The sequence below is a fragment of the Leptodactylus fuscus genome, unplaced genomic scaffold, assembly GCF_031893055.1.
Source record: "Leptodactylus fuscus isolate aLepFus1 unplaced genomic scaffold, aLepFus1.hap2 HAP2_SCAFFOLD_278, whole genome shotgun sequence".
Lineage (NCBI taxonomy): Eukaryota > Metazoa > Chordata > Amphibia > Anura > Leptodactylidae > Leptodactylus > Leptodactylus fuscus.
Window position 1 is genome coordinate 1 of NW_027440301.1, and position 72,089 is coordinate 72,089.

Sequence of the window (72,089 nt, forward strand, 5' to 3'; positions counted from 1 at the left end):
TAAAGGCTATTCACGCATATGTGGGGCTCATACAACAAAATTTTGCTGAAAGAGCCCCTTTAATGTCCGTTGATGGATGACCGCAACGGACATTAACTGCAGCAGAGAAATGGACAGAGACAGTCAGTGTCCATTCAAGTTAACACTAATGTAGACAACACGATGGCTGCTGTCTCCTGTCTGTCCTCAGTCTCCCATCTGTCCTCAGTCTCCCATCATTTAAGTTTAGTTTTGTGACTGAAGAATAAGTTGTGCGCACCGGACATTTTCCTTCCTTTACAAAAATAAACAAAAATTACGGAAAAAACACAAGAGACAGAAAAAAGGAGACAGAAGACGGCGTCCTTAATGGGGTTTTTTTTCTTAATATTCTAGTCAATGGGAACAGACGCAGGAGGATGAGGAGACTCCATCTATGTCTGTTGCTCTCATCCTATGACAGGTAACAGTAACGGACGTGCATAACAGTAGTGTGAACGTAACCTTACTCCATCATGTTCTAGGTCTTCCACTACTGTATGCAGAGATCCTGTTGTGCCTTGATGAGTCAGAGTCGCTTTGGTGACACAAGAGGTGGGGATGGGGTAAGTTATAGCGAATTGGTGGATTTCTTACTATTAAAGTTATGACATTCAGAAAACACTATTTACACATCTATTTTTTTAATTTTTTTGCCCAAAAAATAAAATTTGTTAAAAATAAAAAAAAGTCAAAACAACAAAATAATAGCAAAACATGAACAAACTCAGAATCCCTTTAAAAAGTGACCGCTATCATTCAAACGCATTGTTTTATGACTAACACGGCAGAATAGCCTTAAGAAAGGCTATTTGTCTCCTACCTTTATCAGTCGTCTCCGGCCCGCCGTTCGGTAGAAATACCGGGTTTTTACCGGTATGCAAATGAGTTTTCACAGCACTGGGGGCTTCCCCAATGCTGCCAGAGAAGTCTCTCCAGCAATGCCTCCATCTTCAACAGCAACCACCTCTTCTGCGTCTTCTCTGGGGTCACACTCCGGCACCTGCACAGTCTGCTCTGCCATTGGGACGCAGACAAAAGCCAAGTGCACAGGCTGGCGGCCATTTTTTTGGAGGCCGCTACGCTCGCATGCACAGTAAGCTCCTGTAGTTGTATGGAGAACAGGAGCGTACTGCACATGCACGCGTAACGGCCTCCAAAAAAATGGCCGCCGGCCTGTCCACTCGGCTCTTGCCTGCATCCCGAAGGCAGAACCGACTGCGCAAGCGCCGGAGTGTGACCCCAGAGAAGACGCAGAAGAGGCGGTTGCTGTTGAAGATGGAGGCGTCGCTGGAGAAAGTTCTCTGGCAGCATCGGGGATGCCGCAAGTGCTGTCTGAACGCTTCCCCCCACCCCACCAGTGCTGCAGAAGAACTCATTTGCATACCAGTAAAAACCGGTCTTTCTACCGAACGGCGGACCGGAGACGACGGATAAAGACGAATAGCCTGCACGTGTCAGCTATTCCGACGTGTCAGCTAGGAAAAAAAAAAAAAAAAGTGTTTAAATGATAGGATCCCTTTAAATAATTGTATCCCTTCCCGACATCTGTAATAGTACATGCCGGACCTTTAAAGATGGCGGCCATCATAGCCACTGGGTCTTCACAGTATTGGAGACCCGATACTAACGAGTGCAGCTATAACTACATCCAGGTATATCCCACTATCCCCCATGTCCCTCCGGTGTACCCCCACATTACTAACAAGCACTGCACTATCCCCCCCATTACTTTTTGTACATTGCAGCACATGGAAACTATATGTATATCTAAAGTAGAAAGTCCGCAGAGGAAAACTGCACATTTTACGTGAAAGGCCTTGTAGGAAAATCGCAATGTGTTTCCACAGAGGTTTTTCCTGCAGAGCTTTTTGGCTGTGGCCCCCTATGTGGGGCTTTAACCTAAAGCACATTGTCAATCACCTCTGCACCGCCAATGGAGGAGTTTCTTTGTGCCTCTTATGCAATCCTTAGGCCGGGTTCACACGGGGTATTTTGGATCGGAACCTGAGGCTGCCTCAGGTTCCGGTCCCAAAATACAGGTGGCTGTGACTGGATACCAGTGCACTGCACCAGCATCCAGTTGCGCACTCCGCTCCGGATTAGGTCCAAATGAATGGGCCTAGTTGGGAGGAGGGAGTGTCTTCAGGCGGATGTCGTGAGGTGTCTGAAGAATGAACATGTCCGTTCTTTTTTCTAGGAGCTGGAACAAACGGCTCCCAGAAAAAAACTGAGCAAAAAAAAAAAACCTGTGTGAACTTACCCTAAATCCACCAAGCATCAACCATAGCTTGCCATCCATTAAAGTAACACAGCTCTAAATCCCCCCCCCCCAATTCACCAGGCACCCCACAGTTTGCCATGCACCCATCTCTCCGCCACAGTGAATTGTGTACCCCACATCCACCCTGCACAGGGTCGGACTGGGGTGTTTAGGGCCCACCAGTGGAATTGTTTTTAGGGGCCCACCGCCAGGACCCCTGTAGATGAGTTGTACAGAGACAGGATGGCTAAAGGTAATATCAGGAGCCGGCTGCTCGCCTGCCATACGATGTGTACCACTGCACTACCTAAACCCACTGCTACATCCTGTATGGCAAGAGAGCAGCGTGGCTCCTAGAATTGTCACCATTACCTGTAGCCGCACTGTAATGAAAAAGCTCATCTGCAGAGGTCCTGGCTGTCAGATTCCCACAGATGTAATATTGATGGCTTATCCTGAGGACAGGCCATAAATATTAGAAACATGGATAAATCCTTTAAAGATATTGTCCAGGAATTGGAGCAACTCATGTGCCGGGCTGGAGGTTTAAAATAAAAGAGCATACTCACCTGTCCTCAGCAACCCGTTGTCCTCGGCCAGTGTCCATTCAGTCTCGTGCTGGCACCTTCTTGCTTGGAGTCCTGCACATCATGTGACCGCTAAGAGGAATTGGGTACAGAATTTCCAGAAATGAGGTGTTGCCATCAGACCGAACAGACAGAGGCGGAGGACAACAGGGTGCTGGGGACAGGCGAGTGTGTGTTTTTTTTTTTTTTTTTTTTTTTTACACCTCCGTGGCTGAGGTGTAATAATGAGGGATGAATCAGCTGTTTGAGTGAATCGTGACATCTGTGCAAGCGCCGTGACCCCTTCTCTGTTTACACAGTATCGTACATCTCACAGTGGCCATGTCATGTAACTACAGCCTCGTCCTATAAGCGTCTATGTGACAAGGCTGTAATTGCACCACACGGTCACTATAAACAGACAGCGTGTGATATAAACAGGCACCATGGCCCCTTCATACAACTGATCAGGGGGTCACTTATCTCTTATTGATGATTTATTCTGAGGATAGATCATCAATATAAATAGGCTTAAGGAGTTTTCCAGTACAAGGCCCCACGTGGTGTCCTGCAGCAAAAAAGCGCTGCGGGAAAAACCGCGTCCATGACGCATCACGTTTCTTGCCGCAGCCCTTTGCACAGAAAGTTTGCAGAGCTTTCCTCTCTATTTTCTGCTTCAATTATATTGAAACCGCCAGAATTTCCATAGGCATGCTGCAATGTCTAACTCTAAAACCAAGACTGCTTTGGAAATTACAGCATGTATCTTATTTTACCGCAAAGTGTGGATGGGGCTTCATATGGCGAAAACACCACGGGAAAAGCCGACAGTTCCTGCAATGTGAATGGGATTCTAGCAAATCCCATCCACACGTTGTGGAAAATTATGGGCAGTGAACATGCTGCGATTTCCAAAACCGTTGGGGTTTTGGAAATCGCTGGAATATCACTTATACCTACGAAAACACTGATGGTTTCCCTATAGGTGTAATGGAAGCAGAAAATGAAAAGCGCTGCGGGAAAAAAAACACAATGCGTTGCTGCTGCGGTTTTTTCTGCAGCGCTATTTTGTTGCAGTTTGCAACGTGAGGCCTTAGTCTTAATAAAGCCCAAGTGCCACTTTCATTAAATTAATTGCCCCCTCATAGTATGCCCCTAATTCCCCCTGACATAAATACTGCACCCCTAATATCAATGACTACCCCCTTATGTTCATAATGCCTCCTAATATAGCCTCCCCTTGTATTCGTAATGTCCCCTAATAACCCCTATAAAAATGACCCCCCTTATGTTCATAATGCCCCCTCCTTATAATTATAATTTCCCACTCCAAACAACCCCTTGTACTATTAAAATACCCAAAACTAAGCTTTAAAAAAAAAAAATAATAATACTCACCTACCTGCGATCCTGATGAACGGAGGTGGCCACTTTACATCCAAGTGCAGGACGTCTGTGTATCAGCACAGTCGATCTAGTTAAAAATAAGGTATATTAATGGCGGTGCCTGGACCCAGAGCAGCGCCATTGGTGTAACTAATGTTTTGTGGGCCTGGGTACAAACTTTTGTCCGTGGTCCCCTATCCCCATAACTAGAGTGAATTCTTGATAGTGGCGGTTATGGGCGCTAAAGCAATATCTCAGATACCTGAAAGAGATACAGCTTTAGTACCCACAACTGCAGCTATCAAGAATACGGTGAGAAAGCAGCGCAACGCCCCACATGTAAGCAATACTGGGACAGCATAACGTGCTCCACAGGGGCCCCCAAACAGTATGATGTGCACCACAGTGGCCCCCAAACAGTATTACGTGCTCCATAGTGACCCCCATACAGTATGATGTGCACCACAGAGGCCCCCAAACAGTATTATGTGCACCACAGAGGCCCCTAAACAGAATTAGGTACTCCATAGTGACCCCCAAACATTATTATGTGCACCACAGTGGCCCCCAAAACAGAATTATGTGCTCACCAGTGACACCCCCCACAGTATTATATGCTCACAGGGTCGTGACTAGAGTGGAGTTGCTCCTGGTAGGTATGATGTCACAGGAAGGGGCGTGGCCTCTCAGAGGAGGGCAGAGTTTCGGCCATCACTGCTCTGTGTTGTATAGAGGAAGCCGGAGCCGAGCTCATGAAGCTGGAGAACAGAAAGCAGAGAGGATTGTCTTGTGGTAATGGAGGATGGAAGAGAAGAGACAGGTTTGTTTTACATGAGACGACATGTTGGATGAGGCTGAGGGGAGAGAGTGATGTAGTTACATGGGACTGCACATTAGATGAGGCTGAGGAGAGAGAGTGATGTAGTTACATGGGACTGCATGTTGGATGAGGCTGAGGAGAGAGAGTGATGTAGTTACATGGGACTGCATGTTGGATGAGGCTGAGGAGAGAGAGTGATGTAGTTACATGGGACTGCATGTTGGATGAGGCTGAGGAGAGAGAGTGATGTAGTTACATGGGACTGCACATTAGATGAGGCTGAGGAGAGAGAGTGATGTAGTTACATGGGACTGCATGTTGGATGAGGCTGAGGAGAGAGAGTGATGTAGTTACATGGGACTGCATGTTGGATGAGGCTGAGGAGAGAGAGTGATGTAGTTACATGGGACAGCATGTTCCATGAGGCTGAGGGAAGAGATTGATGTAGTTACATTGGACTGCACATTGGATGAGGCTGAAGAGAGAGAGTGATATAATTACATGGGACTGCACATTGGATGAGGCTGAGGAGAGAGAGTGATGTAGTTACTTGGGACTGCACGTTGGATTAGGCTGAGGGGAGCGAGTTTTTTATGGGACTGTATCCCGGAGGGTCTGGTGGATTGGATTGATGTTTAGGGTGGTATAGGAGTCGTTGGCATAGAGGGAGACGGGGTCCTTTAGGTGTTTCTGGCATTTAAGGGGGCACAGGAGATCTTTGGGGGTACTGCTGCATCTAAGAGGGGAGGCAGTGGCGTGCACAGTATTACATGCCCAGCAGTGTCCCCCATTCAGTATTACATACCCAGCAGCCCCCCCCCCCCCCATATACAATATTACATGTCAAGCAGTGCCCCCCCCCAACACACACATTATATCTCCAGCAATGCCTCCCCCCCCCCCAGTATTATATGCTCCCAACAGCCCCCTCCAGTGATATTATTCTACACTGTGGTCTCCTCAGACCCCAGAGTATAATAATCGGAGGCCCAGGGTAGGTGAATAAAAATAACAAACCCTAATACTCGCCTCGCCTTTCCTGGGTATCCTGGCTCCGGCTGTCTTCAGCATCTTCCTGACGTCTCTGTTGAGTCCTGTGATTGGTCCTCAGCAGTCACATGAGGGGTCACTGACATCATTACGCCGCTGCGCTCCATCTGACTGCTGGGGCCTAATCTCAGGCCTCAATCACATGATGGAAGACGCCGGAGAGGACGCAGAGAGGTGAGTATATCTATTTATTTTAAGTCACCTCTCCTGGGCCAGTGTCTATTGAAAAAGGGCCTGGCAATATGCCGGTGCCCCTTTTCATTTACAATATATATAGTGGTCGGGGAACCAGGCTTTCCCCTGCTGCTGTCACATAGTGGTACTGGACCCCGACTATCTCTAGCTGGCTACTGGCCCCGTGTCTCACCGGGCCAGGTCACGATCGTTACACCCCTGGCAGTGGGTCTTTGAAGTACTGCTGGTATCTAATGGGGGGCACTGGGTCTTTGGGATACTGCTGGCATCTGGGGGGGGGGGGAGGGGGTCTTTGGGGTACTACTGGCATCTAAGAAGGGGCAGGGGCCTATGGGGTGCTGCTGGCAACTAAAAGAGAAGGACAGGGATCTTTGGTGTGCTTCGAAGGGGGGGGGTGCAGTTGGCATCTGAAGGAGTGCATGAGTCCCTTGGATGCTGCTAGCATCTAAGTGGGCAGGGGTCTTTGGGATGCTGGCATCTGAAGAAAGGTAGAGGTCCTCGAGGTGCTTCTGACATAAAGGGGGAGGTCCTTGGGGTGCTATTAGCATCTATGGTGTATGCTGTTGGCATGGATAGGGGCAAGGTGTCCCTGGCGTACTTCTGGCAACTAAAAGGGGCAGAGACCCTGGGGTGCCATCGACATCTAATTATGTTGGCATGCATCCTTGGTGTGCTTGGGCATCTACAGGGGGGCGATGTCCTTGGGGTGCTGCTGACATCTAATGGATGAGCAAACATCCCTGGGGTGCTGCTTGCATGTAATGGTGGGGAGGGTCCCCAGGGGGGCCTGCTGCATGCGTTTGTGTGGGTTCCCAGGGGTATTGAATTTGTGTGTTGGGGTCCTGGGGTACTGCTTGTATGTGAGAGGGAGTTCTGTCCCAGGGTGCTGCGACCTGTGTCCTTGTTTGGAGGCCCCTGGGATGCTACCTGTGTGTGTGTGAGGTGGTTTTGGTGATGGCCCCTTGGGTACTTCCACCTGTGGGCATGTGGCGGAGGTTCCAGGGTACTGCTTTGTTGTGTTTAGGTCATTTGGGTGCTGCCTTCATGTAAATGGGGGATTCCTGCAGTGCTGTTTGTATGTGGGTGGGGGTTGTTCTTGGGCCCTGAGATGTTACCACCTGTGTGTGTTTGGGGATGCTGCCTGTGTGTTGGAGGGGTCCGGCACCTTGGATGTTGCCACCTATGTGTTAGGGTGCTCCTGCTGTATACTGAGGGGGACTGCCATCTGTAGCCTGAGAGGGGCAAGGGGGGCTGCCATCTGTATGATAGGGGAGATCCAGGACCTGGGGGCTGCCTCCTGTGTGAGCTGTAGGTATAAATATTCTGCACTGCTCACTCTCCAACCCTGCAGTGATCACTAGCACCAAACTGATGGTCATTGCTGTATAAAGAGGTTACTCACAATGCAGGGACTCCTTTAGAGCAGAAAGAGTCCCTTCACTAGATGGGGGCAAATCTTAAGACATTACTTTTCTGTGTGTCATAACTGAGTGTAAACCCTTGACTGTGACTCTTGCACTTGGGGTTAGTCGTGGTCAGGTTATGACTGCAATTAACTCTTTCTAGTGCATGAGTTAGCAATTCTAACAAATGTCATGGTCACTTTACTCTCCCTGTACAGCAGGTGCAACCCTAAGGAAGATTAGGGCAGCTATACTTTATTTCAGGGGTCAGCAACCTTCGGCTCTCCAGCTGCTGTGAAACTACAACTCCCAACATGCTCCATTCACTTCCATGGGAGTTCCAAGAACAGCAGAGCAAGTATACATGCTGGGAGTTGTAGTTTTACAACAGCTGGTGTGCTGAAGGTTGCCGACCCCTGCTTTATTTGTATAGCAGGCTGCCTGTGTTCTCCCCCCCATATATTCATTAATACAACGTGCCCCCCGAAGACCACCAAGTGTGCCTGGTGAGCTGTATTCACCACTGACTCCCCCAACCTCCTGCAGTCAGTGATTCCATCTAAGTGATTAAATTGCTGATTACCCAAGAAGGGGTTCATCACAAGCTTGACATGACTGTGGTTAAGGCCCCACGTAGCACCTGTAGCAAAAAAAAAAACACTGTTGGAAAAACAGCAACACATCAGGGTTCTTCCTGTAGCGCTTTGTACAGGTTTCCTCTGTGGACTTTCTGCTTTAACTATACCAATAGGGAAGCCGCCGCCGGTGTGTCCTGGGGTATAACTGGCATGCTCCAATTTCCAAAACCATGACAGTGCAGCGTATCCGCTGCATCTATTTTACCGTAAAATGGGGATGGGATTGGGTTTTTTTTTTCTGCCACGTTTCTTCCACGGTGTTTAAGTGGTGTGGGGAGCCAGCCTCATGGAGTTATCCACTTTCTCAGGGTAGGCCATCAATATTAGACCTGCAGGGGAACCCCAACACGTAAAACCCCTGCATATCTCCGGTACAGAGATTGTAATGGCGCATCGCTGCAGTACCTACACTCACCACTACAGTTTGTACAACACCAGAGATCTGCAGGGGCCCCCACACATCTAATACTGATGGCCTATCCTGAGGTACTATCCTTTCAGTAGGAGGCGGCCTCACATTCTGGTTCTCCATTAATTAAAAAAGAAGGTCACTGGACTAAATTTGTGGTTAGATTCACATCGGCCGCAGAAATCGACAGAGAGAAAAGTCCTGCACGGAGGATTGTTCTCTCTGCCCGTTTCACTATAGAAACGGCTGACCCCATTAAGTCAATGGAGTCCACTGGTGTCCATGAGTAACCGATGTTTTAGCGATCTGGCTTTTCATCATTCAGGTCACATGACAGATTTAAAGAGGACCTTTCACCTCCTGGGGCACATGCAGTGTAATACACCGCTAGAAAGCCGAAAGTCGTACTGTGAGAGTGGTGAGGAACGCTTCCTCCCCTCCTGATAGTACTCGTCCATAGAAGTAATCGTTGGAAATAAGCAATGCCCCTCAGTCTCACAATACAGCGCAATAGATGCTACTGTGAAGAAAGGCGTTCCTGACTGTCTGTTAGAAACGCCCTTCTGACAGTGAAGAACTACGGTACCGGCACAGAAAGGGAAAGCCGATAGTGCGCTGAATTCAGCACACTGTTGGTTTTCTAGTGGTGTATTACACCGCATGTGCCCCAGGAAGTGAAAGGTCCTCTTTAAACAACATAGAACCTGGCGCACATGTGATCCTGTCTTTACTCTAGTAACCCCACCGCATGAGACGACAACGGCTGGTTTATTCCATGAAAGCAGGTAATACTAGACCAGGACAGGTAAGTTGGTAGAAGGGAGGGGGTTGATGGACTACGTTGGTAACTAGTGGAGGTGGTTTTTTGTTTAGTTTTGGGTTTTTTTTAAATATGGATAATGAGGATTGTGCGGATGGTTTTATTTCAATAAAATATAAATTTTTAAAATGTGTGTTTTATTAATATTACTGTAAGCAGAGCTTATAAGATATAGGTCCTATACTGAATAACCTATGGAGAATATACCGATACCATGAACCTACCTGCAGCAACTCCATTCTAGTCAGTTCTGTATTGAGACAGCTAGAATGGAGTTGCTGCAAGGAGGACCTACCTATAGCAACTACAGAATATACCCAGACCATGAACCTACCTGCAGCAACTCCATTCTAGTCAGTTCCGTAGTGAGACAGCTAGAATGGAGTTGCTGCAAGGAGGACTTACCTATTGTAACTACAGAATATGCCGAGACCATCATGAGCCTACCTGCAGTAACTATATACTGATAAATCAGGCGCACAGCGATACGTCAGAATTTAGCTCTATATCAGTTATTAAATTGCCATATATTTCCATTATCACTTACAATAAGTGGCGCAAGTTATAATAAACACGTAAGGCTGCGGCGTCACCGCCCTGTACACAGCATATGGCAAATATATATTTATATAGGTATATTTTATGTAATTATATCAGTGCCAAATGTATACATGTCCAGGAATGTGTTTTTCCTATATTTTTATTGATATTATATACATATACAATGTCTCTCTTGGCCAGTTACGGATCCTCCCTATAGACACTCCACTCTAGCTGCTCCTGTAGCGAAGTGACTAGATTGGAGTTTCTGGCGGTAGCTCCTCGAAGCAACTCCATTCTAGTCACCTCAGTACTGAACAGTCTACATTGGAGTTGATTCTAGCAGGTCCTCCCTCCAGCAACTCCAATCTAGACCGTTCACTAGTGAGGTGACTAGATTGGAGTTGCTGGAGGGAGGACCTACCAGGAGCAACTCCAATCTAGACGCAACCATGCTCACAGTGCCCATCCCCCCAGAGCCTGAACCCCCCATTCCCCCCTTCTTGCTCACACAGCCTGCACCTCCATGTCTCCCCTCTTGCTCACACAGCCTGCACCTCCATGTCTCCCCTCTTGCTCACACAGCCTGCACCTCCATGTCTCCCCTCTTGCTCACACAGCCTGAACCCCCCATTCCCCCCTTCTTGCTCACACAGCCTGCACCTCCATGTCTCCCCTCTTGCTCACACAGCCTGCACCTCCATGTCTCCCCTCTTGCTCACACAGCCTGCACCTCCATGTCTCCCCTCTTGCTCACACAGCCTGAACCCCCCATTCTTGCTCACACAGCCTGCACCTCCATGTCTCCCCTCTTGCTCACACAGCCTGAACCCCCCATTCCCCCCTTCTTGCTCACACAGCCTGCACCTCCATGTCTCCCCTCTTGCTCACACAGCCTGCACCTCCATGTCTCCCCTCTTGCTCACACAGCCTACACCTCCATGTATCCCCTCTTGCTCACACAGCCTACACCTCCATGTCTCCCCTCTTGCTCACACAGCCTGAACCCCCCATTCCCCCCTTCTTGCTCACACAGCCTGCACCTCCATGTCTCCCCTCTTGCTCACACAGCCTGCACCTCCATGTCTCCCCTCTTGCTCACACAGCCTGAACCCCCCATTCCCCCCTTCTTGCTCACACAGCCTGCACCTCCATGTCTCCCCTCTTGCTCACACAGCCTGAACCCCCCATTCCCCCCTTCTTGCTCACACAGCCTGCACCTCCATGTCTCCCCTCTTGCTCACACAGCCTGCACCTCCATGTCTCCCCTCTTGCTCACACAGCCTGCACCTCCATGTCTCCCCTCTTGCTCACACAGCCTGAACCCCCCATTCCCCCCTTCTTGCTCACACAGCCTGCACCTCCATGTCTCCCCTCTTGCTCACACAGCCTACACCTCCATGTCTCCCCTCTTGCTCACACAGCCTGCACCTCCATGTCTCCCCTCTTGCTCACACAGCCTGCACCTCCATGTCTCCCCTCTTGCTCACACAGCCTGAACCCCCCATTCCCCCCTTCTTGCTCACACAGCCTGCACCTCCATGTCTCCCCTCTTGCTCACACAGCCTACACCTCCATGTCTCCCCTCTTGCTCACACAGCCTACACCTCCATGTCTCCCCTCTTGCTCACACAGCCTACACCTCCATGTCTCCCCTCTTGCTCACACAGCCTGGCCCCCATGTCTCCGCTCTTGCTCACACAGTCTGCCCCCCCATGTCTCCCCTATTACTCACACATGCTGTCTCTTCAGCACGGAGTCTCTCTCCCTTCATACTTCACAGTGACTTGCCCGGGTGCTGACACCCGCCCTGGGCAGACGCCTTACCGAACCTCCACTGTCTACTAAAAACAAAAGGCAGTGGAGGTCCGGTAGGAACCCATAATGAGGGTCTTAATAGTCCAGGCTGGGGCCTACGGGGGATTCCCCGGTCTCCCGGCGGGCCAGTCCGACCCTGCACATCTCTCCCCCTCTACACTACTCCCTGCAGTCCACCTACTGTATCTTCCCCCCCTTCACTAAATCGTGCACCTCGCAGCTCTCCATGTTGCTCCACTACACAGGATACTGTGGAAGGTCCTGCTTACAAGTAAAGACACGCCTATCCGGTCATGTGACCTTGTAACGGCAGACGGTCCTTACGGAGTCTAGTATTTAGCCTTTACCCAGCCAAACTCCTCTATCATGCTCACACACAGCCTGACCCCCTCCCCCAGCCCTTTCCACCCCTCTTGCTTACACATGCTGTCTCTTACCTCCTTCCAGTCTCCATTCACTGCAACTTCCTTTTCCTGTGTAACTCGGCACTGTCCTGAATAGCTCCGCCCACGCCAGTCTGATCACATGACCTCGGCGTCACCGGAAGTCCTTTAGCCCACTAGGTTTTCGCGTCTACCATCTTTAATACTGGTACTGTCAGCACAGTCATATAAACTTTAGAAAACTTTAGAAACATATTGCTTTAGACAGTCTGCTGTTTGCCTGCTATGTGAATTTATTCCAGCCACACCCACTTTCACTTGTTTGGCACGTGCTACAACAGCTGTGTAGAAACCTTCCCAATTAGTTGGCCACGCCCCCTCAGAAACACGTGAGGGGGCGTGGCAAGCATGTGATGCTTTAAATACAGCTGTTGTAGTACACGGAGACTAGTTGTGCAGAAGGAGGACGGCGTGGACTGGTGTGCTGCAGAGACGTGGAGACTGGCTGGTTTGACACGGTAGGGTTTCCCCATTTTATTTGCTCTTAGCTTTGCCTGTGGAACTCTGTGGGAGCTCTGAAGGTGACCGTTCTTATAGAGCGAGCTGTGCTTGGCAGTTCTTATAGAGACAGCGCCCGGTGGTTCTTAACAGATCTATGCCTTGGCGGGTCTTATAGAGAGCTATGCCTGCCAGTTCTACTTGAGAGCAGATCCTGACGGGTTTAGCCGTCTGTCATTGTATTTCTGTGATATTTCGGCCGGTTATTGCATTAATGCATTTGATGGAACTGGCCTCCCTTATTCCTAATGGCATTAATAGGTGTAGCCCTAGTCTGGCGGTTTTGGCTGCTTTTGTCATTGTGTTACTGTGATAGTTGGGCGAGTTATTGCTTTAATGCTCTGATGAGAACGCCGCCGCCTAGTGGCATTAGTATGCCTAGACTAATAAAACAACCTGGCAGCTCACCATACAACTGCATGGTGAGGCCATAGGCCCATCCCTACTCCTAGCTAGATAGGGTGCCGGAGCATGACCCGTTGCATTGATATTGGAGGGGATATTGATGTAACACCGTGTGAAGGCTAGTAATTAAATTAAGAAAAGAAAAAAAACTTTGCAATTGATGCTCTGCATTTCTTGCTTCACCATGCCATCAGAGTAACTTTCTGCTTTGGCTAGTCTCTGCCCTAGGCCCCCTGAGTTGTAGTAGGTTTTTCCCTCTAATACCATGATAGAAATGAGTCTAATCCTAATGGCATTAGTATGCCTAGACTAATATAAGCTGTAGGGAAATGGCAGCTCACCATACTACTGTATGGAGACTGTTGGCCCAGCCCTAGCTCAACCTACTATAGAGAATGCATGTATTACTACTTTTTTTTGGCTGTCCCCAGTCCTAATGGTAAATCTAGACGAGTTTTTTCCAGGGTCTTATACTGACTGCCGTACTGGAGTCGGGAAGGAATTTTTTCCCATAACATGGGGTTATTGGCATCGGCCTCATGGGGTTTTTTGCCTTCCTCTGGATCAACTCTGTAGGGCTGTACTTTATGTATGTTTCTCTTTATGCAACCTTATCTAATGTGTATATGAATGTTATAAAATGACACACTGTGGATATTATATTTCAATATTCCCTACTGTATGAGGGTTTTACACTTGTTAGAATAGTTGATCCTGGGTCTTGTACTGACTGCCAGTTTTCACCTTCCTCTGGATCAACTCTGTCGGGGTTATAGGTTGTATTTGCTGGCCTTGTCTTCCTCCACCTTCCTCTGTGTATATAATATTAGACACACTACCCTTATTACTGTCTCTGGCAACTCTTGGGTAACTGGTCACTAAAAAATCTTGGTCATTATTGTCACTGTATCATTGTGATAATGGAGGGGTTATCACTTTAATACTTTGATCAGAATGACTCCGCCCCCCCCCCCACACACACTTCCCACCCCTCCATCCCCTTCTTACTTTAGCACCATAGTTTAGTATGTCTGTTCACCGTACAATGCTATTGTGATAATGTGATTTATGTTTGTTCTGCTGAGAAGATCAGGGTAAGTACGGTAAGTGTTACTGTATTGAATGTTCTGCTCACTATATAACTCTATGATGCATAAGTTCTACCCTTTGTCTGAATATTGTTGGATTTCTTAAATTCGACATCACTCTCCTGCAGTTTCTGAATCGACACTAAAACGTTTTTTAAGTGTCGTGTTTTCCTCTTTTGTAGCTGTGAAAGCTGGATCTACTACTAGAAGAACATCACCTTGCCATCTGCAAGATTGTAGGTAAGTTCCATTTGGCCTTTTTTTTGGGTATTTTGCAGCTGCTGTGAGCAAGGATCAATATAAAACTGGTGCCTAAAGCTATCCTCTTCATTGTTATGTCGGAGGTCTATGGATCATAAGTCCCTCATTATGAATTCAAGCCTTCGTGTGGTGATGGCAGGGGTGGTGGAGGGCACTAGCGGTAGATTACTATGTGCTCTTTAGGGTTTGCCTGTGTCCTTGAGAACTGACCTCTAATCTAGGTTTATAAAGCTTGTATCCTACTGTGTGGTTAGTTGTTAGAAAGATAATGCGTTGTAGAGTCATGAAGGGGCAAGTAGATGTAGACTAGGTGTGGATGGCTGTCATGACTTGTCAAATCCTGCATCCGGCTAGCACTGAGGGGACATGTCACAAGCTGCGTGGGATTTGTGATTCCCGCACTGTGATGCTGTATGATCTGAGCAGTGTAGGTGCTGAACTAAACCCCACCAAGTGGAGATTGTGGGTAACAGTTGGAGTCCAACTCAGGAGCTCCCTGAAGACGATGGTGGTGACTTCTGTGACCTGTAGGAACGGGCAGCACATGTGCCGGAGATCATGTGCTGTTTGCTCCTGCTCATTACGGAAATGGCTGCTTTCGTTCTCAGGAGTTGGCATTCCTGTTCTGTGCCAGATCTCTGAGGGGTCCTGTCGGTGCATGCTATGTTTAGGTTGTGCGATGTTGCAGTGTGTCAGTGTTCTTGTAAGATGGGGCAGGTTATTGATGGTTGTCCATATGTGGTTTGCATTTGTGAGTCTCTTCAAAGCTCAGTGGCACATTATCCTTATAGTCTGTAGTTCCCAAAACTGCCTTTACCATTGTTGCGTCTGAGGTAAGGGTTCATAAACCCCTCCTTATGAATCTGAGCCTTCATGTGGTGATGGAGAGGGTGGTGGAGGATGTGGGTAGACTGCTATATTTAGTACGTCTACTTGTAGTATCAACTTTTAGCATGGGGTCTATTTAATGGGATGAAGGCAAAACCTCTCTTGGTACTCAAAACTCTTTTCATACAGTACTGGCAGTTTGCTGTGGGGTTAACGCTAAGGGTTGTGGTGAACCGAGTCATGGGTAGGCGCCTAAAGTCCAGATGGGCTTTCTGGCAACTGGTATCAAACGCTGGCCAGTGTAGCTGTGTTCTTTCTGCGGTGCTGTGTGGTCTGAGTGGAGTAGCTGCTTCAGTGAAGCCCTTAAGCGGGCGTCTGGCTGGATGAGGCCTGGAGTCTCAACTCAGGGAGCTCCCTGTGGAAGGTGGCGGTGACTTCTGTGATATGTAGGCACAGGCAGCACATGGGTTTTTGGTGCTTGTTGGGCACTGTGCTACAAGTGGTGGTGTTGCTTGTACTATAGCGCATGGTGGCCACGCTTTCGGCCGGAGCGTATTCCTATGCTTGTCTATATTTTGGTAACATCACCGCGAGTGGTATGGGGCTTAGCAGGGGCTGGAGATCATGTGCTATTTGGGCCTGCAAGTTACAGGAATCCCTGCTTTCTTTTACAGGGAGCTTCAAGAGTTGGTATTTTAGGCCTTATCCATATCAGATTTCCAATTGAGGACTTCACTTTAGTAGCTGCGCTGCTTAGCTTATACAGCATCGTGGCGGGAGTGTAGCTGCATTGACCAGCATCTGACACCAGTCGCCAGAAAACCCTCTGGTCTAAAGGTGGCTGCTCAGGCTTTGTTTGCTGCATCCTGCAGTCTTGGTTTTGCAGCAGGTTGTCAGTGTTGTGTGGACGGATGACGGTGTGCTAAGAGTTTTTCTTTGTTTGCAATGGCGGTAAAATGTTCATTCCAAAAGTATGTAGTGGAGCGTTTTTGTCGGTCGGTTGTCGTATCTTATAGCATTCCAAATTTATTTTGTCATATCCGGTTTCCAATTTTTCTGTAAAATGACATGAACTTACTTTCTCTTCTAGACTTGTGCTTGCTTCAGGAGTGGAGAACATGTGACATGGACACCTGGCTGGACCTTCATCTCGAGTATCAACTATTAGTTCTATGAAATGTTTCAATTTGTCTTTTTGCTGTAAAGTTTCCTATGAACATAACTAGCTATATATATAAAAAAAAAAACTTGAATCTTCAGAAGTGGATACATTTATTTTAATGTCTAAGGGGGCGTTCACACTACAATCTGTGTCCGCTGCTAATGTCCATTCAAAATCTTGTGCGGACATTAGCAGCGGACACCGACGATTGTGTGAACGCCCCCTTACTAATGACAGATTACAAGCTTTTGATGCTCTCTGCTTCTTCCTCAGGTATATTTCGAAAACTCTTAATCTGTCATTGGTAGTGGATCCTTTATTAAAGACTCGTTTTTGTTTTTTATTGATTTCATATCCACTGGCTAATGCAGTACAAAAAATGTTTTTCTTAACCAGCTAGCAATTCTGACAGATCTTAGAAAGTTCTTGCAATTATGGTCTAGACTCCAAAAAGTCACAATTCTTATTGTATTGTATATTTGTTTCTGAAATGTCTCCAGAATAATAAAGTGAAATTTCCCATTGTAATGGTTGTCTTCACATGATATCTTTATTCTACTGTGTGGTTTACAAACAAAGGTGGAATTTCTTCTTTGCTGCAGGTCCACAAACTGCCAGCAATACTAAGGGTAAGTTCAGATGGCGTTTTTTGGTCCGAAACCTGAGCCGGAGGCTGCCTCAGGTTCAGGACCTAAAGCCAGGTAACTGCGACTGAAAGCTGGTGCACTACCCCGGCATCCAGCTGCGCACTGAGGCAAAACAGCCTGAATGAGCAGCTCTCCTCTCTTCCAGAAGAAACTGCTCCTGGAAAAAAGACCGGAGTGGATCTCATTGACTTCAATGAGAGCCATCTTTTTGGTCAGGATTTTGAGACTGTATCTGGCTATGGCCTCAAAATCCTGACCAAAAAACTGAACTTGGCCTCTGTGCCAGGATTTTTTTTTTTGTAGGTCCTGCAAAAAACCTTGTCAGTTATGTAAAGGCTCCACACAAGTGTGACCGGTCACAGTAGCCTTATGCAAGGTAGAAGCTGTACAGGACTGCGCTAAAGGGGGACAGGGGGAGGCTGCTGTAGTAGAGCTGTGGGAGAGAATAAACTGGAAACAGAGCTGTGTGTAAAGTAACAATATGTAGTGTGTATATATAGTGTATATATATTTTCTAGCAGGAAGACCTGGCTTTGCACAGGTATATTTAATCTTTTGTTTGTGTAGTGGCCCCATACGAATAGAGTAGCTGCTATGGAAAGCTGTGTGTATGTGAACACTAAAGACCCTGTGAGTTTCTATTGGTCCACAAGCATCATGTATCAGTATGGATATCATTGAAAAACCTGCCATCAGTTGTTACCGCAAGTAAGGCTCTGCTACATTTTCATATATGCACCACCTACCAAGCTCTTCTACATCTGCCAATTTGGATTAAAGGGGGTTTTCTCATCTGTGGCAGCAGCTTCTGCAGATCAGATAATATGCAGCTGCTTGTACTGAAGCCACTGAGTACTATCTGTGTGTTTACATAGAGATAACAGAGCTGGCTATCAGCAAAACTGCAAATAGCTGAAATTTCCTGCATTTTCATATCTATATATTTTATATATCTCCAAATCTGTAGTAGTCTGCTCTATACAAATCCACAGTTCTTGCCTGATTTGAGTGAAATTTAGCACACACCCCTCTCCACCCACAGGAGCAGAGTACTGCGCACGTTACATCTTGCTAGCGCCCCCCCCTCGTCATGAGATTTGGGTCCCTGAAGTTAGGCCCTATTCATAGAATTGGGAAATGTGAAAGCGCTGAAGGGAAAACGGTTGTGACTGACAGGGACGGATTATAGCGACTGCACAAAAGGGTCACCACTAAAGGGGCCACAACACGTATTTCACCCAAACCATATAAACATCACACATACACCAACCCACAAGCACAACACAAAAACCAGACCTCTCTAGATACATACAACACAAACACTACCCCCATAAATACCACATGCACACCATACACACGCACGGGGAACACACTCGGATGGATGCACACTATATACGTGGACGAACAGAGTGCACACACAACTACTGCACACATGGACACTTGCATTGCACACGCACAAACTCATGGATTACACATATATGGATGACATATGTGCATGCGCGCACGGATACATACTCGTGGATCACACACGTGCACACATACATGAATGCACTGACAAAACATGTCTGGTATCCTTAGTGGCTGTTTGCACGCTACAGTATTTTTTTACGGGCCTCCGTGCCATGGATTCGGTGGTTCCATAGACGACTTTGTGCACAAAGCTGTGACTTTTGCAGCTCTATAGAAGTTTATGGAGATGTAGTATCCATAGCCCAGGGAGCCATGAAAAATCCTTTAGTGTGCAAGCAGCCTTACTGAGCAGCAATATTGGTCAGGTGAAAACTGCCTCATAGTGTCATTATTGCTTACTATGCAGGAGCTTTCATCACTGGAGCTGCTGAGGTAAAGTGAAAGCTGAGCTCTGGCTGCTATCGGCAACTTCACCAGTCTGCCGGTGAGGCGGTTTTCATTACCGAGATGTCAGTTCAGGTCATAGTATGGGTCCATTCACACAGAGGAAAATGGCGCTGTATTTTCAGCTAGCGGAAAATTACGTGAGTGAGAAAAAATAAATAAAAAGCTAGCAGAGCCCATTGAAATCAATGGGAGGTGCTTTTTTTTTTTTTTTTTTTCCCAGCTCTGAAAATTCAGTGCCAAATACAGCGTCATTTTCCTCCGTGTGAACGGACCCTAATACTGTGGGAGGGCTGCTCTGTATTTACTATTCAAAGCCAGGTCATTCATCTCTTCAGTGTCAGGTGTTGCTACCAAGCGACATGCCTTTCAATTTTAAGCGTCTGCGGTTCCCAATCCATCTCGCATTTGCTACGACTTTTAAGCACGGGCCGGAAGCACAGCGCTAAAGCGCTGCGGGAACAACTGTGGCGTGAACGCATCGCTGTTCTTCCTGCAGCTCTTTGAACAGAAAGTTCATGGAGTTTTCCTCCGCTAACTACTTTCTGTAACAGAAATTATATCTACAGGGAATTCGCCAGCGTTTCCGTAGATATAATTGTCCGCGCTGCGATTTTTTTTTTTTTTTTTCCTTTCCTCTGCCATTTTCAATGGGCTCCGTCTGCCACAGATGTGAACCGGACCTAAAAGGCACCATTTGCGGTCTGGAGCAGGTGTTCGGCTTTCACTCCCCCCTCGAGAGCTTTGTGATACATTTCCCTTTACAGAGGACCTTTCACCGCCTGGGGCTCATGCGGTTTTGTATACCGCTAGAATTCCGCCTTCTGGCGGTGAAGAGCTACGGGACCAGCACAGATCGAGAAAGCAGACAGTACGCTGATTTTTTTTTTTTTTTCTAGAGGGCGGAAGCTCCTTGTTATAGAAACGCTTTAGTTTTACAGTATCTTTTATAGTGACTGAGTGTGTGACAAATTTTGGAAAGTCTGAACATGTCCATTATACCTGGGGAAATGCTGATGTTTCCAATATAAGTATAATAAGCGAAGAAAGGCCACCGAGGTAAATTCTGCAAAACAATAATGAAAAAAGATGAATCGACTGCGCTGCATTATGGTACGTGTGGCCTTAGCCTAAGTGTAAGCTTTGGCTAAGGCCTACTGCACACGAGTGTAGTAGTTTTTACTGTCCGTGAATACTAATCCTTAACAAAAATAAACACATTTTCGTGTGTTATCCGCAGCTCTGGATCTGTATAAAGACTTGTTGGATCTCCTACAGTAGGATATGCTTCATAATTTCTGTTCCTGGTATAGGGCATGGACACAAAATCTACAGCCTTGTTTATGGACCCATAGAAATGAAGTGTGTGAATAAAAACTAGGCTGACTGTAACGGGTTTATTTTGCTGCTTTTTTATAGAACAGGTGAAAGGAGAATGCCCACGAATAAAATAGTCAAAGGCACCTGAGAATTGTAGGAGTTAGTTGCCCCTTTCAAACTTTTCTGTGACATTACCTTTTATTGCCTAGGACTGTACTAATGTAAGAGACAATAATCTCCCTGGTTCTGCCTGCTTAATGGTGCAGTCCAAAGGAAGTGACGTGGAGCAGGAAGCTGAGAGCAGCCAGTTTGGGCCCAGATTCTGTGCTGTGAGGACCTGTTAGTCAGCCATAGCCTCTAAGAGCATAGTGCAAGGCCCGAAGCACTGCAGAGGCTTACAGGAAAAAGCAGCAGTGTTGTTGAGAGTCTTAGTAGAGACTAAAGGCCGGTTGAGAGACTTGCTATGGATGGCTGAAGCTCAACCAAATATTCATAGACTGTTTTCTGGAGGTGCCATCATTAGACTGCCATCACTGTGGTCAGACCTTCACCCAAGACAGAGTTTGCTGAGTTCCTGGACCCAGGCCTGCACCGAGGGAGCACCACAGAGAGCTAAGAGACTGTATAAATCCGGTACCGTACAATTACCTCAGGGTCAGATAGGGCCAGTTTATATAGTGCGTTATACTCATCTCTTCTCTCTATCTTATAAAAATGAATTCTTGTCTGTCTGTTCTTTATGCGCGACCAAACGAATGGACCGATCTTCACCAAATTCGGTACAGAGATACTTCAGGTATCCGGGAAGGTTTAAGACGAGACTCCAACTCGCTCGGAAGTACCATTGCTGAGATACAGCATTCCCAACACAATGCTCCCTCCCTCCCCTCCCTGCCTTAGCCAATACAAACCTGCAAGTTTTTCACTCATATTCCAACTGCAATACACATGGTCACTCCACATGCACAATCCTACACAGATATCCAAACTGAGATACACGCGTTTACACACAGTTCCACACGCTGTAGGATAAGATATGCGCCTCTTTACACAATACCACACAGCGGAGGATTACATACGTGCATCTGCACACAATACCACATGCCAGTGGAATAGATACATGCGTCAGCATACAGTACGGAGGATTAGATACACGGCTCTGCACAGAGTACCACAGTTTTACTCTAGGTTTCCATAGCAACCCAGCCATTTTCCTTCACTACGTTATGTCAGCCTTAAAGGGGCAGGGCGCTGTGGATGACACTGTTACACAAGGTCATATACACACATATTTACTCAAGGTCTCCATAACAACTGATCACAGGTTTTTCACTGATATTCGAAATGAGATACACATGATCACATGACGCTTATGGACACACACAAACGATATACAAAATACACCAGTGCAAAACTGGACAATTCTTATGGGGCCACTACACAAACAAAAAATGAAATATACCCGTGCGAACCCGGGTCCTCCTGCTAGTTTAGTATATTTTTGAAGATGTCCCATTTAGTTTGTGTTCCCGTCACGTTGAGGACATTGTCCCAGTTTATGCTGCTAAGCTCCTCTCTCAGCTGGTTAAAATTGGCCTTCCTGAAGTTTAGTGTTTTTGTACCCCCTCTAATGAACATCTTCTTAATGTGTACAAGAAAACTTATTATGTTATGCTTACTATTACCCAGATGTCCACCAACCTCCACTTTTGACAGTGTGTCAGGTTCATTTATTAAAATTAGGTCTAAAAGTGCCTCTCCGGGGGGCGTGGCCTGGCTATGGAGAAGTAGAGACGCACGTCGCCTGAGCTCCTTCCCCGGCCTCCGATATAGCCTGCTGTTCCGACCGACCGGCTTCTCTACAGCCCTTCCGACATGGGCAAATCTCGCAAGGGGACACAGCGATCCTCTTCAACCCCTCCTGGGGCATCCTACGACCTCTCCATCGAGCGGTTTCTCCGGGGACCGCGTTTCGAAGCAGCCTGCATCCACACAGGATCCAAGATGGCGCCCGCCACCGCTTCTCCTCCACGCGGCTCATCTCCCGGCTCCCCTGCTAAGGACCCGGCCAGCCTGCGTTCCTCCCCGGAGGCCTCCGGTCATCGTGGACACAGGGCAGCCATCATCAGTGCTCCCCTCCCCTCCTGGATGGGGGACTGGATACCATATGGCCTTCCCTGCCGCCATCGCCTGCGCCTGCACGCTTGTAGTATGGACATTTGCATATAAGGTAAAGCGTTTCCTCCCCCTTCATTCCTTCTATATATTACCAGAGCCAGCACACAGGGAGTCTATTAATGCGCCATCTTGTGGATGTTTTTGTGAACTACTCCTGCCTATACTTTGCCATTGTAATTTGAGTTGCCAGTGTAAAGGGGTGTCCAGTATAATCAGGTGACCTTCAGGACCAATCAAGCTCCCTTGACTGGCCTGGAGGAGGAGGAGTTACAGCCCCCTCTAGGGGGGTTGGGGACCTTTTGTCTGAGTTCTTTGTGTGGAGCTAGCGGTAGACAAGACATGTAGACACAGACACATGGAAAGCTGAAAATGGCAGCCAACCCTCAGAGCACTGCAAGCAGAGATGTCTCTTCCTCTGTACTCAAGATTCTCCTCAGAGAGTGTTTTCCTCTGAAGCTCCAAGCTTACAAGCATTAAAGCTTACGGACCTGCCTATCCATACATCTGGGACCTCACACGTATCTCTCTATTCAAGTAAGTCTTTGGGACAAATCTATATTTAAGAAGCCCATAGCTAGTCTGGCAGAAATTGAGGGTCTCCCGCTGCTGGCACATTCTAGTTCCTCTTCTACATACGTGTACCCAGTTTGTTGAGGACTAACCCCCTGGATACAGGCCATCTTTACAAGTATATACAAGTTTAACTACCCAAGCAACTACTAGTTAAACTATCCAAAGCATTCCTGCTCCAAGCTCCATCACCTGCTCAATTGGGCACTACCTACAAAGATCGCTGTATTGTATGTGAAGGATTACTCCATATGTACATTTGTATTACTTTGTCCTGCTAGTAAAAGAGCAACGGCTAGCCCCGAGACCTGGTTGTCTGTTGTCATTGTCAGATATCAGAGTGGGGGTGGGTAGTCGGGGACATCAAAAAGGAGATTTTGTGCACATTTGGGACCCAGGGACCCCCTAAAAGCCGGCCACATCTGATATATTACCCGTGATGCCAGCCCTGGCCCTCCTGAGTGTTACACGACCCTCACTCATGGACTTGGTAAGTAGAATTTGATCGAATGTTGCGTACCCCTGAAACGAGCATTTCCCCCCATAGATTATAATGGGGTTCGAAACCCGTTCGAACAGTGTGCGGCTGTTCGAATCGGGTTTCGAACCCCGAACATTTTAGTGTTCGCTCATCTCTAGAGATGAGCGAACACCGTTCGATCGAATAGGTATTCGATCGAATATCATGGCGTTCGATGTATTCGTTCACAATCGAATACCAGGCTGCATACGCATTAAAATTCGTATCACTTTCCCTGGTGCGTTTTTAGCACCAATAACTGTGCAGGGGAGGTGGGACAGGAACTACGACAACGGAGGCAGTGAAAAAAAAATTGAAAAAACCCATTGGCTGCCGAAATCAGGTGACCTCCCATTTATAAGAATAGTCCAGCCCAATATTCGTCATTTGCCGGTGAGAGACAGGGAGAGATAGACATCTGCTGAGGGCTAGATAGCGATTAGCTTCAGATAGGCAGGTAAGAACTAAAGAAGAAAAGCAACAGCTCTTCTCAGAGCTATACACTGTAGGGACATCAGTCCAGCTTTCCCCGGATGGTGGAAAACAGGGATACAGAACAGTTACAACTTCATATATAGCGGAGAAACAGCTTTCATTTTTGGCTGTCCGCACACAGAATAGCCGGAATCCACAGCAGTGACTAGTTCATATAGAGCTGAAAAAAGCCTTGAATTTTGGGGGGGTCCTGAAAAATAGCAGCAATCCACAGCAAATTGAATGAAGTTCTACTGTTGAACTCTATGAACAACTTAAGTCATGACTTTTTGATTGGGTAGAACCAGTCATGTGACCTGTCATAATATACTAATGAAGCCCTATCTGTGTTCCAAATTGTTATTTATTATATTTTATTTTTTATCTAATAATATGTGGAACATCTAGATAAAATTGGAAGACATATTACAGAGTATGAAGTGGCCAACATAGAGGTCATATCGCACCCATTTTTTGGATGTCCGGGACACCATTCCTTTCCTGTTTGAGTGTTAGGTGCTGGTTTGTCGAATGTAGGTCACATGGGGGTCCACTACTGGACTTCATGAATGACTTGTTTTGTCATTCCCTGATTGGGTAGAACGAGTCATGCAAATTAGAGCGCTTATTATTTTTTCAACTAGAAATGTATAAATCTTCATCTATAACGATCTGACATGGTAACATATAGTGAGTTATATATCACTCTTTAATATCATCTATGCTGTCCCATTTTGAATGGAGCAGCTTGGAGGTTGTTGTTGTACCGTTGACCATGCGTCATCTTGTTGAATATATGTGTGATAACATTTAACATTATATTTCTATGTCATCAAATACATGTTTTATGTAGCTTTTCAATACAAATTGGATCATATTCTTGTATGTGAATATATGAAGAAAAGTTTATTAACAAATGTGCTGTAGGACAAAGGGTGTTATTCGAAAGTGGGAAACCTCACCTGTATTCATTTAGTATTGATTAACCGGAACTGGTACCTTAGGCTTGGGGAAGCCACACTATATAAAGGGTGAAGTCAATGATTGTTACACATGCCTTGAAAAAAGAACGTCATGTTCTGAAACGTGTAGGCGTTTTCTTAGGGGGATTTTTTCTGTTTTTGTTTATTTTTTGTTCCCTCTTTTGTTAATTTTATGATTTGTTATTAAAAGTTAAATTTTATTGTACTTTCCCTTCGGATGAGTTGCCGGCTTTTTTTTTTTTTTTTTTTTTTCCATTTCTGCATTCAAGACATCCTTTGTCCGTGATGTGCCGTGCATCCTGAAGAATGAACAAGACCGCTGCCTAGACATAGATAAATTGGGTGAGCTCTAAAATCTTTTTTCTTGATTTGTGCACCAGATGCCCAAACACTGGAGCTTCCTCCATCTCCTTTTGATTTTGTGGCGGTTGACCAGCAACCCACCCTCAGTGACAATGACAAGACACAGTTGCCATCAGAGCAGCCTGTTGCCATGTGCGGTGTGCAGGAGGAGGAGGCGGCGAGAGAAAAATTGGAAGAGGAGGTGATGGACGACGAGGACACTGACCCGACCTGGACAGGGGGGATGTCAAGCAAGGGGAAAGCAGTGTCGATGTGGAGGGAGGTGCAGCACCAAAGAGGGTAGCTAGAGGCAGAGGCATGTCCAGCGGCAGAGGTTAGCTGCTTCGCCGAAGCCAGGCCACACCCAGAATGGCCCAAGATGTTCCCTATCACAGCCAGCCCAGAAAAAACTCCCCCATCGAGGGCACGTTCCTCGATGGTGTGGAGATTTTTCAAGGAATGCGCGGAGGACAAATATAATGCGATTTGCACAATTTGCCACTCGAAGCTGAGTAGGGGCTCTGAAAAGAGCAACCTTTCGACCACTTCCATGCGCCGTCATTTGGAATGCAAGCACTGAACTCAATGGGAGAGAGCAAACGCAGGACAATCGTCGTCCGGCGTTGCCGCCACTGCCTCTCCCACTGTTGCCAGTGCTGGCGCTGCAGTCCAGAGCACCAGCCAGGACACCACAACATCTGGCTCCACCACTTTGGGGACTTCTCCCTCATCCTCCCCTGTTCCTGTCTCAGCTCCTTCTCCTGCACCATCATGCGCCTCCTCCCAGCAACCCACCATCTCTCAGACATTTGATTGCAGATAAAAGTACAGCGCTACCCACCCACATGCACAAGCTTTAAACGCGCACATCTCCAAACTCCTGGCCCAGGAGATGTTGCCGTTCCGGCTTGTGGAAACTCTGGCCTTCCGTGACCTGATGGCAAGTGCGTCCCTAGCTGTCACTACTTCTCCCGTTGTGCCGTCCCCACCTTGCATCAGAACGCGTCACGCAACATCAGGCGGGCCCTAAGTTCCGTGCTTTGCGCAAAGGTCCACTTGACCACCGACACGTGGACAAGTGCATGCGGACAGGGATGCTACATTTCACTGACTGCACACTGCGTGAATGTAGTTGAGGCTGGGACTGGGTCACAAACTGGGCCGGTGTACCTCGCCTCCCCGCCAATCATTCCTGGCAGGGACTCTGAAACAACACCCTCCTCCTCCGCCGCCGTTAAATTGACCCCAGCTACGAGCTGGAAATGTTGCAGCAGTGGCGTGGATAGACGTCAGCAGGCTGTGCTGAAGCTCATCAGCTTGGGGGACAGACAGCACACTGCCTCCGAGGTGAGGGATGCCCTCCTCGATGAGACGGCAATATGGTTTGAGCCGCTGTACCTGGGCCCAGGCATGGTCGTGTTTGATAACGGCAGGAACCTGGTAGCAGCTCTGGAGCTTGCCAGCCTCCAACATGTTCCATGCCTGGCCCACATCTTTAACCTAGTGGTGCCCGCTTGTGCGCCCACTTTCGCAAGTCTACAGTAGACGCTGCTAGCCTCAAAACACTCCAGCAACGCCTACATCTGCCCGAACAACGGCTGTTGTGCGAAGTTCCCACACGCTGGAACTCAACATATCATATGTTGAGCAGAGTGGTTGAGAAGCAGAGACCTTTGATGGAGTACCATCTCCAAAACCCTAGGGTGCCACAAAGTCAGCTCCCTCAGTTTCTCAACCATGAGTGGCCATGGATGGGAGACCTATGTGAAATCCTACGGGTGTTTGAGGAGTCCACCAAGAGGGTCAGCTGTGACGACGCACTAGTGAGCGTAACAATCCCGCTCTTGTGTGTGATGCGAGAATCCCCCATTGCCATCAGGGATAACGCAGATCACACTAAGGAGTCAGGGATAGCAGCAGAACCGTCACAGCACGAGAGTAGGTCCACACACCTGTCCGTTTCACGGCGTTTTGGCTGACTTCATGTTGGGGTGCTTTTCAAGTGACAAGCGCGTAGTCAAAATAACGGAGAGCAACCAATACTGGATATTTGCAATCCTTGACCCCCGGTATAAAAATAACATTGCGTCTTTTATTCCGGTAGAGGGGAGGGCCAATCGCATTAATGATTGCCACAAGCAATTGGTGCAGAACATGATGGAGATGTTTCCATCAAGTGTCGTTGGCGGCAGAGAGGACAGTTCCTCCATGAGGCGAACAAGTGCCGCCCGGTCCACACCCACAAGGGGCACACTGTCTAAGCTCTGGGACACGTTAATGGCACCCCCTCGCCAAACTCCCGCCACTAAGGGGCCTAGTGTCACAAGGCGGGAAAAGTATAGGTGCATGTTGCGGGAATACCTGTCCGACCACAGCCCTGTCCTCTCCGATCCTTCTGCGCCCTACACGTATTGGGTGTCGAAGTTGGACCTGTGGCTTGAACTTGCCCTAAACGCCTTGGAGGTGCTGTCCTGTCCTGCCGCCAACGTGCTATCTGAAAGGATCTTCAGCGCAGCCGGTGGCATCATCACGGATAAGCGCAGCCGGCTGTCAGCTGAGAGTGCCGACCGGCTGACGTTCATCAAAATAAACTGCCACTGGATAGACCCATCATTTTCGTGCCCACCAGTGTCAAGCACCCCAACATGAATTGTCATGTCTGCGCTCAACCTCTACAATTCCAACTCATACTCCTCCACCATCTGCGTTGCACAATTCTCATTCTTCTAGGCTCAATTCACCCTGATTCCCCCAAACTCTGCTGGTTAGAGCCTCAATCCACCGTGATTTTCCCAAACTCTGCTGGTTAGAGGCTGAATCCACATGATTTCCCCAAACTCTGCTGGTTAGAGGCTGAATCCACCTGATTTCCCCAAAATCTGCTGGTTAGAGGCTCAATCCACTCTGATTTCCCCAAACTCTGCTGTTTAGAGGCTGAATCCACCCTGATTTCCCCAAACTGTGCTGGTTAGAGGCTCAACTCACCTGATTTCCCCAAACTCTGCTGGTTAGAGGCTGAATCCTCCCTGATTTCCTCAAATTCTGCTGGTTAGAGGCTGAATCCACCGTGATTTTTCCAAACTCTGCTGGTTAGAAGCTGAATCCACCTGATTTCCCCAAACTCTGCTGGTTAGAGGCTGAATCTACCTGATTTCCCCAAACTCTGCCGGTTAGAGGCTAAATCCACCCTGATTTCCCCAAATTCTGATGGTTAGAGGATGAATCCACCGTGATTTTCCTAAATTCTGCTGGTTAGAGGCTCAATCCACTCTGATTTCCCGCAACTCTGCTGGTTAGAGGCTTAATCCACCCTGATTCCCCAAACTCTGCTGGTTAGAGGCTGAATCCACCATGATTTTCCCAAACTCTGCTGGTTAGAAGCTGAATCCACCCTGATTCCCCCAAACTCTGCTGGTTAGAGGCTCAATCCACCGTGATTTTCCCAAACTCTGCTGGTTAGAGGCTGAATCCACCGTGATTTTCCCAAACTCTGCTGGTTAGAGGGTGAATCAACCCTGATTTCCCCAAACTCTGCTGGTTAGAGGCTGAATCTACCGTGATTTCCCAAAACTTTGCTGGTTAGAGGCTGAATCCACCTGATTTCCCCAAAGTCTGCTGGTTAGAGGCTGAATCTACCCTGATTTCCCAAAACTCTGCTGGTTAGAGGCTGAATGAGATAAGATAAGATATTCCTTTAATAGTCCCACAATGGGGAAATTTCAGTGATACAGTTTCATAGATGGTACAGTAGTATATAACGGGAGAGAAACACATACAACCTCATGGCAGATAGAGAAATCCTAGGAATCAGAGCAACTAAAAAAAGAAAGAAACACAGACACATTGCAGGATCATTTAGTTCTCTGTGCGGATTGATGTTAATAATAATAATAATAATAATAATAATAATAATACAGCCGACTTGGTTGTAGGACACGAGGAGGGGGTCACAGCATGTAGATATAACAAGCAGAAAATTTTGCAGAGGTGGGGGACATAGTCAGCTATTATGATAACATGTGGTAGTTCTTGGTAGGTAGTGAGATCTCCTGCTCACAGCTGATAGTTCGGTATCTTGTATCAGCACTATTGTCCTTTTAACCACAAAAAAAATGCCCCAAATGTCCTTCATCACAAGCCCTCCTCCTCCTCCTTCCTTCTTACCACAGTGTTCTACTGCCCCAAGGAAGTCAGAGACCATCCAGGTATACATGGTGCTGCTCTCTTGCCAAGCTTCCATAACTCCTGGGGTAGGTGGGTGATGGTAGGTTCCCAGGCTGTAGCAGAGTCCCATGTGTCCACAGTAATAAAAAGAAAGAAATACCAGTCAGCTGTAGGCATCCTCACACATCAGCAATTGACGCCAAAAATCATCTCCTTGAAGAAGAAGTCCACACTTCCATGTAGGTTTTCCTCCATGCCGCATGGTGAGCCATGCTGTCCTAGCTGGGGGGATGGTAACAGGCACATGTGGAAACCAGCTGAACCAGGTCTTGTCATTGTCCATGCTTTTCAATGGAAAACAAAAGGAACAAAATACTCCACAGGGTCTTCCATTCGATTTATAGTTGCTAATTCATAGTGCTAGATTGCTTAGTTACCGGATTCTTGAAGATACAGAGAAAAAAGTGAAAAAGGAAAGAAAAGTTTGCTCCCAGCTTGGAGCACTGCATCAAGGCAGCCAAGCCCCTCAGGGGGGCGGCGCCAAAAATAAAAAATAAAAATCCACCCTGATTTTCCCAAACTCTGCTGGTTAGAGGCTTAATCCACCCTGATTTCCCCAAATTCTGCTGGTTAGAGGATGAATCCACCGTGATTTTCCCAAATTCTGCTGGTTAGAGTCTGAATCAACTCTAATTTCCCCAAACTCTGCTGGTTAGAGTCTGAATCCACCCTGATTTCCCCAAGCTCTGCTGGTTAGAGGCTCAATCCACCCTGATTTCCCCAAACTCTGCTGGTTAGAGGCTGAATGCACCCTGATTTCCCCAAACTCTGCTGGTTAGAGACTCAATCCACCCTGATTTCCCCCAACTCTGCTGGTTAGAGGCTCAATCCACCCTGATTTTAACAAACGGCTGGTTTGTTGTTTGCTGGTTAGAGGTAATACAGGGACTTTGGCGTGTTAGATGCGGTCCTGAGTCAAATATTGGTTTCCTCCTAAACGAGGATATTCGTTCGAACAGTCGAGTTTTGAGGGGCTACTCAAATTGAATATCGAAATTCGAACATTTCACTGTTCGCTCATCTCTAGTTGCGCTCTAACGAGGACAGGCATATTCAGCTTGGGATGACCACTGACAGAAAATAATGCATTTCAATGCTTTTTATAGAACAGGTGAAAGGAGAACGCCTACATGCCCAGGAACAAGATAGTCAACAGCACCTGGGATTCCCAGTCAGTCTCCCACGCTGGTTCTTGCTAGGCCTTAAGCTGCTTGGCGGCTGCGATCCGATGAGGGCAGGCATATACGACTTACTATGACCAATGACGGAAAGTAACGTATTTCAATGTTCTTTATAGAATAGGTGGAAGGGGAACACCTAAATGCCTAGGAATAAAATAGTCAACGGCACCTGGGCTTCCCAGCCAGTCTCCCGCGCTTGTACTTGCCAGGCCTTAAGCTGCATGGCAGCTGCGATTTGACAAGGGCAGGCTTTTTCAGTTTAGGATAGCCGCTGACAAAAAATGATGTAATTCAGAGGGGGCGGAGCTTGACCGCCGAGTACAGCGGACGCATGAGCCTGTAGCTCCGTTGTATCTGAGGCTAAAAGGAACGATAGAGCAGCAGTACCAAGACAAGAATGGTCAAGATCGGCAAGGAGAATCCTGGGGATTCCCCTTCTACCCCCAAAACGAGCCGTTCGCAGCTGGACCTGCGGAAATTTGCCAGGACAGCCCACATAACAAACAAGGAGAAGCCAAGAGGGCGCTGGAGATCGCGAAGCATAGGCCCGATCCCCATGTAGCGGCAGACATGGAGAGCGAGGGAGAAAAAAGTGCCTGTGAACTTAACACTTCATGTATTTCGAAATCATTCTTTAGGCAGGCACCTTCACAAGCGCTCCATCCAGTTCTGTCGGATCTAGCAGAACTTAAAGCCGAAATCCCATACTTACGTCAGAGAGTAGAAGTGGTTGAAGACGCATGCGCAGAGCTAACGACTCACTCATCCGCCATTGTGGACCTGCTTACGATACAGAAAGCTCAGCTAGACAACGCCCTGACCCTCCTGGAGGACCAGGAGAATAGGGGCCGATGCCGGAATGTACGCATAAAAGGCCTAGCAGAGTCTTACGCTCCGACTGTCCTAAAGGAGACTGTAAGTGACGTTTTTTCTATATTATTGGGCCCGGATAGAGCTAGCTCCCTAGCTATTGAGAGCACGCATACAGCCCTTAGGCCTAAGCCAAAAGAGGGAGACCCTCCCAGAGACGCTATTTGTAGTCTTCTTTCATATGTAGACAGGCAGGATATTCTTTCACTAGGTTGGTCTAAGGGAAAGGGATGGCTTATGGGGAAGACAAACTTACCTTCTATCAAGATTTGTCACCTTCAACACTTGCCAAGAGAAGGACACTCCGTCCATTACTTGAAACTTTAAGAGGCCACAACATGTTCACACTCTGGCAGACCTTCTGGCCTTGTGGGATCAGCTCGATATCACCCCAGTGGACATTCCCTCATGGCTCCCAACTCCAGATATCGCCACTCTTCCTCCGCTACCTGATTTCTCCTCCTGGCAGAAACCACTGAGAACCAAATCGCTTAAGACAAAGAGGTCACTACACCGCTATCAAGATGATACCTGAGGAATGAAGATCTGGCTCATCTCTACATGCTCTACATTTGCTGGTAACAGTAAAACAGGTTCTAATGCTTATATTTTCTGTTCTTTTTTCCCCAGTTATAGCTCTTCACATAGATACTAGGGATATGGCCAAAATACCCCTATTGAGTCACCTTAAAGTTCACATGTTATCTGTGCACACTATTTTTGATTTTTGGATTATTTACTGCTACAGTACTGCGCCCTCCAAAGTATATCTCTAAATGTGATTTTTCTTTCTACCAACCCAGAAAAGAGTTTCTCTAAGATTTTAGAAATTATTGAAAATTATGGCCATATTTCCCACTACAAAGTCAACTTGGATAAATGTGAAATTTTAAATATTTCTGTATCCGACCCATCAGCTATAGCTTTTATGAAAACCCTCCCATTTAAGTGGGCACCCTCTAGCATTAAATATTTGGGAGTTAAAATTCCAGGTCACATTAGAGATATTTACTTGCGAAATTTTGAGGAATTGCTTTTGGAAATTGATAGATTACTACGCCAATATGATATCCCATTTATTTCTTGGTTTGGTTGGCGGAACTTGATCCAGATGTATGTTCTCCCGAAGATCCTATATTTTCTGAGAATGCTTCCCATTAAGCTTGACTTCAGATTCTTTTCTGCCATCACCAAATTGTTCTCGAAGTTTTTGTGGAAAAGCAAAAGACCTCCACTAACTTATCGCTTGCTTCAACGACATAAACTAGAGGGCGGCATAAGTCTTCCAAACGTAAAACAGTACTAGGATGCAATCCAACTTCAACTCTGGGCAGAACTCTCAACACCTACAGGTACTTCCTCGGTCAAGAAATTGCTACTGGCGCTATATGGTCCAAATCTTCTTAAGGCCCTCTGGTTGACCACACCCTCGCAATCTGCGACTGATCTTAATTGCTGGAGAAACAATATCCGTTTAAGAGGGGCAGTAGACACGTGGAAAAAATACAGTGCAGACTTACCACCTTATGCCTTCTCGCTGCTTACCTTTGGGACTTATGCCACACGTCACACCAGGTTTTAGGAGACCACTAGAAGACTTTTGGAGACTCCTTCTCCAGATCTCTTTAGATCAATTGATCTCAGAAGGGTCTTTACAAAATGCAGACTTCTTGCAGACACATCTGGGAGCTGCAACCCAGAATTCCATTACCTTTTTGCATAAGGCTCATTTTGAAGCGTGCAGAGACAAATTTAAAACCTCCATGAATTGGCAGAGATCCCACACCGAGTTCGAAAAAGCTGGTCTGAATCATACGCCTTCTTCTACACGTATCACACATTTCTTCACAGATTTATTGCGCCAACTGCTCTGCCCAAACCAAAATTCATTACCAAATTGGAAAGAGATTTACACCTGCAACTTAGCCCAATAGATTTAGAGCTAGCCCTTGAAAGATCCCATGGACTCTCTACATGTGTTCACCTGCAGGAGATGCATTCTAAGTTATTCTCCAGATGGTATCGCACTCCCAAGTGGCTCTTTGAACGAGGACTCATTGATTCCCCCAGATGCTGAAGGTGCCTTGCAGATGAAGGCACGATGCTTCATTTATGGTGGTCATGCCCCAAAATGACCTCTTATTGTTGGGTCGCTATTGAGGACCAAATCAAAAGACTAGGTCTACCTAGGTTCAAGATCACATCTGACCTCCTGATATTCTTTCTCCCAATTTCCGAGACCAAGGCGGCGACGCAAAAGCTGATTTACCATCTTCTGTTAGCAGCTAAGTCACTGATCCCTCTCTACTGGAAACAAACTGCTCCACCTCCCGTAGACAGATGGATTGCGAAAGCAAACCAAGTTGCCAGATTTGAAGAAATGTTAGCATGGGCTAGAAGAACTCACCCAAAGTACCTTGAAGTGTGGACACCTTGGCTAGAGAACAGACTTGTACCCTATGCCACCCCAATGCCTAACGACGATGATACCTGATTCTACCAGACTGGGTAAACCAGAAGACTGCGTAACTTCAGACCTGGCCTCGACAGCTCAACACCTCAAACCTCCTGACCTTCTACTTCCTTTAACTTCTAGGCTTTTCTTCTCTACTCCCTTCTTCTCTCCCCCTGGTTCTCTTTCCCTCCTCCTTCCCTCTCCCTTTCCTCCCTACCTCGATTTTCCCTCTCTCTATTCTTATACTTAACCCACCCTCCTCCCCCCTCTTATATGACGGCTTTAATATGGTTACAATGGTTTCCTAATTTGTATTTCATGAAAATGGAAAATCTGTTATTATAAAAGTGTTATTGACTAGAGATGAGCGAGTAGTGTTCGATCGAGTAGGTGTTCGATCGAATACTACGGTATTCGAGATACTCGTACTCGATCAAACACTACTAGCTGTTCGAAGTTTAAGGTTCGATGCAGAATCAGCGTTGATTGGCAGAATGCTATACATTCTGCCAATCAACGCTGGTTCTTCTCTTACCTTTCCAAAGTCTTCTCCTCGCTGCGTCCCCGCGTCTTCTTCCGGGTGGAATTCACTCTGCCTAGGCATCCGGCTTAGGCAGAGCCGACTGCGCATGCGCGGGCATGCCCTCGCATGCGCAGTCGGCTCTGCTCAGACGTCGGGCCGGGCAAAGCCGACCGCGCATGCGCAGTCGGCTCTGCCTAGGCCCCGATGCCTAGGCAGAGTGAATTCCAGCCGGAAGACGCCGCGCCGGGAGAAGACTTAAAGGGGAATGCAGCCCGACCGTCACTCGTGGACTTGGTAAGTATAATTGTATCGAATTTTGCCTACCCCTGAAACGAGCATTTCCCCCCATAGACTATAATGGGGTTCGAACAGCCGAACAGTGTGCGGCTGTTCGAATCAGATTTCGAACCTCGGACATTTTAGTGTTCGCTCATCTCTATTATTGACCTATCTCACTTCAATTGTGTATGGAAGGGGTTTGCGCAGTCCCTTCATTTTGTTAAACGAGATTATAATTGTTGCTCACCTCTGTTTTCTATGTCAAACTGGTCAATAAACATTAAATTTAAAAAAAAAAAAAAAAAAAAAGAAAATGATATAATTCGATGCTTTTTATAGAAAAGGAGGAAGAAGATCGCATAAATTTCCAGGAATAAAATTGTCAACGGCACCTGGAATTCCCAGCCAGTCTCCCACGCTCGTACTTGCCAGGCCTTAAGCTGCTTAGCTGTTGCAATCTGACAAGGGCAGCCATATTCAGCTTAAAACGACCACTGACATAAAAGAATGTAATTCAATGCTTTTTGTAGAACAGGTGGAAAGAGAACGCCTAAATGCCCAGAAACAAAATAGTCAACGGCACCTGGGATTCCCAGCCAGTCTCCCACGCTGGTACTTGCCAAACCTGAAACTGTTTGGCGGCTACAATCGGAAAAGGGAAAGCATATTGAATTTAGCATGCCTGCTGACAAGAAATGAAGTAATTCGATGCTTTTTATAGAACAGGTGGAAGGAAAACACCTAAATGCCCAGGAAAAAATATACATTCAACAGCACCTTGAACTCCCAGCCAGTCTCCAACACGGGTACTTGCCAGGCCTTCATCTGCTTAGTTTCTGCGATCTAACGGGGCAGGTACATTCAGCTGAGGATGAACGCTCACAGCAAAGGATGTAATTCGATGCTTTTTGTAGAACAAGTGGAAGGAGAACGCTTAAATGCTCAGGAATAAAATAGTCAATGGCACCTGGGATTCCCATCCAGTCTCCCACACTGGTACTTGTCAAGCCTGAAGCTGCTTAGCAGTTGCAATCTGACAAGGGCAGGCATGTGCAGCTTAGGATGACCGCTCTGAAAATAGAATGTAATTCGACGCTTTTTGTAGAACAGTTGGAAGGAGAACGCTTAAAGGGGTTGGCCACTTTCAGACCAATATTAACAAACAAATGTACAATAAAAAGATATACAATTTTCCAATATACTTTCTTTATCAATTCCTCACGGTTTTCTAGATCTCTGCTTGCTGTCACTCATTCTGTTACTTCTGGAGGATAAAACTCTGACCATGGTCATGTGATTTACGGTCCATGGTCATGTGACTTGCACACAGGTGTACAGCTGATTACCAGGCAGATGTCTGATTACTGTGCTGTGACTGTAACGAGCGGCACCTGTGTGCGCATCACATGACCATGGACCGTAAATCACATGACCATGGTCAGCGTTTTATCCTCTAGAAGTAACGGAATGAGTGACAGCAAGCAGAGATCTAGAAAACCGTGAGAAATTGATAAAGAAAGTATATTGGAAAATTGTATATCTTTTTATTGTACAATTGTTTGTCCATGTTGGTCTGAAGGTGGCCAACCCCTTTAAATGCCCAGGAACGAGATAGTCAATGGCACCTTGGATTCTGAGCCAGTCTCCCACACTGGCGCTTGCCAGGCCTTGGGCTGTTTAGTTGTTGCAATCTAAAGAGGGGAGGCAAATTCAGCTTAGGAAGACCGCTGACGCTATAGGACGTAATTCAATGCTTTTTGCAGAACAGTTGAAAGGAGAATGCCTAGGAACAAAATAGTCAACAGCACCTTGGATTCCCAGCCAGTCTCCCATGCTGGTACTTGCCAGGTTTTTAGCTGCTTGACAACTAGCGATCTGACGAGGGCAGCCATATGTAAGAGAGTGAAACAGCCCCTGTGGAGTGAATGTGCAATGTGTAATTGAGTTGGTGTTTTCATAACCTGATATTTTGTTGTTTGACCACAAGAGGTCGCTGTTGCAAGATGACAAGTAAAAGGAAAAAGGCTGTATGCCCCTGGAGTATTGATGTGGGAACCCTGATCGTTGTAGGAGGGTTTAGGAGCCATCTTTGAGACAGTATGTGCTGGAATCTGAAGCAGAAGAGAGAGCTGTGGAGACATCTCGGTGCAGAGAGGGTCCTTGGAGGAAGAAGCCACAGCAAGAATAGCTGAGAATTCAAAACTTTCAGAGTTTGTCCAGACACCATCCTAAGGAGAAGATTACTGTCAGAGACTTGGCTGAGAAGTGAGACTGTCAGTGAGACCGCATGCTGTCTGAGGAGCTCCTCTTCAACCTGATGCTAACAGAGACTAAAAGGTACCCAACAGAAGTAAACGTGCACGCACCACACTGCAAGTTTGGTGCCAAATTGCTTGGCACTGAGTAAAAGCCTGTAGTTAGCTAGTTAGGTATAATCATCACCCCAGGCTGCAATACTGGTGAACTATCTACCTGTCTGGTAGAAGGACTAAGTCACAGAAGATTTCTACAGAGTTATATCTCTCAGAAAGGGACTTTTAAGGACGTCTGGGAGCAACAATTAGTTTAACTTTGCACTGTTTGGCTTGCAAGCTAACCAACTATTATGCTTGCTTAGTTGTACTTGGTTTGGGGGGGGAATTTAGTAGTATTGCGATAAGATTGTAAACTTTGATGTTACTCCGCCGGTGCCTGTGTCACACACACTGAATTGTTCCTGTGTAATAGGATAATAAAAGGTAACAGGCAGCTGCATAGGCACAGCCTGCAGGTAGGTAAAAGCTTGGAGTGTATTGAAGGCCACATTAGTGGGCACCGTGCTGTATAACACCAGGGTCCCAGTCTCTAGGCTGTGTAAATGTAATACCTGGGAGTGTTCTTTTGGACAAAAGAGGTTAAGTAAACTAAGTAAAATCCTATCTTGGTTAAATTAAATTGGACTCACTTCCTTTGTTCGTGACTTCGCTGTATCCTGGGGAGCCCACCTCGGTACACGGCTTACACATCCTCAGCTTAGGATGACCGCTGATATAAAATGATGTATTTCGATGCTTTTTATTGAACAGGTGGAAAGAGAAATAGTCAACAGCACGTGGGATTCTCATACAGTCTCCCATGCTCGTACTTGTCAGGTCCTAAGCTGTTTGGCAGCTGCAATCTTACAAGGGTAGACATATTCAGCTTAGGATAACTACTGACGAAAACTGATGTAATTCGATGCTTTTTGTAGAACAGGTGGAAGAAGAACGCCTTTTTGCCCAAGAAACAAAATAGTCAACGGCACCTAGGATTCCCAGCCAGTCTCCCATGCTGGTACTTGCCAGGTTTTTAGCTGCGATCTAACGAGGGCAGGCATATTTAGCTTAGGATGACCACTGACATAGATTGAGGTATTTTGATGCTTTTTATAGAACAGGTGGAAGGAGAATGTTTAAATGCCCAGGAATAAAATGGTCAACGGCACCTGAGAATCCCAGCCAGTCTCTCACGCTGGTACTTGCCAGGCCTTAAACTGCTTAGCTGTTGTGATCTAATAAGGGCAGGCATATTTGGCTTAGGATGCCCACAGAGAGAAAACACTGTATTTCAATGCTTTCTACAGAACAGGTGGAAGAAGAACGTCTTGCCCAAGAAACAAACTAGTCAACGGCACCTGGGATTCCCAGTCAGTCTCCCACACTCATATTTGCCAGACCCTAAGCTGCTTGGCGCCTGCGAGATAACAAGTGCAGGAACATTCAGCTTAGGATGACTGCTGACAAAAGTGAATATAATTCAAAGCTTTTTTTGTAGAACATTTCAAAGGAGATTGCTTAAACACCCAGGAATAAAATAGTCAATGGCGCCTGGGATTCCCATCCAGTCTCCCACGCTGGCACTTGCGAGGCCGTAAGCTGTTTAGCGGTTGCAATCTGACAAGGGCAGGCATGTGCAGCTTAGGATGACCGCTGTGAAAATAGAATGTAATTTGACGCTTTTTGTAAAACAGTTGGAAGGAGAACGCCTAACTACCCAGGAACAAAATAGTCAACGGCATCTGGGATTCCCAGCCAGTCTCCCACACTGGTACTTACCAGGCCTTTAGCGGCTTGGAAGCTGCGATCTGAGGAGAGGAGGCATATTCAGCTTAGGATGACCGCTGAAAAGAAATAATGTAAATTGATGTTTTTTATAATATAATAATATAGTTACATAGTAGATGAGGTTGGATAAAGACATTAGTCCATCAAGTCCAACCAATAACCCTACAATCACTACAGTGTTGATCCAGGGGAAGGCAAAAAAAACCCTATGAGGCTTATGCCAATTGCCCCATTTCAGGGGAAAAAATTCCTTCCCGACTACAAATCTAGCAGTCAGTATAAAAACCCTGGCTCAACGTGTCCTTAAAATCTAGAGTCCATAACCTGTGATATTTTTCTCTTCAAGAAAGGCATCCAGACCCTCTTTGAACTTGTTTAATGAATCCGCCATCACCACTTCCTGGGGCAAAGAGTTCCATAGCCTCTCAGTTCTTACTGTGAAGAATCCCCTTCTATGTTTCTGGTGAAACCCTCTCTCCTCCATACGTAGTGGATGTCCTCTTGTAACAGTCACTGGCCTAGGAGTAAAAAGATCCTTTGAAAGTTCTTTGCATTGTCGCTTCATGTATTTGTACATTGTTCTAAGATCTCCCCGTAGACGTTTTTCTCTACACTGAATAACCCCAAATTTGTTAATCGATCGTTGTACTCCAGTCCACCCATTCCCCTAATCATTTTGGTTGCCCGTCTTTGCACTTTTTTAAGTTCACTTATGTCTTTCTTGTATATCGGGGCCCAAAATTGCGCACAATATTCTAAGTGTGGCCGTACCAGTGATTTGTATAGAGGCATAACTATGTCCTTGTCATGAGAATCTAGACCTCTTTTGATGCGTCCCATAATTTTATTTGCCTTGGCAGCAGCTGCCTGGCACTGGTCACTAAAGGTAAGCTTGCTGTCCACCAAAATCCCTAAGTCTTTCTCATTGTTAGTCTTTACCCAGTAATTTACTATTAAGTACATAATTAGAGATGAGCGAACACCGTTCGATCGAATAGGTATTCGATCGAATATCAGACCGTTCGAGGTATTCGTTTCCAATCGAATACCACGCAGCATACGCAGTAAAAATTTGTATCCCCTCCCACCTTCCCTGGCGCGTTTTTGCACCAATAACTGTGCAGGAGAGGTGGGACAAGAACTACGACTACGGAGGCATTGAAAAAAATTGTAAAAACCCATTGGCTGCCGAAAACATGTGACCTCCCATTTATAAGAATAGCCAGCGCCATCTTCGTGTCATTTTGCGGCTTGTAGATGTAGGGACAGATGACCTGCTGAGGGCTAGAGAGGATTTAGTAGGCAGGGAAAAACTGAAGAAAAACAATAGCTCTTTTCAAAGCTATACTGCAGGGAGAGGAGTCGAGCTTTCCATGGGGTGTCCCCCCGAAACAGGAATACAGAGCAATTCAGTCCAGTTCTATACGCTCAACCCAGCTTTCCACGGGGTGTCCCCCCAAACACCTAACAGGGATACAGAGCAATTCAGTCCAGTTCTATACCCTCAACCCAGCTTTCCACATGCTGTACCCCCCCAAAGCTAAGTGGGAGACAGCCGTTCAGTCAGGCCATGTATGGTCAAACCTGTTTTTAATGCTGTACCCCCCAAAGCTAAGTGGGAGACACAGCAATTCAATCAGGCTATATCAGCTCAATCCAATTTTTAAGGGTCTACCCCCCAAAAGCTAAGTGTGATACACAGCAATTCAGTCACGCTATATAAGCTCAATCCAATTTTTTGTTCAATCCAGTATTGTTTGCTCTCCATGATGTGAACTATTCCTTTGTCTCTTGAAAAGAAACCCAATATGAAGTCAGCCATGTGTGCCAGTGTATTACTTGGCATGACTTCGCTGCCCCCAACTGTAAGGGTCACTCTCCTTTTCCTCCATTTTCCACTCCCCTTCACACCATCCGTGCTGAAGCAATGGATGCACTGAACTTCACCCTCAAGCCTCGTGTGGGACAGTGACATGAAATGCCACTTCATCCCCCTCGTCTTCCTCTGCCAGCCAATGGTGCGAAGATGACAGGAGTGTGCTCTGAATGTTTTCAGCCTAACAGAGGCTACTTTTCACTTACGAAAATGGCTGCACTTTGACCAGTATATCAGGCACAATGGTGTAGGTTTCAAAGAACCTTTGCATCAACAACTTTAAAACGTGGGCCATGTGTGGACCGTGTTTGAGACTGGCAAGCTCCAGATCTGCTACCAGGTTCCTGCCATTATCACATATGCAAACATGCCTGGGCCCAGGTGCAGCAGGGAAAACCATATTGCCATATCATCCAGGATGGCATCCCTCTCCTCGGAGGCAGTGTGCTGACTGTCCCCCAAGCTTATGAGCTTCAGCACGGCCTGCTGACATCTCCCCATGCCAGTGTTACAGCGTTTTCAGCTCGTAGCTTGGGTCGAGGTTGCAGCGCAGGAGTAGGCTTTCAGAGAACCCCTGCCATGAATTTTGGGCTAGGAGAGGAGATAGGCCACCCCAGTTTTCACCCTGGGCCCAGACTCTACTACATTCACCTGGCCTATCATTAAAGAGAAGCAGCATCCCTGACCGCAGGCGCTTGTCGATGCGCCGGTGGTCAAGTGGACCTTGCAGCAAAGCGCGGAACTCTGGGCACAACTGATGTTATGGGACACGTGCAGGCGCAAGGCGGGGACAGCACACCAAGAGAAGTAGCAACGGCTAAGCCCAGCATAGCGAGGTGCCACAGCTGCCATCTGATGAAGGAAGGCCTGAGTAAACAGAAGCATAAACTCCAACATCTCCAGGACCAGCACTTTTTAGATGAGGCCGTTGAAGGCTTGGGCATGTAGGTGGCTTGTGCTGTGCTTCTGCCTGCAATGAAACGCCTGGGAGATGGGGAGTGGCTGGGAAGGGGCATGATGGTGCAGGCAAAAGGGCGGATGGGGGTGAACTGCTCTGCTGCAGAGCGCTCGCCATAGCAATCGGGTCTCCGCTATACGTGGAGGCCCGATGCTAATGCCTGCAATCAGAATGTACTCTGATTCAAGGCATTAAAACTTAACTCCACCCTCGTCCACAAAGCAGCCCCATATCTTTAAAGTTGCAGGCCGGGTGAGCCGACCTGTTCCGGTGACAGCCGGGAGCGTACTGAAGGCTTCCAGACCTGTCATAGCGATATTACAATCGTGGCTAGTCTATGACCAGCTGTGATAGTAATGTACAAAATCTCCCATAGACGGCAATACGCTTGTATTGTCGTCTATAGGGATATGCAATCAAATGATTGCAGGTTTAAGCCCCCTAGGTGGGGGCTAATAAAAATAGTTAAAAAAAAAAAAAAGTTTTAAAAAAAATCTAAAAAATAAAAAAAAGTTCTATTCTAAATCACATCCTTTCCCTAGAATACATATAAAAGTAGAAAACTACTGTGATACATACACACATTAGTTACCCCTATGTCCGAAAATGCCCAGCGCCAAACCGCCATTTTTTTTTTTACAGTTTCGCCTCTGATTTAAAGAAAATAAAAAAAGGTGATCTAAGCATTAGACATTCCCCTAAATGGTATGTCTTTGATAACTGTGGCCCCGCCAGATTGTCAGTGCAAAAAAAAAAAGGTTATCCAGGCGGAGAGGTCGCATACGGACACCGGCGGTTTGCTATACAACCCATTCAAATGAATGGGTTGTAAAGCAGACCGCTGGCAAGCCGCCGCCTGTTCTGTTTCTCTGGGGTTTAGGACGGAAACCCCAGGGTGGACAGCGGCGGTAGCGTGAACCCTCCTTTACAGAAAAGATGGTTCAGGACTGGAAAGCAAATAAAAAGCATTAAAGAGTATGCCATGGGGTAAATGTGCATTAAGAAGAGGTACCCCACAGAAGAGGTAGTCTTATATGGCGAGTATATCCCAAACTCTATATTTTAAATGGAAAAGTTGGGGGTCGTCTTATACGCTGGAAAATACGGTATATATGTAAAATGTATTTTTTGTCGCAGATTTTGCAGCAGTTTTTTGAGCCAAAGTAATGGAATGAGGAGAAGTGAGAAGTATAAATGCTAACTATATATTTCCCATTTCACTCTAGGCTTTGGCTCAAAAAAAAAAAAAAAAAATGCAGCAAAAACTGCAACTACAAAAAAGTTGCTTTTCCACAACATGAGGCCTTTGCCTAAAGCTTATGTTCCGAATTTCACGTGACCATTAGGGTTGAGCCGATCTTGAGATTTCAGGATCGTTTTTAAAATCCGATTTCCGATCATTTTCCATCTGAACCTGATCCCAATTCCGATCCTAATGCAAGTCAATGTGATTTTTAATGATCAAAGATCAGATTTAAAAAACGATCCTATTCACTACACAGCATGTACTCCACGCTGCGTAGTGATTAAAAAATCCGCAGGCTACTTAGTCCCCCCCTCCCTGTTGTCCGCTTACCTGCACAGATCCGCTGTCGCTCCCCGTTCTTCTCGATCCGATCCTCTCCTATTCACATGCTTTCAGAGCGCTGTTTGTGCCCCCGCCTCCCAGGCTAGTGTTACTGAAGCTGGGAGTAGGCGGGCTTGTTGTGGCTTAAGAGAGTGTGGGCGGCTACAGGGTGGGGAGACGTGAGTGCATCACTCACTTCTCCCCTCTCAGTACCCACCCACACTCTCCTAAGCCACAAGCCCCGCCTTCTTCCTAGGTCTGTAACACTAGCGCACGCCGCTCTGAAAGCATGTGAATGAGAGAGGATCGGACCGAGAAGAACGGGGAGCGACAGCGGATCTGTGCAGGTAAGTTCAGTGATCGGAATCAGAATTCCGTTCCCAATCTTTTTTTTTAGGCAGGATCAAAACCCAATCGCGATCGTGAAATTTACTCGATCACCGATCGGGATCCGATCTTTTCTGATCCTGAACGCTCAACCCTAGTGACCATGCAGTGATAACATACCACACATGTGACTTCTGCAGCCAATCACTGGCCTTATAGTTCTTGTGCCGTAAATACAATCACTACTGTGGTGACACCAGTACAAGTGAAAGACTGTTTAGAGCAGGGGTCTCAAACTCAACTCAGCATGTGGGCCGCAGAGCAAGATCCCAGCCAGTCGGCGGGCCGCACCGTGGCAAATTTAGCTCCACCCACTTTTATGTTGACTCCGCCCATTCATTTTTCATGTGCCCCCCACACTGTATAATCCTCCTACAGTCACCCGTAAACTATATGTCCCCCCTCCATCTTTCCCCCAGTTACATATACACCCTTCATCTGCCCCCAGATTCATGTCCCCCCATCTCTGCCCCCAGATTCATGTCCTTCCATCTCTGCCCCCAGATTCATGTCCCTCCATCTCTGCCCCCAGATTCATGTCCCTCCATCTCTGCCCCCAGATTCATGTCCCCCCATCTCTGCCCCCAGATTCATGTCCCTCCATCTCTGCCCCCAGATTCATGTCCCCCCATCTCTGCCCCCAGATTCATGTCCCTCCATCTCTGCCCCCAGATTCATGTCCCCCATCTCTGCCCCCAGATTCATGTCCCCACATCTCTGCCACCAGATTCATGTCCCCCCATCTCTGCCCCCAGATTCATGTCCCCCCATCTCTGCCCCCAGATTCATGTCCCCTCCATCTCTGCCCCCAGATTCATGTCCCCACATCTCTGCCACCAGATTCATGTCCCCCCATCTCTGCCCCCAGATTCATGTCCCCTTATCTCTGCCCCCAGATTCATGTCCCCCCATCTCTGCCCCAGATTCATGTCCCCACATCTCTGCCCCAGATTCATGTCCCCCCTCCATCTCTGCCCCCAGATTAATGTCCCCCCATCTCTGCCCCAGATTCATGTCCCCCCATCTCTGCCCTAAGATTCATGTCCCCCCATCTCTGCCCCCAGATTCATGTCCCCCATCTTGCTGACACACAGCCTGAACCTCCTATCATGCTCACACACAGCCTGCATCCCCTCCTATCATACTCAAACACTGCTTGCATCCACGTCCCACCCCTTGCTTACACTTGCTGTCTCCTCCCTCCATCTTACCTTCCAGTCTCCACTCACTTCAGCCTTCTCTTCTCAGCGGCTAAAGCCATCGGAAATATGTATTTTCCGATGGCTTTAGGCGACCCCTGTGCTTTGGTCGTTCGACCCCCGCCGGGGTCGTGACCCACAGGTTGAGAACCGCTGACGTATGACCTGTCCTAAACTGTATTATGCGTCGTAGGATGCTTCTGCGGGCCGCACAAAACTGTTTGCCGGGCGCGATTTTGAGACCCCTGGTTTAGAGGAACCACCACTTAAGTAGAAGTTATATTTTCAGAGGAAAACATTTCCGATTTAATTAAAAAAATGAATCTGGACAACACCTTTATACCTCAACCACAAATAGAAATAAAACTTGGATAGAATAGCAGAACTCTGTCAAACTCCAATATAGTCAGTTGGGCACTGTTTGTATTTATTATGTCACCTATAACATTATTTTCACTGTTCTGTTCCATAAGGTGTCCACACCATAATTACTTCATCTAACCAACGTGTGTATTGGAAGCAAATGTATCACCTTCAACAGTCTGTACGAGGGATTGCAAATTTTCATTTTAGGCAAGTACATTATGATCTCAGTGTTTTTGTTTTAAATTCTGATTTTATTAATAATTTTACAAATTTTAACAATGAGTTCACAGAAGAGGTACAGAAAACAGATACTAGTCAAGAAAAAATAAAAACAAGCAGCTAATAGCAAATAGAGTGAAACTTACAAGTAATCAAACAATGAAATGAAAACAACGTAAGAATATTATCGGTAAGAAACAACCAAAATACAGATTATGGGTCGTAACCTCGTTCTACAAATATAGAAGAGTATACACATATCCCACTAAAGAACCTAACATATTAACTTTCCATACTGGGACGAGGGGTAGGTAATATGACTAGACAAATGTGTATTGATTAAGCATTAGGGGGGGAGGGTACCTAAAAAAATGGGGAAGAAGGGTTCAGGTTGGAGGATAAGAGGGGGGGGGGGGGGGGGAATTGTGTTATCAGTCCAGAAATTGGGGTAGGAAATAAGACAATAGAATAGCCGGTTTTTATTGGCTAGTGGCTAGATCCTCATAAACCTTCCACCAGGGAGACCATATTTTCAAGTACGTATCTCGTGTGCGCGATTTGCAGTACATTAATTCCTCATACCTGGCGATTTGATGATTTTTTTTCTCTCCAGAGTCGTATCGTTGGGGGAGTAGATTAGAGCCAGAATAAAGGCAACAGTGATTTTGCTGCTTCGATTAAATGGGTAATGAGTAGAGATGAGTGAACACTAAAATATTCGAGGTTCGAAATTCGATTCGAACAGCCGCTCACTGTTCGTGTGTTCGAACGGGTTTCGAACCCCATTATAGTCTATGGGGAACATATACTCGTTAAGGGGGAAACCCAAATCTGTGTCTGGAGGGTCACCAAGTCCACTATGACACCCCAGGAAATGATGCCAACACCTCTGGAATGACACTGGGACAGCAGGGGAAGCATGTCTGGGGGCATCTAACACACCAAAGACCCTCTATTACCCCATCATCACAGCCTAACAACTACACACTTTACACACTCAATACCACCTCTCAGACAGTAGGAAAACACCTTGAAACATGTGTATTTGGCACTTGGAGTGAGGACAGCTTGTCACCAGCAGTGAATTTGGCCCTTGTAGTAAGTTGAGGTTGGCACCAACATTTGTTTTGAAAATCAGGGTGGATTGAGCCTCTAACCAGCAGAGTTTGGGCAAATTCATGGTGGAGGGAGCCTCTAAACAGCCCAGTTTGGACCAATTCATGGTGGAGGGAGCCTCTAAACAGCCAAGTTTTGGGAAATTCATGGTGGAGGGAGCCTCTAAAACCCCCAGTTTGGACCAATTCATGGTGGAGGGAGCCTCTAAACAGCCAAGCTATGGGAAGTTCATGGTGGAGGGAGCCTCTAACCAGCCCAGTTTGGACCAATTCATGGTGGAGGGAGCCTCTAAAAACCCCAGTTTGGACCAATTCATGGTGGAGGGAGCCTCTAACCAGCCCAGTTTGGACCAATTCATGGTGGAGGGAGCCTCTAAACAGCCAAGTTTTGGGAAATTCATGGTGGAGGGAGCCTCTAAAAACCCCTGTTTGGACCAATTCATAGTGGAGGGAGCCTCTAAACAGCCAAGCTATGGGAAGTTCATGGTGGAGGGAGCCTCTAACCAGCCCAGTTTGGACCAATTCATGGTGGAGGGAGCCTCTAAACAGCCAAGTTTTGGGAAATTCATGGTGAAGGGAGCCTCTAAAAACCCCAGTTTGGACCAATTCATGGTGGAGGGAGCCTCTAACCAGCCCAGTTTGGACCAATTCATGGTGGAGGGAGCCTCTAAACAGCCAAGTTTTGGGAAATTCATGGTGGAGGGAGCCTCTAAAAACCCCAGTTTGGACCAATTCATGGTGGAGGGAGCCTCTAACCAGCAGAGTTGTGGGAAATCAGGGTGGAGGGAGCCTCTAAACAGCCAAGTTTTGGGAAATTCATGGTGAAGGGAGCCTCTAAAAACCCCAGTTTGGACCAATTCATGGTGGAGGGAGCCTCTAACCAGCCCAGTTTGGACCAATTCATGGTGGAGGGAGCCTCTAAACAGCCAAGTTTTGGGAAATTCATGGTGGAGGGAGCCTCTAAAAACCCCAGTTTGGACCAATTCATGGTGGAGGGAGCCTCTAACCAGCAGAGTTGTGGGAAATCAGGGTGGAGGGAGCCTCTAACCAGCAGAGTTGTGGGAAATCAGGGTGGAGGGAGCCTCTAACCAGCAGAGTTGGGGGAAATTAGGGTGGAGGGAGCCTCTAACCAGCAGAGTTGGGGGAAATCAGGGTGGAGGGAGCCTCTAACCAGCAGAGTTGGGGGAAATCAGGGTGGAGGGAGCCTCTAACCAGCAGAGTTGTGGGAAATCAGGGTGGAGGGAGCCTAGTATTAGCAGAATTGTGCAACGCTTATGTTGGATGAGTATGAGGATGCGGAGGAATTGGAGAGGTTGAGCACAGACATGGAGTTTCATGTTGGGGTGCTTTACACAGGTGGGCACGAAAATGAAGGCTCTATCCAGTGGTGGTTCATTTTTATCAAAGTGAGCCGGTCGGCACTCTCAGCTGACAGACGGGTGCGCTTGTCAGTGATGATGCCACCGGCTGCACTGAACACCCTCTCAGATAGGACGCTGGTGGCAGGACAGGACAGCACCTCCAAGGCATATAGGGCAAGTTCAAGCCACAGGTCCAACTTCGACACCCAATACGTGTAGGGCGCAGAGGGGTCGGAGAGGACACGGCTGTGGTCGGAAAGGTATTCCCGCAATATGCGCCTATACTTCTCACGCCTGGTGACACTAGGACCCTCCGTGGCGGCACTTTGGCGAGGGGGTGCCATCAAGGTGTCCCAGACCTTAGACAGTGTGCCCCTCGTTTGTGTGGACCGGTGAGAGCTTGGTTGCCTACTGGAGGAACTGCCCTCCCTGCTGCCAACGTCACATGCTGGAAACATCTCCATCTTATTCTGCACCAATTGCTTGTGGCAAGCATTGATGCGATTGGCCCTCCCCTCTACCGGAATAAAAGAGGAGATGTTGTTTTTATACCGGGGGTCAAGGATAGCAAAGATCCAGTACTGGTTGTCCTCCATGATTTTGACAATACGCTTGTCGGTTGTAAAGCACCCCAACATGAACTCAGCCATGTCTGCCACAGTGTTAGTTGGCATGACTCCTCTGGCCCCCCGGAAAGTTCAATCGCCATTTCCTCCTCATCGTCCATGTCTACCCATCCGCGCTGCAACAATGGGACGATTCAAAGTTGCCCGGAAGCCTCCTGTATCACCATCACATCATCGGACAACTCTTCTTCCTCCTCCTCCTCCTCCTCCTCCATTAAACGTGATGAAGCGGACAGATGTGTGGACCTACTCTCCAGCTGTGACGGATCGGATGCTATCCCTGACTCCTCTGTGTGATCTGAGTTATCCCTGATGTCAATCAGGGATTCTCTCAGAACACACAAGAGCGGGATTGTAAGGCTCACCATCGCATCCTCAGAGCTCACCCTCCTTGTGGACTCCTCAAACACCCATAGGATGTCACAAAGGTCTCTCATCCATGGCCACTCATGGATGAGAAACTGAGGCAGCTGACTTTGTGGCACCCTAGGGTTTTGTAGCTGGTATTCCATCAAAGGTCTCTGCTGCTCAACCACTCTATTCAACATCTGAAACGTTGAGTTCCAGCGTGTGGGGACGTTGCACAAAAGCCGGTGTTGTGGCACAATCAGGCGTTGCTGGAGAGATTTTAAGCTAGCAGCGGCTACTGTCGACTTGCGAAAGTGGGCGCACATGCGCCGCACTTTCACCAGTAGCTCTGGAACATTGGGGTAGCTCTTTAGGAAACGTTGCACCACTAGGTTGAAGACGTGGGCCAGGCATGGAACATGTTGGAGTCCGGCAAGCTCCAGAGCTGCTACCAGGTTCCGGCCGTTATCACAAACGACCATGCCTGGGCCCAGGTGCAGCGGCTCAAACCATATTGCCGTCTCATCGAGGAGGGCATCCCTCACCTCGGAGGCAGTGTGCTGTCTGTCCCCCAAGCTGATCAGCTTCAGCACGGCCTGCTGCCGTCTACCAACGCCAGTGCTGCAACGTTTCCAACTCGTAGCTGGGGTCAACCTAACAGCGGAGGAGGAGGCGGTGGCGGAGAAGGAGGCGGTGGCGGAGGAGGAGCCGGTGGGGGAGGAGGAGGCGGTGGAGGAGGAGGGGGGTGTTCTTCTCGTGTCCCTGCCAGGAATGTGAGGCGGGGAGACGAGGTACACCGGGCCAGTTTGGGAAGCAGTCCCAGCCTCAACTACATTCACCCAGTGTGCCGTCAGTGAAATGTAGCGTCCCTGTCCGCATGCACTTGTCCACGCGTCGGTGGTCAAGTGGACCTTTGTGCAAAGCGCGGAACTAAGGGCCCGCCTGATGTTGAGTGACACGTGCTGGTGCAAGGCGGGGACGGCACACCGGGAGAAGTAGTGACGGCTAGGGACGGCATAGCGAGGTGCCGCAGTTGCCATCAGGTCCAGGAAGGCGGGAGTTTCAACAAGCCGGAACGCCAACATCTCCTGGGCCAGCAGTTTAGCGATGTTGGCGTTCAAGGCTTGCGCGTGTGGGTGGTTAGCGGTGTATTTCTGCCGCCGCTCCAATGTCTGAGAGATGGTGGGTTGTTGTAAAGAAGCGCCTGATGGTGCCTTTGATGGTGCAGGAGAAGGAGATAAGACAGGAACAGGGGAGGATGAGGAAGAAGTCAACAAAGTGGCGGAGGCAGATGAAGTGGTGTCCTGGCTCGTCCTCTGGAGTGCATCGCCAGCACAGTCAGCAGTGGCAGTGGCAGAGGCAGAGGCAGTGGCGTGAACGGCAGGTGGCCTTTGTCCTGCCGTTGCTGCCTGCCACTGATTCCAGTGCTTGGATTCCAAATGACGGCGCATTGAAGTGGTGGACAGGTTGCTCTTCTCAGAGCCCCTAATCAATTTCGAGAGGCAAATTGTGCAGACAACACTATATCTGTCCTCGGCGCATTCCTTGAAAAAACTCCACACCTTCGAGAAACGTGCCCTCGAGGTGGGAGTTTTTCGGGGCTGGGTACGAACTAGAACATCTTGGGAGATTCCGGGTGTGGCCTGGCTTCGCCTAAGCTGCTGACCTCTGCCTCTGCCTCTAGCTACCCTTTTTGGTGCTGCACCTGCCTCAACATCCACACTACTTTCCCTGCTTGACATCCCCCCTGTCCAGGTCGGGTCAGTGTCCTCATCATCCACCACTTCCTCTTCCAACTCCTGTCTCATCTCCTCCTCCCGCACAATGTGCAGGTCAACTGGAAGCCCTGACGGAAAATGCGTCACATCGTCGTCGATGAGGGTGGGTTGCTGGTCATCCACCACCAAATCGAACGGAGATGGAGGAGACTCTAGTGTTTGAGCATCTGGACACAGATGCTCCTCTGTTAGGTCCGTGGAATCGTGACATGGAGGGGCAGGTTGAGGGACAATGAAAGGAGCGGGGAGCAGGGACAGTTGGGCTTATTGTTCTTTGAAGCTTGGGAATTTTGGGAGGAAGGAGGACAAGACTATTGGGTAATAGGAGGAGAGGAGGCAGAGCCTGACTGGCTGCTGGACAATGTGCTGTAAGCGTTATCCGACAGCCATTGCAAGACCTGTTCCTGGTTCTCGGGCCTACTAAGGTTTGTACCCTGCAGTTTAGTTAATGTGGCAAGCAACCCTAGCACTGTGGAGTGGCGCAATGCTTGCTGCCCCACAGGAGTAGGCACGGGACACCCTGTGGCTTCACTGCTACCTTGCTCCCCAGAACCATTCCCCCGACCTCGCCAACGGCCTCGTCCACGTACCTTTCCGGGAGCCTTGCGCATTTTGAATTCCCAGTCAGAAACTGGCACTATAAGGCAGTAGCAAGAAATGAGCGTATTTGTAACCCCAATATATTCTTTGAATTCCCAGTCAGACAATGGCACTATATGGCAGTAGCAAGAAATGAGGGTATTTGTAAACCCAATATATTCTTTGAATTCCCAGTCAGAAACTGGCACTATATGTCAGTGGCAGGACTTGAAGGTATTTGTAACCCCAATATATTCTTGGAATTCCCAGTCAGACAATTGCACTATATGGCAGTAGCAAGAAATGAGGGTATTTGTAACCCCAATATATTCTTTGAATTCCCAGTCAGAAACTGGCACTATATGTCAGTGGCAGAATTTGAAGGTATTTGTAACCCCAATATATTCTTGGAATTCCCAGTCAGACAATGGCACTATATGGCAGTAGCAAGAAATGAGGGTATTTGTAACAACAATATATTCTTGGAATTCCCAGTCAGACAATGGCACTATATGGCAGTGGCAGGACTTGAAGGTATTTGTAACCCCAATATATTATTGGAATTCCCAGTCAGACAATGGCACTATATGGCAGTAGCAAGAAATGAGGGTATTTGTAACCCCAATATATTCTTGGAATTCCCAGTCAGACAATGGCACTATATGTCAGTGGCAGGACTTGAAGGTATTTGTAACCCTAATATATTATTGGAATTCCCAGTCAGACAATGGCACTATATGGCAGTAGCATGAAATGAGGGTATTTGTAACCCCAATATATTCTTGGAATTCCCAGTCAGACAATGGCACTATATGGCAGAGGCAGGACTTGAAGGTATTTGTAACCCCAATATATTCTTGGAAATCCCAGTCAGACAATGGCACTATATGGCAGTAGCAAGAAATGAGGGTATTTGTAACCTCAATATATTCTTGGAATTCCCAGTCAGACAATGGCACTATATGGCAGCGGCAGGACTTGAAGGTATTTGTAACCCTAATATATTATTGGAATTCCCAGTCAGACAATGGCACTATATGGCAGTAGCAAGAAATGAGGGTATTTGTAACCCCAATATTTTCTTGGAATTCCCAGTCAGACAATGGCACTATATGGCAGTGGCAGGATTTGAAGGTATTTGTAACCCCAATATATTATTGGAATTCCCAGTCAGAAACTGGCACTATATGTCAGTGGCAGGACTTGAAGGTATTTGTAACCCCAATATATTCTTGGAATTCCCAGTCAGACAATGGCACTATATGGCAGTGGCAGGACTTGAAGGTATTTGTAACCCCAATATATTATTGGAATTCCCAGTCAGAAACTGGCACTATATGTCAGTGGCAGGACTTGAAGGTATTTGTAACCCCAATATATTCTTGGAATTCCCAGTCAGACAATGGCACTATATGGCAGAGGCAGGACTTGAAGGTATTTGTAACCCCAATATATTCTTGGAATTCCCAGTCAGAAACTGGCACTATATGTCAGTGGCAGGACTTGAAGGTATTTGTAACCCCAATATATTCTTGGAATTCCCAGTCAGACAATGGCACTCTATGGCAGTGGCAGGACTTGAAGGTATTTGTAACCCCAATATATTCTTGGAATTCCCAGTCGGAAACTGGCACTATATGTCAGTGGCAGGACTTGAAGGTATTTGTAACCCCAATATATTCTTGGAATTCCCAGTCAGACAATGGCACTATATGGCAGTGGCAGGACTTGAAGGTATTTGTAACCCCAATATATTCTTGGAATTCCCAGTCAGACAATGGCACTATATGGCAGAGGCAGGACTTGAAGGTATTTGTAACCCCAATATATTCTTGGAATTCCCAGTCAGACAATGGCACTATATGGCAGTGGCAGGACTTGAAGGTATTTGTAACCCCAATATATTATTGGAATTCCCATTCAGACAATGGCACTATATGGCAGTAGCAAGAAATGAGGGTATTTGTAACCCCAATATATTATTGGAATTCCCAGTCAGACAATGGCACTATATGGCAGTAGCAAGAAATGAGGGTATTTGTAACCCCAATGTATTCTTGGAATTCCCAGTCAGAAACTGGCACTATATGGCAGTAGCAAGAAATGAGGGTATTTGTAACCGCAATATATTCTTTGAATTCCCAGTCAGAAACTGGCACTATATGTCAGTGGCAGAACTTGAAGGTATTTGTAACGCCAATATATTATTGGAATTCCCAGTCAGACAATGGCACTATATGGCAGTAGCAAGAAATGAGGGTATTTGTAACCCCAATATATTCTTGGAATTCCTAGTCAGACAATGGCACTATATGGCAGTGGCAGGACTTGAAGGTTTTTGTAACCCCAATATATTCTTGGAATTCCCAGTCAGAAACTGGCACTATATGTCAGTCTTAGAAAAATAAACACAAATGTGTCAGCTCACTCACGTGTTCTCTGATGAAAAAATCTGCGGGTGCCATGACATGCAATATCCGTGGGAAATCCTGATAAAGAAGGAAGGTGCACGGAGATTCAGCCTCCCAGCCCGAGGCACAAATGCAAAACCTCTGAATAGAATACTCCAGCATCCGAATTCCTCTCGATTAAAACTTAACCTTTATTGTGAAAGTTATTCATGAACATGGAATGTTCAAATAAAATTGTATATCTCAACAAATATCCATAATGGCAGAGTTGAATGAGCAAAACGTCCGACTGACGCGTTTCGGGGCACCTATATTCGCCCCTTTCTCATAGTCTGACGCCATAGAAAGACTGACCATCTTATATAGCTCTAAATGTCATTACTGCACCTGAGGTGCTAAGGTCAGAGACTCTACGTAATAACCAAAGGTCACAATGAAAAACATAACAAACACACAAAATAAACAAAGTAAACTAATACACCTATACAATGGATTAATACAAACACTGTCACTTGTTACATAATACAAAACAAACAGGGATAAAAAATAATTAAAAACTTACAAATTAACTTGTAAAAAGAGATAGAAACGAGATGAACCATCTACCGCGTAACATGGGCTCCCGTTCTGCCCATAATGAAGATGTCCGACTTCTAACCTATGCGCATGCGTGTTCAATCCTCCCAGTCACATGGGTGGATAGACCAATCAAGGTAAGTATATGCCGCTACGCCAATGTATGGGGTAAGACGTTGTGAACTCCGTTACTACACTGATACATTGTTCCTGAAATAAATGTATTGTGAAAACTATTGTAATTTAGCAAGTATAAACACTGCAAAACCACCCTAACTTATATTACTCTCTGGAATACAAATGACTATGAATATAACAGTTGTTGACAATCCCATGAATGCCGCTGTGTATATCTATATCCTTCAGTATCCCAACCACTATTATATAACGTTATTGATGTGTCGTGCTGTAACCTGATAATATATACTCGTGACCTATATGAATCATAAACATAAGCCTAAATAAATGTAATTGACTACAAAAATGTCAACTATGGTTATGTGGTTCTCAGTATTTATATATGTAAGAAAGATCATTTTTATAATTCATTCCTTTCGGCACTCTTGTGTCCAATTTGAGCACCCAAAATGCTTCTCTAATTCTGACCATATGCTCCCAGTTACCTCCCCTAACTGGTTTGGCAATCCGTTCGATAGCCTTGAAACTTAGGGATGATATATCCCCTCCATGTTTTTCCCGGAAGTGTCTAGTTACTCCTGTAATTTTCAAAGAATTTTTGTTAACAATACTCTGTACATGTTCCGAAACTCTAAGTTTGAGAGACCTGATGGTACTTCCTATGTATTGTAAATTGCATGTTTTACACGTAACCATATAGACCACGTGATCCGTGGTACAATTCATGAATCCATTGATGTTATAGGTTGAAGTATAAGTAGAATTTTGAAATACAGATGTTTTCTCTACATATTTACATGTTTGGCATCTGCTGTGACCACATTTGTAGAAACCCTTAATATGTAACCAGGTCTCTGATTTGATTCTATTTTCCTCCAAAAAAAGACTAGGGGATAAATAATTTGCCAATGTTTTCCCTCTTCTGGAGACAAATTTCACTCCATCAGTAAGTATGGTACACAACGTCTCATCCTGATATAATATACCCATATTTCTGCGTATTATATTCATTACTTCCTTGTAGTCTGTGCTGAATCTAGTAGAGAAATAAAGGTTAAAACCTTTTTGTGTGGTAGTTTTCGGTTTGTTTTTGTTCTTATTAGAGGATAGCAGCATTGCCCTATCAGTCCCCTCTACTATTTTCCTCGCTCTGTTTAATGACCAGCTGGAATATCCTCTTTCCTTCAAACGTTTAAAAATCTGCTCAGACTGTGACTTGTATATATCATCCCTGCTGCAAGCTCTTTTGAGTCTCATCATCTCCCCCACTGGTAATGCTCGAATAGTATGGGCTGGGTGAGAACTATCTGCATGCAACAATGTGTTACCTGATTGACTTTTGCGAAAAAGGCTAGTGTGAACTACACCCTCTTCAGCATTTCCCGAAAGGGTAACATCTAGAAAATCAATAGTGATTCTGTCAAATCTATATGTGAATTTGAGGTTAAATTGGTTCACATTTATATAATCCACGAAATCAATAATTTCTCTATCCTCCCCCTTCCAAACAAGCAATAAATCATCAATGTATCTTCCATACCAGCTAATATTGTCCCGAAAGGGATTGCTGGCATGGAAGATACATTTGCTTTCCCACCATGCCATGACAAGATTAGCCAGTGAGGGCGAGAACCTCGCCCCCATTGGCACTCCGCAGACTTGGAGATAGTACCTGTTGTTGAACATAAAATAATTATGTTGCAGTAGATAATTCACAGTCTCAACTATAAATTCACACCTTTCATTAGTAAAATCCGAAAATCTTTTCAAATGGTCCATTAACGCTAAGAGTGCTATGTCATGTGGTATTGAGGGGTATAAAGAGGAAACATCACAAGTGACCCATGCATAATCCCCCCTCCACTCAAACCCACTGAAAATCCTAAGAATTTCTTTCGAGTCCCTGACATATCCCGGTATACGGGTGACCAACGGTTGTAATATTTGGTCAATCCAATCGCAAAGATTTTCATTCAGGGACCCTATCCCAGAAACAATGGGCCTGAGTGGAGGGGGGAACACATCTTTGTGCACCTTGGGCAAACCGTGCATTATTGGAGTCACCGGATGTGTAGGGATCAAAAATTTTTCATCTTTTTCACAAAAAATACCCAATCTAATACCCTCTATAACAAGCTTACGTAGGGATAATATACTATATGTCAGTGGCAGGACTTGAAGGTATTTGTAACCCCAATATATTCTTGGAATTCCCAGTCAGACAATGGCACTATATGGCAGTGGCAGGACTTGAAGGTATTTGTAACCCCAATATATTCTTGGAATTCCCAGTCAGACAATGGCACTATATGGCAGTGGCAGGACTTGAAGGTATTTGTAACCCCAATATATTATTGGAATTCCCAGTCAGACAATGGCACTATATGGCAGTAGCAAGAAATGAGGGTATTTGTAACCCCAATATATTCTTGGAATTCCCAGTCAGACAATGGCACTATATGGCAGTGGCAGGACTTGAAGGTATTTGTAACCCCAATATATTCTTGGAATTCCCAGTCAGACAATGGCACTATATGGCAGTGGCAGGACTTGAAGGTATTTGTAACCCCAATATATTCTTGGAATTCCCAGTCAGACAATGGCACTATATGGCAGTGGCAGGACTTGAAGGTATTTGTAACCCCAATATATTATTGGAATTCCCAGTCAGACAATGGCACTGTATGGCAGTATCAAGAAATGAGGGTATTTGTAACCCCAATATATTCTTGGAATTCCTAGTCAGACAATGGCACTATATGGCAGTGGCAGGACTTGAAGGTATTTGTAACCCCAATATATTCTTGGAATTCCCAGTCAGAAACTGGCACTATATGTCAGTGGCAGGACTTGAAGGTATTTGTAACCCCAATATATTCTTGGAATTCCCAGTCAGACAATGGCACTATATGGCAGTGGCAGGACTTGAAGGTATTTGTAACCCCAATATATTCTTGGAAATCCCAGTCAGACAATGGCACTATATGTCAGTGGCAGGACTTGAAGGTATTTGTAACCCCAATATATTCTTGGAATTCCCAGTCAGACAATGGCACTATATGGCAGTAGCAAGAAATGAGGGTATTTATAACCCCAATATATTCTTGGAATTCCCAGTCAGACAATGGCACTATATGGCAGTGGCAGGACTTGAAGGTATTTGTAACCCCAATATATTCTTGGAATTCCCAGTCAGACAATGGCACTATATGGCAGTAGCAAGAAATGAGGGTATTTGTAACCCCAATATATTCTTTGAATTCCCAGTCAGAAACTGGCACTATATGTCAGTGGCAGAACTTGAAGGTATTTGTAACCCCAATATAATGTTGGAATTCCCAGTCAGACAATGGCACTATATGGCAGTGGCAGGACTTGAAGGTATTTGTAACCCCAATATATTCTTGGAATTCCCAGTCAGACAATGGCACTATATGTCAGTGGCAGGACTTGAAGGTATTTGTAACCCCAATATATTATTGGAATTCCCAGTCAGACAATGGCACTATATGGCAGGAGCAAGAAATGAGGGTATTTGTAACCCCAATATATTCTTGGAATTCCCAGTCAGAAACTGGCACTATATGGCAGTAGCAAGAAATGAGGGTATTTGTAACCCCAATATATTCTTTGAATTTCCAGTCAGAAACTGGCACTATATGTCAGTGGCAGAACTATTGCTAGGGGACTTGCAGGGTTTTTCTGGGGTGAAGGTGGGGGGGCACACCGTTGGAACGGGGATCGGGGGTGTATATATAGGGTATACAGGAATACACTGTCTGTGTATTCCATTCAGGATCCGGGGAAAGCTGGGTTGCGGCGATTGAGCCCGTCAGTGCCACATTACACTGATAAGCTTCTCCCTGGAATTTAGCTCTTACAAGAGCTGTTGGTTGTCTTCTCCTTCCTATCCTAGCCTGTCCCTTCCTACCCAGAATCTGATCCCTAGCTAAGTGGACTGAAGCCTCCGTTCTCGGTGAATTGCAAGCTCAGAATGACGCGAACCTGGGCAGCGCTGTTCTTTTAAATTAGAGGTCACATGTTTTCGGCAGCCAATGGGTTTTTCCTACTTTTTTCAACGTCACCGGTGTCGTAGTTCCTGTCCCACCTACCCTGCGCTGTTATTGGAGCAAAAATGGCGCTAGGGAAGGTGAGAGGGGAATTGAGTAATGGCGCACTTTACCACGCGGTGTTCGATTTGAATCGAACATGCCGAACAGCCTAATATCCGATCGAACATGAGTTCGATAGAACACTGTTCGCTCATCTCTAGTAATGAGTAGAGATGAGCGAAAAGTGTTCTATCGAACACATGTTCGATCGGATATCAGGCTGTTCGAGATGTTCGATTCCATACGGACACCACGTGGCAAACTCCAAAAAAATTCGATTCCCCTCCCACCTTCCCTGGCGCTTTTTTTGCACCAATAACAGCGCAGGGGAGGTGGGACAGGAACTACGACAACGGGGGCATTGAAAAAAATCGGAAAAAGTCATTGGCTGCCGAAATCAGGTGACCTCCATTTTAGACGAATAGTGGATTTCAAATCCGGGTCATATGAGAATATGAACTTTGTGACTATGAGACAGGGATAGCTGTACAGGCAGAGATAGCTAGGGATAACCTTTATTTATGTGGGAGTGTTATTAAAAATAACTTTTTGGGGCTCTATCGGGTGTGTAATTGTGTTTTTTGTGAGATAAACTTTTTCCCATAGGAATGCATTGAGCAGCGTTGATTGGCCGAATGAGATATAGAAGACGTGCAGAGACTCAGCAGTGTTGAGCCAGTTCTGCTCAACTACACCGTGTGCCGGTCAGCACTGCTGTGCGAGCTCGGCACACACTCAGCTCTGCATCACCGCTGGCATTGGCCAGCGTTGATTGGCCAGTATACAGAATCAGTATACAGAATCAGCAGAGCTGAGTGTGTGCTGAGCTCGCACAGCAGAGCCGACCGGCACATGGTGTAGTTGAGCAGAACTGGCTCAACACAGTAGAGGTGAGTGTGTGCACTCGCTCAGCTTGTCTGCATCACCGCATACCCATAGGAATGCATTGGCCAGTCTCCAGCCAATCAGCGCTGGCTCTGCCGGAGGAGGCGGAGTCTAAGGTCGGACCTGAATGGAGACTGGTGTGGAGCGATCTTAGACTCCGCCTCCTCCGGCAGAGCCAGCGCTGATTGGCCGAATTCTGAAGACTGGCCAATGCATTCCTATGGGAAAAAGCTTGCAAAAATCGCAAGCTGACAGGGATTTCCATGTAATAAAGTGACTTTTATGCCCCCAGGCATGCTTCCCCTGCTGTCCCAGTGTCATTCCAGGGTGTTGGTATCATTTCCTGGGGTGTCATAGTGGACTTGGTGACCCTCCTGAGACAGATTTGGGTTTCCCCCTTAACGAGTATATGTTCCCCATAGACTATAATGGGGTTCGAAACCTGTTCGAACAGTGAGCGGCTGTTCGAATCAGATTTCGAACTTCGAACATTTGGGTGTTCGCTCATCTCTAGTAATGAGATTCATTTTTGAAGGTGTGTATTGGGGTGAGGGCTTGGACAATAAGACCATTTCGGGTGTCAATCAAATTTGCTTTTTCATCACTCTAGAAATTTGAGTTTCTACACCTGTCCAAAAGGGTCGGAGCAAGTCACATGACCACCAGATGTGTAACATGCTACCCGTCTGTGTCCTACACCTCCAACGCAATTTGGACTCTGCTAGTCCATGGGCATGCAACCATTCAGGGGTTTTGTACCACCTTGCTAGGACCTTAAAGTGAGTCTCTTGCAATCTTACACACCTAGAGAAGCCATGAGAATTTTTCAGAATTAGGTCAGTCTCTGCACTTGTGAATTTTGTGTTTAATTCCTTTTCCCATGAGGAGAGATAAGTGGGTATTAGAGATGAGCGAACAGTAAAATATTCGATGTTCATTATTCGTTACGAATGGCATCTCAATATTCGACTATTCGAACGAATATCGAACCCCATTATAGTCTATGGGAGAAAATTCTTAGTTTCAGGGGATCCTACCATTCGACTCAGGAGGGTCACCAAGTCCACTATTACACCTCAGCAAATGCAAGTGCTTTTGGCTGTTGGACTGAGTAGAGCCTTTCAAATACAGTGCTTTTGGCCCTTGGCGTGAGCAGAGCCTTTAAAAACCAGTGTTTTTGGCCCTTGGAGTGAGTAGAGCCTTGCACCAGCAGTGTTTTTGGCTGTAGGAGTGAGTAGAGCCTTTCAAATACAGTGCTTTTGGCCCTTTGAGTGAGAGGAGCCTTTAAAATACAGTGCTTTTGGCTGTTGGAGTGAGTAGAGCCTTTCAAATACAGTACTTTCGGCCCTTGGCCTGAGCTTAGCCTTTAAAAAGCAGTGTTTTTGGCCCTTGGAGTGAGTAGAGCCTTGCACCAGCAGTGTTTTTGGCTGTAGGAGTGAGTAGAGCCTTTCAAATACAGTGCTTTTGGCCCTTTGAGTGAGTGGAGCCTTTAAAATACAGTGCTTTTGGCTGTTGGAGTGAGTAGAGCCTTTAAAATACAGTGCTTTTGGCCCTTGGCGTGAGTAGAGCCTTTAAAAAGCAGTGCTTTTGGCTGTTGGAGTGAGTAGAGCCTTTAAAATACAGTGCTTTTGGCCCTTTGAGTGAGTGGAGCCTTTAAAATACAGTGCTTTTGGCTGTTGGAGTGAGTAGAGCCTTTCAAATACAGTGCTTTCGGCCCTTGGCCTGAGCTTAGCCTTTAAAAAGCAGTGTTTTTGGCCCTTGGAGTGCGTAGAGCCTTGCACCAGCAGTGTTTTTGGCTGTTAGAGTAAGTAGAGCCTTTAAAATACAGTGCTTTTGGCTGTTGGAGTGAGTAGAGCCTTTAAAATACAGTGCTTTTGGCTGTTGGAGTGAGTAGAGCCTTTAAAATACAGTGCTTTTGGCTGTTGGAGTGAGTAGAGCCTTTAAAATACAGTGCTTTTGGCTGTTGGAATGAGTGGAGCCTTTAAAAAGCAGTGCTTTTGGCCCTTGGAGTGAGTGGAGCCTTTAAAATACAGTGCTTTTGGCTGTTGGAGTGAGAAGAGCCTTTAAAATGCAGTGCTTTTGGCTGTTGGAGTGAGTAGAGCCTTTAAAATGCAGTGCTTTTGGCTGTTGGAGTGAGTGGAGCCATTAAAATTCAGTGCTTTTGGCTGTTGGAGTGAGTAGAGCCTTTAAAATACAGTGCTTTTGGCCCTTGGCTTGAGTAGAGCTTTTAAAAAGCAGTGATTTTGGCCCTTGGAGTGAGTGGAGCCTTTAAAATACAGTGCTTTTGGTTGTTGGAGTGAGTAGAGCCTTTAAAGTACAGTGGTTTTGGCCCTTGGAGTGAGTGGAGCCTTTAAAATACAGTGCTTTTGGCTGTTGGAGTGAGAAGAGCCTTTAAAATGCAGTGCTTTTGGCTGTTGGAGTGAGAAGAGCCATTAAAATTCAGTGCTTTTGGCTGTTGGAGTGAGTAGAGCCTTTAAAATACAGTGCTTTTGGCCCTTGGAGTGAGTAGAGCCTTTAAACTTCAGTGCTTTTGGCTGTTGGAGTGAGTAGAGCCTTTAGAATGCAGTGCTTCAGGGTGTTGGAGTGAGTGAGCCTTTAAAAAGCAGTGCTTTTTGCTGTTTGAGTGAGTAGAGCCTTTAAAATACAGTGCTTTCGGCTGTTGGAGTGAGTGGAGCCTTTAAAATACAGTGCTTTTGGTTGTTGGAGTGAGTGGAGCCTTTAAAATACAGTGCTTTTGGTTGTTGGAGTGAGTGGAGCCTTTAAAATACAGTGCTTTCGGCTGTTGGAGTGAGTGGAGCCTTTAAAATACAGTGCTTTTGGTTGTTGGAGTGAGTGGAGCCTTTAAAGTACAGTGGTTTTGGCTGTTGGAGTGAGTAGAGCCTTTAAACTTCAGTGCTTTTGGCTGTTTGAGTGAGTAGAGCCTTTAGAATGCAGTGCTTCTGGGTGTTGGAGTGAGTGAGCCTTTAAAAAGCAGTGTTTTTGGCACTTAGAGTGAGTAGAGCCTTGCAAAAGCAGTGATTTTGGCTATTGGAGTAGGTAGATCCTTAAAAATACAGTGCTGTTTGAGTGAGTAGAGCCTTTAAAATACAGTGCTTTTGGCTGTTGGAGTGAGTGGAGCCTTTAAAATGCAGTGCTTTTGGCTGTTGGAGTGAGTGGAGCCATTAAAATGCAGTGCTTTTGGCCCTTGGAGTGAGTGGAGCCTTTAAAATACAGTGCTTTTGGTTGTTGGAGTGAGTAGAGCCTTTTAAGTACAGTGGTTTTGGCTGTTGGAGTGAGTAGAGCCTTTATAATACAGTGCTTTTGGCCATTGGCGTGAGCAGAGCCTTAAAAATGCAGTGTTTTTGGCTGTTGGAGTGAGTAGAGCCTTTATAATACTGTGCTTTTGGCTGTTGGAGTGAGTAGACCCTTTAAAATACAGTGCTTTTGGTCCTTGGCTTGAGTAGAGATTTTAAAAAGCAGTGATTTTGGCCCTTGGAGTGAGTGGAGCCTTTAAAATACAGTGCTTTGGGTTGTTGGAGTGAGTGGAGCCTTTCATATGCAGTGCTTTTTGCTGTTTGAGTGAGTAGAGCCTTTAAAATAGAGTGCTTTAGGCTGTTGGATTGAGTGGAGCCATTAAACTTCAGTGCTTTTGGCTGTTGGAGTGAGTGGAGCCTTTAAAATGCAGTGCTTTTGGCTGTTGGAGTGATTGAGCCTTTAAAAAGCAGTGTTTTTGGCACTGAGAGTGAGTAGAGCCTTGCAAAAGCAGTGTTTTTGGCTGTTGGAGTCGGTAGATCCTTAAAAATACAGTGCTTTTTGCTGTTTGAGTGACTAGAGCCTTTAAAATACAGTGCATTTGGCTGTTGGAGTGAGTAGAGCCTTTAAAATGCAGTGCTGTTGGAGTGAGTAGAGCCTTTCAAATGCAGTGCTTTTTGCTGTTTGAGTGAATGAGCCTTTAAAAAGCAGTGTTTTTGGCACTTAGAGTGAGTAGAGCCTTGCAAAAGCAGTGTTTTTGGCTGTTGAAGTAGGTAGATCCTTAAAAATACAATGCTTTTTGCTGTTTGAGTGAGTAGAGCCTTTAAAATACAGTGCTTTTGGCTGTTGGAATGAGTGGAGCCTTTATAATACAATGCTTTTGGCCCTTGTCATGAGTAGAGCCTTTACAAAGCAGTGCTTTTGGCCCTTGGAGTGAGTGGAGCCATTAAAATTCAGTGCGTTTGGCCCTTGGACTGAGTGGAGCCTTTAAAACACATTGCTTTTGGTTGTTGGAGTGAGTAGAGCCTTTAAAATGCAGTGCTTTTGGCTGTTGGAGTGAGTAGAGCCTTTAAAATACAGTGCTTTTGGCTGTTGGAGTGAGTAGAGCCTTTAAAATACAGTGCTTTTGGCCCTTGGAGTGAGTAGAGCCTTTAAACTTCCGTGCTTTTGGCTGTTGGAGTGAGTAGAGCCTTTAGAATGCAGTGCTTCTGGGTGTTGGAGTGAGTGAGCCTTTAAAAAGCAGTGCTTTTTGCTGTTTGAGTGAGTAGAGCCTTTAAAATACAGTGCTTTCGGCTGTTGGAGTGAGTGGAGCCTTTAAAATACAGTGCTTTTGGTTGTTGGAGTGAGTGGAGCCATTAAAATTCAGTGCTTTTGGCTGTTGGAGTGAGTAGAGCCTTTAAAATACAGTGCATTTGGCTGTTGGAGTGAGTAGAGCCTTTAAACTTCAGTGCTTTTGGCTGTTGTAGTGAGTAGAGCCTTTAAAATACAGTGCTTTCGGCTGTTGGAGTGAGTGGAGCCTATAAAATACAGTGCTTTTGGTTGTTGGAGTGAGTGGAGCCTTTAAAGTACAGTGGTTTTGGCTGTTGGAGTGAGTAGAGCCTTTAGAATGCAGTGCTTCTGGGTGTTGGAGTGAGTGAGCCTTTAAAAAGCAGTGTTTTTGGCACTGAGAGTGAGTAGAGCCTGGCAAAAGCAGTGATTTTGGCTGTTGGAGTTGGTAGATCCTTAAAAATACAGTGCTGTTTGAGTGAGTAGAGCCTTTAAAATACAGTGCTTTTGGCTGTTGGAGTGAGTGGAGCCTTTAAAATGCAGTGCTTTTGGCTGTTGGAGCGAGTGGAGCCATTAAAATGCAGTGCTTTTGGCCCTTGGAGTGAGTGGAACCTTTAAAATACAGTGCTTTTAGTTGTTGGAGTGAGTAGAGCCTTTAAAGTACAGTGGTTTTGGCTGTTGGAGTGAGTAGAGCCTTTATAATACAGTGCTTTTGGCCATTGGCGTGTGCAGAGCCTTTAAAATACAGTGCTTTTGGCTGTTGGAGTGAGTAGAGCCATTAAAATTCAGTGTTTTGGCTGTTGGAGTGAGTATACCCTTTCAAATGCAGTGCTTTTGGCTGTTTGATTGAGTAGAGCCTTTAGAATGCAGTGCTTCTGGGTGTTGGAGTGAGTAGAGCCTTTAAAATACAGTGCTTTTGGCTGTTGGAGTGAGAAGAGCCTTTAAAATGCAGTGCTTTTGGCTGTTGGAGTGAGAAGAGCCTTTAAAATGCAGTGCTTTTGGCTGTTGGAGTGAGTAGAGCCTTTAAAATACAGTGCTTTTGGCCCTTGGCTTGAGTAGAGCTTTTAAAAAGCAGTGATTTTGGCCCTTGGAGTGAGTGAAGCCTTTAAAATACAGTGCTTTTGGTTGTTGGAGTGAGTAGAGCCTTTAAAGTACAGTGGTTTTGGCCCTCGGAGTGAGTGGAGCCTTTAAAATACAGTGATTTTGGTTGTTGGCGTGAGTAGAGCCTTTAAAGTACTGTGGTTTTGGCTGTTGGAGTGAGTAGAGCCTTTAAAATACAGTGCTTTTGGCTGTTGGAATGAGTGGAGCCTTTAAAAAGCAGTGCTTTTGGCCCTTGGAGTGAGTGGAGCCTTTAAAAAGCAGTGCTTTTGGCCCTTGGAGTGAGTGGAGCCTTTAAAATACAGTGCTTTTGGCTGTTGGAGTGAGAAGAGCCTGTAAAATGCAGTGCTTTTGGCTGTTGGAGTGAGTGGAGCCATTAAAATTCAGTGCTTTTGGCTGTTGGAGTGAGTAGAGCCTTTAAAATACAGTGCTTTTGGCCCTTGGAGTGAGTAGAGCCTTTAAACTTCAGTGCTTTTGGCTGTTGGAGTGAGTAGAGCCTTTAGAATGCAGTGCTTCTGAGTGTTGGAGTGCGTGAGCCTTTAAAAAGCAGTGCTTTTTGCTGTTTGAGTGAGTAGAGCCTTTAAAATACAGTGCTTTCGGCTGTTGGAGTGAGTGGAGCCTACAGTGCTTTTGGTTGTTGGAGTGAGTAGAGCCTTTTAAGTACAGTGGTTGTGGCTGTTGGAGTGAGTAGAGCCTTTAAAATACAGTGCTTTTGGCCATTGGCGTGAGCAGAGCCTTAAAAATGCAGTGTTTTTGGCCGTTGGAGTGAGTAGAGCCTTTATAATACTGTGCTTTTGGCTGTTGGAGTGAGTAGACCCTTTAAAATACAGTGCTTTTGGCCCTTGGCTTGAGTAGAGCTTTTAAAAAGCAGTGCTTTTGGCCCTTGGAGTGAGTGGAGCCTTTAAAATAGAAGTGCTTTGGGCTGTTGGAGTGAGTAGACCCTTTAAAATTCAGTGCTTTTGGCTGTTGGAGTGAGTAGAGCCTTTAAAATACAGTGCTTTTGGCCCTTGGCATGAGCAAAGCCTATAAAAAGCTGTGTTTTTGGCTGTTGGAGTGAGTAGAGCCTTTAAAATACAGTGCTTTTGGCTGTTGGAGTGAGTAGACCCTTTAAAATTCAGTGCTTTTGGCTGTTGGAGTGAGTAGAGCCTTTAAAATACAGTGCTTTTGGCCAATGGCGTGAGCAGAGACTTAAAAATGCAGTGTTTTTGGCCGTTGGAGTGAGTAGAGCCTTTAAAATACAGTGCTTTTGGCTGTTGGAATGAGTAGAGCCTTTATAATACAGTGCTTTTGGCTGTTGGAGTGAGTAGACCCTTTAAAATACAGTGCTTTTGGCCCTTGGCTTGAGTAGAGCTTTTAAAAAGCAGTGCTTTTGGCCCTTGGAGTGAGTGGAGCCTTTAAAATACAGTGCTTTGGGTTGTTGGAGTGAGTAGAGCCTTTAAAGTACAGTGGTTTTGGCCCTTGGAGTGAGTGTAGCCTTTAAAATACAGTGATTTTGGTTGTTGGTGTGAGTAGAGCCTTTAAAATACAGTGCTTTTGGATGTTGGAATGAGTGGAGCCTTTAAAAAGCAGTGCTTTTGGCCCTTGGAGTGAGTGGAGCCTTTAAAATACAGTGCTTTTGGCTGTTGGAGTGAGAAGAGCCTTTAAAATGCAGTGCTTTTGGCTGTTGGAGTGAGTAGAGCCTTAAAAATGCAGTTCTTTTGGCTGTTGGAGTAGGTAGATCCTTTAAAATACAGTGATTTTGGCCCTTGGAGTGAGTAGAGCCTTTAAACTTCAGTGCTTTTGGCTGTTGGAGTGAGTAGAGCCTTTAGAATGCAGTGCTTCTGGGTGTTGGAGTGAGTGAGCCTTTAAAAAGCAGTGCTTTTTGCTGTTGGAGTGAGTAGAGCCTTTAGAATGCAGTGCTTTTGGCTGTTGGAGTGAGTGGAGCCATTAAAATTCAGTGCTTTTGGCTGTTGGAGTGAGTAGAGCCTTTAAAATACAGTGCTTTTGGCTGTTGGAGTGAGTAGAGCCTTTAAACTTCAGTGCTTTTGGCTGTTGGAGTGAGTAGAGCCTTTAAAATAAAGTGCTTTTGGTTGTTGGAGTGAGTAGAGCCTTTAAAGTACAATGTTTTTGGCCCTTGGAGTGAGTGGAGCCTTTAAAATACAGTGATTTTGGTTGTTGGCATGAGTAGAGCCTTTAAAGTACAGTGGTTTTGGCTGTTGGAGTGAGTAGAGCCTTTAAAATACAGTGCTTTTGGCTGTTGGAATGAGTGGAGCCTTTAAAAAGCAGTGCTTTTGGCCCTTGGAGTGAGTGGAGCCTTTAAAATACAGTGCTTTTGGCTGTTGGAGTGAGAAGAGCCTTTAAAATGCAGTGCTTTTGGCTGTTGGAGTGAGAAGAGCCTTTAAAATGCAGTGCTTTTGGCTGTTGGAGTGAGTGGAGCCATTAAAATTCAGTGCTTTTGGCTGTTGGAGTGAGTAGAGCCTTTAAAATACAGTGCTTTTGGCCCTTGGCTTGAGTAGAGCTTTTAAAAAGCAGTGATTTTGGCCCTTGGAGTGAGTGGAGCCTTTAAAATACAGTGCTTTTGGTTGTTGGAGTGAGTAGAGCCTTTAAAGTACAGTGGTTTTGGCCCTTGGAGTGAGTGGAGCCTTTAAAATACAGTGCTTTTGGCTGTTGGAGTGAGAAGAGCCTTTAAAATGCAGTGCTTTTGGCTGTTGGAGTGAGAAGAGCCATTAAAATTCAGTGCTTTTGGCTGTTGGAGTGAGTAGAGCCTTTAAAATACAGTGCTTTTGGCCCTTGGAGTGAGTAGAGCCTTTAAACTTCAGTGCTTTTGGCTGTTGGAGTGAGTAGAGCCTTTAGAATGCAGTGCTTCAGGGTGTTGGAGTGAGTGAGCCTTTAAAAAGCAGTGCTTTTTGCTGTTTGAGTGAGTAGAGCCTTTAAAATACAGTGCTTTCGGCTGTTGGAGTGAGTGGAGCCTTTAAAATACAGTGCTTTTGGTTGTTGGAGTGAGTGGAGCCTTTAAAATACAGTGCTTTTGGTTGTTGGAGTGAGTGGAGCCTTTAAAATACAGTGCTTTCGGCTGTTGGAGTGAGTGGAGCCTTTAAAATACAGTGCTTTTGGTTGTTGGAGTGAGTGGAGCCTTTAAAGTACAGTGGTTTTGGCTGTTGGAGTGAGTAGAGCCTTTAAACTTCAGTGCTTTTGGCTGTTTGAGTGAGTAGAGCCTTTAGAATGCAGTGCTTCTGGGTGTTGGAGTGAGTGAGCCTTTAAAAAGCAGTGTTTTTGGCACTTAGAGTGAGTAGAGCCTTGCAAAAGCAGTGATTTTGGCTATTGGAGTAGGTAGATCCTTAAAAATACAGTGCTGTTTGAGTGAGTAGAGCCTTTAAAATACAGTGCTTTTGGCTGTTGGAGTGAGTGGAGCCTTTAAAATGCAGTGCTTTTGGCTGTTGGAGTGAGTGGAGCCATTAAAATGCAGTGCTTTTGGCCCTTGGAGTGAGTGGAGCCTTTAAAATACAGTGCTTTTGGTTGTTGGAGTGAGTAGAGCCTTTTAAGTACAGTGGTTTTGGCTGTTGGAGTGAGTAGAGCCTTTATAATACAGTGCTTTTGGCCATTGGCGTGAGCAGAGCCTTAAAAATGCAGTGTTTTTGGCTGTTGGAGTGAGTAGAGCCTTTATAATACTGTGCTTTTGGCTGTTGGAGTGAGTAGACCCTTTAAAATACAGTGCTTTTGGCCCTTGGCTTGAGTAGAGATTTTAAAAAGCAGTGATTTTGGCCCTTGGAGTGAGTGGAGCCTTTAAAATACAGTGCTTTGGGTTGTTGGAGTGAGTGGAGCCTTTCATATGCAGTGCTTTTTGCTGTTTGAGTGAGTAGAGCCTTTAAAATAGAGTGCTTTAGGCTGTTGGATTGAGTGGAGCCATTAAACTTCAGTGCTTTTGGCTGTTGGAGTGAGTGGAGCCTTTAAAATGCAGTGCTTTTGGCTGTTGGAGTGATTGAGCCTTTAAAAAGCAGTGTTTTTGGCGCTGAGAGTGAGTAGAGCCTTGCAAAAGCAGTGTTTTTGGCTGTTGGAGTCGGTAGATCCTTAAAAATACAGTGCTTTTTGCTGTTTGAGTGACTAGAGCCTTTAAAATACAGTGCATTTGGCTGTTGGAGTGAGTAGAGCCTTTAAAATGCAGTGCTGTTGGAGTGAGTAGAGCCTTTCAAATGCAGTGCTTTTTGCTGTTTGAGTGAATGAGCCTTTAAAAAGCAGTGTTTTTGGCACTTAGAGTGAGTAGAGCCTTTAAAATACAGTGCTTTCGGCTGTTGGAGTGAGTGGAGCCTTTAAAATACAGTGCTTTTGGCTGTTGGAATGAGTGGAGCCTTTAAAAAGCAGTGCTTTTGGCCCTTGGAGTGAGTGGAGCCTTTAAAAAGCAGTGCTTTTGGCCCTTGGAGTGAGTGGAGCCTTTAAAATACAGTGCTTTTGGCTGTTGGAGTGAGAAGAGCCTGTAAAATGCAGTGCTTTTGGCTGTTGGAGTGAGTGGAGCCATTAAAATTCAGTGCTTTTGGCTGTTGGAGTGAGTAGAGCCTTTAAAATACAGTGCTTTTGGCCCTTGGAGTGAGTAGAGCCTTTAAACTTCAGTGCTTTTGGCTGTTGGAGTGAGTAGAGCCTTTAGAATGCAGTGCTTCTGAGTGTTGGAGTGCGTGAGCCTTTAAAAAGCAGTGCTTTTTGCTGTTTGAGTGAGTAGAGCCTTTAAAATACAGTGCTTTCGGCTGTTGGAGTGAGTGGAGCCTACAGTGCTTTTGGTTGTTGGAGTGAGTAGAGCCTTTTAAGTACAGTGGTTGTGGCTGTTGGAGTGAGTAGAGCCTTTAAAATACAGTGCTTTTGGCCATTGGCGTGAGCAGAGCCTTAAAAATGCAGTGTTTTTGGCCGTTGGAGTGAGTAGAGCCTTTATAATACTGTGCTTTTGGCTGTTGGAGTGAGTAGACCCTTTAAAATACAGTGCTTTTGGCCCTTGGCTTGAGTAGAGCTTTTAAAAAGCAGTGCTTTTGGCCCTTGGAGTGAGTGGAGCCTTTAAAATAGAAGTGCTTTGGGCTGTTGGAGTGAGTAGACCCTTTAAAATTCAGTGCTTTTGGCTGTTGGAGTGAGTAGAGCCTTTAAAATACAGTGCTTTTGGCCCTTGGCATGAGCAAAGCCTATAAAAAGCTGTGTTTTTGGCTATTAGAGTGAGTAGAGCCTTTAAAATACAGTGCTTTTGGCTGTTGGAGTGAGTAGACCCTTTAAAATTCAGTGCTTTTGGCTGTTGGAGTGAGTAGAGCCTTTAAAATACAGTGCTTTTGGCCAATGGCGTGAGCAGAGACTTAAAAATGCAGTGTTTTTGGCCGTTGGAGTGAGTAGAGCCTTTAAAATACAGTGCTTTTGGCTGTTGGAATGAGTAGAGCCTTTATAATACAGTGCTTTTGGCTGTTGGAGTGAGTAGACCCTTTAAAATACAGTGCTTTTGGCCCTTGGCTTGAGTAGAGCTTTTAAAAAGCAGTGCTTTTGGCCCTTGGAGTGAGTGGAGCCTTTAAAATACAGTGATTTTGGTTGTTGGTGTGAGTAGAGCCTTTAAAATACAGTGCTTTTGGATGTTGGAATGAGTGGAGCCTTTAAAAAGCAGTGCTTTTGGCCCTTGGAGTGAGTGGAGCCTTTAAAATACAGTGCTTTTGGCTGTTGGAGTGAGAAGAGCCTTTAAAATGCAGTGCTTTTGGCTGTTGGAGTGAGTAGAGCCTTAAAAATGCAGTTCTTTTGGCTGTTGGAGTAGGTAGATCCTTTAAAATACAGTGATTTTGGCCCTTGGAGTGAGTAGAGCCTTTAAACTTCAGTGCTTTTGGCTGTTGGAGTGAGTAGAGCCTTTAGAATGCAGTGCTTCTGGGTGTTGGAGTGAGTGAGCCTTTAAAAAGCAGTGCTTTTTGCTGTTGGAGTGAGTAGAGCCTTTAGAATGCAGTGCTTTTGGCTGTTGGAGTGAGTGGAGCCATTAAAATTCAGTGCTTTTGGCTGTTGGAGTGAGTAGAGCCTTTAAAATACAGTGCTTTTGGCTGTTGGAGTGAGTAGAGCCGTTAAACTTCAGTGCTTTTGGCTGTTGGAGTGAGTAGAGCCTTTAAAATACAGTGCTTTTGGTTGTTGGAGTGAGTAGAGCCTTTAAAGTACAATGTTTTTGGCCCTTGGAGTGAGTGGAGCCTTTAAAATACAGTGATTTTGGTTGTTGGCATGAGTAGAGCCTTTAAAGTACAGTGGTTTTGGCTGTTGGAGTGAGTAGAGCCTTTAAAATACAGTGCTTTTGGCTGTTGGAATGAGTGGAGCCTTTAAAAAGCAGTGCTTTTGGCCCTTGGAGTGAGTGGAGCCTTTAAAATACAGTGCTTTTGGCCCTTGGCATGAGCAAAGCCTATAAAAAGCTGTGTTTTTGGCTGTTGGAGTGAGTAGAGCCTTTAAAATACAGTGCTTTTGGCTGTTGGAGTGAGTAGACCCTTTAAAATTCAGTGCTTTTGGCTGTTGGAGTGAGTAGAGCCTTTAAAATACAGTGCTTTTGGCCAATGGCGTGAGCAGAGACTTAAAAATGCAGTGTTTTTGGCCGTTGGAGTGAGTAGAGCCTTTAAAATACAGTGCTTTTGGCTGTTGGAATGAGTAGAGCCTTTATAATACAGTGCTTTTGGCTGTTGGAGTGAGTAGACCCTTTAAAATACAGTGCTTTTGGCCCTTGGCTTGAGTAGAGCTTTTAAAAAGCAGTGCTTTTGGCCCTTGGAGTGAGTGGAGCCTTTAAAATACAGTGATTTTGGTTGTTGGTGTGAGTAGAGCCTTTAAAATACAGTGCTTTTGGATGTTGGAATGAGTGGAGCCTTTAAAAAGCAGTGCTTTTGGCCCTTGGAGTGAGTGGAGCCTTTAAAATACAGTGCTTTTG

At 46.1% G+C, this 72,089-nt stretch overlaps 1 long non-coding RNA gene across 1 annotated transcript; it reads left to right on the forward strand.

Annotated features, from left to right (window-relative positions):
• The first annotated feature begins 12,738 nt into the window (after positions 1-12,738).
• Positions 12,739-16,686, forward strand: LOC142187876 (uncharacterized). Its single transcript, XR_012712608.1, has 3 exons — positions 12,739-12,827; positions 14,543-14,600; positions 16,540-16,686. It is a non-coding gene; the product is annotated as an uncharacterized LOC142187876 (long non-coding RNA).
• The last annotated feature ends 55,403 nt before the right edge of the window (positions 16,687-72,089 follow it).